Here is a 72,089-nt window from a genome sequence, read left to right as displayed (position 1 = left end):
ACCATTTTAAAGTGTCCCAATAAGCTGGTCACATGATACGGCAGCCATTTTGTATGCCCCCCCTTTTCTGGGCTTCATTTAAAACAGTCTTTAAAATCATGGCCTCTTCTGCCCATTGATCCTTATTAATATGAAATCCAATTTTGCGAATCCTACAGCGTCACGATCACTAACCTCAGCCGAGCGTAACTACACCCAGTTTGACAGGGAGGCCCTCAGCATAGTGTGGGGAGTGAAAAAGTTCAATCACTATCTGCACGGGCAGAAATTCACCTTGCTGACTGATCATCAGCCTCTTGTCTCCATTTTTAATCCAAAGAAGGGCGTTCCGGTGATGACTGCACAACGACTACAAAGATGGTCACTTTTTCTAGGGGCGCACCACTATGAGATTGAATATAAGGGCACGAAACAGCATGGAAATGCTGATGGGCTATCACGCCTGCCACTGCCTACTGCGGAGGAAGCACCAGCAGTGGATCCTGTCGAAATATTCCATTCGACTCTAGTTGAATACCTATCGGTAACTAACGCTTGTATTGAAAAGGAAACCCAAAATGACCCGACACTGTCTTGGGTATATGATTTGACGGTGAAGGGATGGCCAGCACATGGCGACTCACTGTTGCCAGCATTCTCGTCAAGGAGAGAACAGCTGTCAGTGTGCCGGGGGACCTTGATGTGTGGATCCCGAGTGGTAATTCCACCCAAGTTAAGGGATAGAGTGCTCAATGAGCTTCATGAGGGTCATCTGGGAGGGGAAAAATGAAAAGCCTAGCTACGGCATATGTATGGTGGCCGGGAATTGATAAACAAATCGAGGACCTGACCAAGAGCTGCTCAGGATGCCAGAAAGTCCAAAATGCACCACCACAGGCCCCTCTACACCCATGGGAGTGGCCCTCATCTCCATGGCAACGGGTGCATATTGATTTTGCTGGTCCATTCATGGACTCAATGTTTTTAATAGCCATGGATGCGCACTTGAAATGGCCTGAGGTCATCAAAATGTCCTCCACCACCACGGAGAAAACTATTGCAGTCCTACGGACCATTTTTGCCAGGAATGGCTTGCCAGAACAGATTTGCTCCGACAACGGACCACAGTTTGTGTCCGAAGAGTTCCGGAGGTTCTTGAAAAAGAATGGGGTAAGGCATTACACATCTGCCCCGTATCATCCAGCCACAAATGGATTGGCTGAGAGGTTCGTACAAACCTTTAAGAAGGCAATAAAGGCTATGTACAATGACAACATTCCGCTGCAGCACAAGGTGGACAATTTCCTGTTCGCCTACCGGAATGCGACACATGCAGTCACCAACCAGGCCCCAGCCATGATGTTCTTTAACCAAAGGTTAAGATCTCGCCTCGATTTGCTCAGACCAAACGTACGAAGAGATGTTGAGAGTAAGCAATTCCAGCACATCCATGAGAAGCCAACAAGGAGCTTCAATGTCGGGCAACCAGTCTTGGCCCGCGACTACCGAACAGAAAAATGGCCGCCAGGAATGATATGCACACGGCAGGGCCCACTAATGTACACAGTGGACGTTGGGGAGAACATCGTGAGACGCCATACTGACCAGATCCTAGAGTCACAGGAACAAGTCAACCCCATGCCTCGCCCATACGTACCTGGTGATGAACCCGATGTACAGGTAGCATCTACCCCAGAAACAGTAGCATCGGAAGCTGATGAACCAACCGACGACAGGGGGCCAGAATCACCTCCGCACCAAGAGCAAGACACTCGGGAAAGGCGCTATCCAGAAAGAATCAGGAAGCCTCCCCAAAGACTGAATTTATAAATAGACTATTTTCAGTTCATGTTGCATGTTGAAAGTGTTAATTGTAATTAGTTTGATATTTAATTGTTAAATGAGTGTTATGGTACTGTTAATCTAAAAGGGGAGGAATTGTAATGTATGTACCTTTAAGGGGGAGAACTACTTTTTACAGCTCATGTATACTGTAGTACCGGCATTGACCACACCTGTGTATACCGTTGAGTAGTAATCTGTACAGTTCAGTTGCAGTCTGAGCCACGTTGAGTAAACACCATTTGTACTGTTCTCCGCAGTCTGTGTCTGATTATACACGGACATAACACATACAGATTCCACATCATCAGAGCTAATATCCTTCCTTACAATTGTGTTAATCCCTTCTTTAACCAGCAATGCTACCCCACCTCCCTTTCCTTTTTGCCTATCTTTCCTGAATATTGAATGCCCCTGGATGTTGAGTTCCCAGCCTTGGCCACCCTGGAGCCATGTTTCCGTAATCCCAATCAAATCATATTCATTTACCTTTATTTGTGAAGCGAATTCATCCACCTTATTCCGAATGCTCCTTGCATTAAGACACAAAGTCTTCAGGCTTGTTTTTTTAACGCTCTTAGACCTATTATTTATTATTTACTGTGACCATGTTTGATTTAAACCATTGATTTCTCTGACTGTCACTTTTGTTTTTCTCCTTCCTATCTTTTGCTTTTATCCTTGTTTCCCTTTCCTCTGTCCCCCTGTTCAGGTTCCCAACCCCCTGCCATTTTAGTTTAAACCCTCCCCCAGAGCACTAGCAAACACTCCCCCTAGGACATCGGTCCCGGCCCTGCCCAGGTGCAAACCGTCCGGTTTGAACTGGTCCCACCTCCCCCAGAACCGGTTCCAATGTCCCAGGAATTTGTATCCCTCCCCCTTGCACCATTCCTCTAGCCACGTATTCATCTGAAATATCCTTCTATTTCTACTCTGACTAGCACGTGGCACTGGTAGCAATCCTGAGATTACTACCTTTGAGGTCCTATTTTTAAATTTACCTCCTAACTCCCTATATTCAGCTTTTAGGACCTCATCCCGCTTTTTACCTATATCGTTAGTGCCTATATGCACCACGACAACTGGCTGTTCACCCTCCCCTTCCAAAATGTTCTGCAGCTGCTCTGAGACATCCTTGACCCTTGCATCAGGGAGGCAACACACCATCCTGGAGTCTCGTTTGAGGCCGCAGAAACGCCTATCTATTCCCCTTACAATAGAATCCCCTATTACTATAGCTCTCCCGCTCTTTTTCCTCCCGTCCTGTGCAGCAGAGCCACCTCTGGTGCCAGGAAGTTGGCTGCTGCTGCCTTCCTCTGATAAGACATCCCCCCCCATCAGTATCCAAAGTGGTATATCTGTTTGAGAGGGGGATGTCCACAGGGGACCCCTGCACTACCTGCCTGCGCCTACTACTCTGTCTGTTGGTCACTCCTTCCCTTTCTGCCTGTCCAACCTTTGCCTGTGGTGTGACCAACTGCTCAAACATGTTATCCATGAATTCCTCAGCATCACGAATGGTCTAGCATGAATCCAATCGCAGCTCCAGTGCCGCAATGCGGTCTGCCAGTAACTGCAGCTGGATACACTTTCCGCACACATGGTTGTCAGGGACACAGGAAGTGTCCCTGAGTTCCCACATAGCGCAGGAGGAGCATGCCACGAGGCCGAACTCTCCTGCCATGACTTATCCTTTAATTCATTGAAATTAAATTAAATCAAATCAATCCCACCAATTACACTACAGTTAAATGATATACTTAAGGGGCCTGGTTTACCAACAGTCCCCGCTACACCACAGAGACCTTAAAAACTATAAACCACAGAGTTAAAGTTTAAAAAGAGAGAAATACTCACCAACCAATCACTAACCTGCTTCCTGGTGACGTCACACTTTGATTACTTTTTACTTCCCTCCCTCTGAGCTCGGAGACTGGTATGCCTCTCGAGCCTCGCTGCCGCTTTTATTTAACTCTGGTGCTGCCTCGCTCCAACCAGGTCTGCTATGGGGCCTCTCGAGCCTCGCTGCCGCTTTTATTTTCCTCCGGTGCTGCCTCGCTCCAATCAGGTCCGCTATGGGGCCTCTCGAGCCTCGCTGCCGCTTTTATTTACCTCCGGTGCTGCCTCGCTCCAATCAGGTCCGCTATGAGGCCTCTCGAGCCTCGCTGCCGCTTTTATTTACCTCTGGTGCCTCGCTCCAATCAGGTCCGCTACCTGAGAGCTGACGTGAATCTCTTTGAGGCCCAAGAAATAGCCTTAAGGCCATCACAACAAGAGGGAATTAAGCTATTTACCTTGGAAATAGTCCACTGGCACAAATCAGAGCTGAAGACGAACTTACTGCAAGTACTATTGAACTCTTCCTGGGCCTCCTTTTCTCTGTTGAAGCGGCACGACGTTACTCCACCATTCCAGCTGACACTTTAGGGTAGGCACTGTTGAAACACCCTTACTATGGTGATGCACTCACCTGAGTATGCAAATGACCCTATCCCTGTAATTAGGGATGAGATCGAGGCCTCCTCACTTGGGCCCATGTTTGGTCCTCTCTACTGCAATTCCACTGGCAGAATTGTAATTCTGGCTCTCTACTCTCTACATTCTGTCCTTCAGTCATCCACCTATTCATGCTGTCACTTCACCTTCAATACCATGGGCCTTGGGCTTTAATCTTCACGGCAGGCCTCTTATGTGGCACTTTGTTGAACACTTTTTGAAAGTCGCAATATAAGACATCCAGGGGGAAAAATTCAGTTGGTTTGCGCCTCCCGTTAGCGCATTAAGAGGGCGCTAATGGGGCACAAAGCAACTAGCGCCCGGGCGCGGTGATATCTGCACCACTCGCAAAATTGACCGGACATTTTGCGGCGGCGCTAAACAATACCGCCCGATCTCCTGCGCATGCAGATCTTGACGTCATTCGAGCATGCAACGCCCTTGGGGCGCCCCGGAACAGAAATTGAGTTGCGCCCACCTCCTTTCTGCTTGATGCAACAAATGACAGGTGGACTGGAACACTTCCCAGTCGCTGTGGGACTGGGGGGGCGGGGTGCGCAATTTAAAGGGGGCCTCTTCCTGACTTTTTCTGTGGTAGATATTTTTGCACCACTTGTTCTGAGAGAGAGAGACAGATTTTGAGAGAGACAAAGAGAGACTTCTGCACAGAGTCAACGCTGTGTGAAGTAGTTTTGGCTACTGAGCATAAATTTGCAGGTACTTTCGTTATTGACCTTCATTACTTTGATTCCCAAGAGACTTTGGGGGCTGCACTAATTGGGGGAGTTGTCCTGTGCCTGCAGAATCGGAGGCAACAGAGACGCAGAGAGAGAGTGGCAATCATGGCCTGACGGAGGAGAGCCAACAGGCCTCTGTACAGGAGACCTTACCCTCCCAGGGTATTTTGCCATCAATTCTCATGCATTAATATGTCTGAGGAGCAGTGTTTGCGAAGGCTGCGCTTCAGCAAGGAGGTGGTCACTGAGCTCTGCCACCTGCTGCAGCCAGATCTGCAGCCTCAACTGAGGAGCAGGACATCTCTGTCGGTGGCAGTGAAGATAACAGTGGCTCTCAACTTTTATGCCACTGGCTCATTTCAATCAGCTACTGGGGACATCGCTAATATCTCCCAGTTTGCGGTCCATTGCTGCATCCGTCAGGTCACAAATGCGCTCTATCAAAGGAGATGAGAGTACATCTCTTTCCCCATGACCCCGGCCAAGCAGCATGAAAATGCTATGGGCTTTGCGAGGATAACGGGCTTCCCCATGGTGCAGGGCACCATTGACTGCACGCATGTGGCTTTGCGTGCACCGCATGAGAATGCAGAGGATTTCCGCAACCGAAAGGGGTTCCATTCCTCAAACGTGCAGTTGGTCTGTGACCACAGATAGCTGATACTCGCTGTCAATGCCTGTTATCCTGGCAGCAGCCACGATGCATTCATCCTGCGCCAGACTACTGTGGCAGAACTTTTCCAGGCACCACATCACCCAGGTGGTTGGCTTCTCGGGGACAAGGGATATCCACCTGGCTGATGACACCGCTCCGTTCCCCCAACACTCCTGCTGAGCTGCGGTACAACGAGAGCCATCTAGCTACCAGGAACATCGTTCAGCACATAATCGGTGTGCTCAAGCAATGGGTCCGCTGTCTGGACCATTCTGGAGGAGACCTGCAGTTCTCGCCTTGTGGGTAGCCTAGTGCATCATGGGTAGCCCACTCTTATATACGTACAGCACCACCTAGTGTACCATTCCAGAATGACAGATTACTGTTCATTACATCCCCCTTTGAGGTTAAACAAAATCAGTATCAATCAATATCAATCAATAACAACATAAACATCTTCAACAGTCAATACATTTTCAATGTAGTTTTCTTTGCACTCAAAGATTAAGTCTATCAGGCTTTTTTACTTCACGTGTGGATCTTCTCAGCACAGGTAAGTCTGATGTGTTTTCCTGAGAGCCTGTATGTGTATTTGTGTTAGATTGTTCTGGTGGTGAGTGACAAGATTCAGTTGCGGCATTGTCATCGATTTGCTCTTTGATAGTCTCTTGTGTTTTTAGGAGGGAATGGCGGTTCCTCCTGAGAATCTGTCCTTCCTCAGTTCTAACAGTGTATGACCTTGGTCCTACTTCCTCAAGAACTGTAGCTTTCCTGTTCCATGCAGCTGGATCCTCAATCCGGACAACATCATCCCTTGTCAATGGTTTCAGAGTTTTGGATGACTTGTCATAGTATGATTTCTGTTTCAGCTTTAACAGTTGAAGTCTCTGTCTCAGTTCCTTATTCTGCTTTTCTTTTGCACAGCAGGGTAGCGTGGTACGCAACTTGCGACCCATTAGGAGTTCAGCAGGTGAAGAACCAAAGTCTAAAGGTGAGGCTCGGTAGCTCAGCAGGGCGAGATAAGAATCAGACTTGCTTTCTGTCGCTTTCTTCAGTAGCTGCTTGAGAACTTGAACACCTTTCTCTGCCTTACCATTCGACTGAGCATACAAAGGACTGGATGTGATGTGTTGAAAGTCATAATGTGCTGCAAACTGTTGCCACTCCTTACAGTTGAAGCACGGACCATTGTCGCTAATGGCAATCCTGGGAATTCCATGTCTGGTGAAGATGGATTTCACATGCATTATGACACTGCTTGCTGTGGTGCTTGAGAGCAGCGCCATCTCAGGATAGTTAGAATAGTAGTCAATCACTATTAGATAGTCTTTACCATTTAAATGAAAAAGGTCCATACCAACCTTTTGCCATGGTGCTGTTGGTATGTCAGCTACTATCATTGGTTCCTTTGCTTGTTTGTTTTGGTGTTTCTGACATGTCTCACATTTGCCTATCATGTTCTCAATGTCCTTATTTATGCCAGGCCAATAAACAGTGTCTCTTGCTCTCCTTTTGCATTTTTCAATTCCGAGGTGTCCCTCATGAATCCTTTTGAGCATGTCTTGACGTAGAGCCTGTGGAATGACTATTCTGTTCTGTTTTAGTAATAGTCCACTTGCGACACTCAATTCTGACCTTATGTGAAAATATTTTGGACAGGAATCTTTTGGCCAACCACGATGAATGTTCTCTATTACTGTTTGTAATACTGTATCTTTTACTGTTTCTTCTGCTATTTGCTTTGATTTTGTGTCTGACACGGGCAGCGCAGCAGTGACCATACTCACATGAACATCCACGTCTTCTTCAGTAGAGCTCACATGACTCATTGTGGGTGCTCGGGATAGTGCATCTGCTAACACTATGTATTTGCTTGGTGTGTAGATCAGTTCAAAGTCATATCTTTGCAGCTTCATCATGAGTCGTTGAATCCTTGGAGACATCTCATTCAGGTTCTTTTTTATGACAGCAACCAGTGGGCTGTGGTCTGTCTCAACTGTGAAGGTGGGAAGTCCATATATGTAGCCATGAAACTTTTCTAGTCCAACTACCAAGCCTAGACATTCCTTTTCATTCTGGGCGTATCGACACTCAGTATCAGTCATAGACCTGGAAGCATAGGCAACAGGCTTCCAATCTTCACACTCTGCTTGTAGCAAGACCGCGCCTAGGCCATCTTTTGATGCATCCATTAACACTTTGATTCTTTTTGTTGGGTCAAAGAAGGTGAGTACAGGTGCGGTTGTCAGCACTCTTTTGAGGTTTATCCACTCTTGTTCATGTCTTTCTGTCCATGCGAACTCATTTGTTTTACGTAGCAGGTCTCGCAGACAGGCTGTCTTGGCTGACAAGTTAGGAATGAACTTTCCAATGAAGTTTATCATCCCCATGATGCGTAGCACTCCTTTTTTGTCAGTGGGTCGGGGCATTTTGAGTATGGCGTTTACTTTTTCCATATCTGGCTCTATTCCTTTACCAGATAGATTATCTCCTAGGAAAGTGACTTCCTGGACGCCAAACTGACACTTGGCTTTGTTGAGCTTCAGTCCATTCTGGCGTATGCTCTGTAGCACTTTAGTCAGTCTCTCATTGTGTTCTTTCAGTGTGGAGCCCCAGATGATGATGTCTTCAACATAGACCCGAACTCCTCCCAAACCTTCAATTATGTGTTCCATCGCTCTATGAAAGATTTCAGATGCAGATATTATCCTGAAAGGCATTCTGAGGAAACAATACCTGCCAAATGGTGTGTTGAAGGTACAGTATTTGGTGCTCTCTTCATCCAGTTTTAGTTGTCAAAATCCTTGTGAGGCATCGAGCTTTGTAAAGTATCTGGCACCTAACATTTCACTGGTGATTTCTTCTCGCTTGGGAATCAGGTAGTGTTCACGTTGTATGTTTGCATTTAAGTCCTTTGGATCCATGCATATTCTTAGATCATTGTTCTTTTTCTTTACACATACCATGGAGTTAACCCAGTCTGTTGGCTCTTCGACTTTCCTGATGACTCCTAGTGTGGTCATTCTGTCCAGTTCATTCTTGAGCCGGTCACGCAGGGGTGCTGGAACTATTCGTGGAGCATGTACCACTGGCTGAGCATCCTCCTTTAGCTGGATCTTGTAAGTGAATGGTAGAACTCCAAATCCTTTGAACACATCCTGGAAATTATTCACTACAGAATCCACCGAGTCATCTGGTCTGCTTAATGCACAGTTTATACGGTAGACTCTCTTGACCAGTTCTAAGTCCTCACAAGCTTTGTCACCCAGTAGTGAATCAAGTCCTTCAGCCACAACAGAAAACATGAGATGATGCACTTTGTCTTTGACTGTCACTTTAAGTCTGCATACACCTAAGCTGTCTATTTTCTGTCCATTATAGTCCTTCAGTATCACTGACTTTTTCTGTATTTTGGGCTTTTCTTTCATATTGTTAATGTCACTCATACTGATTAAATTTGCTTTTGCCCCAGTGTCTAGTTTCAATGTAACTAATGTTCCATTTACCTGCAGTGGGTTCATCCATTTGTCCTCTTTTACTGCATTAACTTTATGTTCAGCATTGTTAATTCCTGAGGGCTGCACATTTTCTGTATCCTTTTTGATATTGTCACATGACACCATTCCTACAAAACATGTCTCACTTAAATCAGTGTCCTCAATTACATTAACTCGTTGCCCTTTCTTAGTTTTTACTTTTGAAAAGCATTGTTTGGCAAAGTGATTCTTTCCATGACATTTTGTGCACATTTTTCCAAACGCTGGACATTGTTTCAACTGGTGTTTGTAACCACAGCGTTTACAATTAAAATTTCCTTCCTCCGATTGCTTTTCATTTCTGTTCTGCCCATGTTTCTTCCCCTTATAGGACACAGCACCGACAGCAGCACTTACTACAATCGCATCATTATTGATTTCACTGAAAGTCGTCGCGTGCTGTCAAGCTAGCTCACTGGCTTGGCATATTTTCACAGCATTTTCCAATGTCAGTTCGGTTTCTCTCAACAGACGTTCCCTGACCTTTTTATCCTGAATACCAAACAATCTGGTCACGAATCATGGATGATTTCAGCTCAGAGAAATTACATGTCTGTACTTTCAGTTTCAGATCAGTCAAAAAGCTATCAAAAGCCTAATTTTGCTGCTGTGTCCGAGAACAGAAAACATACCTCTCATGGGCTTCGTCCGTTTTGGGAGAACAATGTGTATCAAATTTCTTTAGCACATCGTCTAATTTTTCTCTGTTTTCCTCTGGATTAAATACAAATGTATTAAATACCTCTATCGCCTGTGGGCCTGCAACCGTGAGCAGCAACGCTATTTTCCTTGCGTCCGGCTTCATACCGTACCCGATGGCAGCAATGTAGATTTTGAATTGTTGTTTAAAAGTCTGCCAATTGTAGTCGACATTTCCTGTATGTTTCAAATGTTCTGGTAGCTTCAAATTCTCCATGTCGCATTAGACAATTTTCAGCAGATCTTACCAAACCTGGTACCATGTTATGTTCATTAATAACTAGTCATTTTTATTAAGAACAGCTAGCTTTTGCTTGACACTTTATTGAGCACATGTGGACTAGGTACAGTATCTGTAGAGGCCTCCATCTTGACTGCTGCCTTGTGTGTATGCCTAGTGCATCGTGGGTAGCCCACTCTTATATACATACAGCACCACCTAGTGTACCATTCCAGAATGACAGGTTACTGTTCATTACAGTTGGCTTCTCGGGGACAAGGGATAGCCACCTGGCTGATGACACCGCTCCGTACGCCCAACACCCCTGCTGAGCTGCGGTACAATGAGAGCCATCTAGCTACCAGGAACATCGTTCAGCACATAATCGGTGTGCTCAAGCAATGGGTCCGCTGTCTGGACCATTCTGGAGGAGACCTGCGGTTCTCACCTGAGCGAGTCTCCCTCTTCGTTGTTGTGTGCTGCATGCTGCATAAACTGGCAATCCTCAGGACCCAAGCAATGCCACCAGGCCTTGGAGCACCACCAGAGGAGGAGGAGGAAGAGGAGGAGGATGATCATCAGCAGCACCAAGGTGGGAGGGAGGCCCACAATGTAGAAACTGGAAGGGCCGTCCATCAACGGCTGATAGCAAGCTGCTTCTAGGCCCCTGCTGAGGAAATGGCTTTTGCCATTGAGAACAACATAGAAACATAGAAACATAGAAGATAGGAGCAGGAGTAGGCCATTCGGCCCCTCGAGCCTGCTCCGCCATTCAATGAGATCATGGCTGATCGTCCAAATTCAGTACCCTGTTCCTGCCTTCTCTCCATATCCCTTGATCCCGTTAGCCTTAAGAAATATATCCAACTCCTTCTTGAATATATTTATTGAATTGGCCTCTACTGCCTTCTTTGGTAGAGAATTCCATAGGTTCACCACTCTCTGGGTGAAGAAATTCCTCCTCATCTCTGTCCTAAATGGCTTACCCTTATCCTTAGACTGTCACCCCTGGTTCTGGACTCCCCAACCACCGGGAACATCCTTCCAGCACCTAGTCTGTCTAGTCCTGCTAGAATTTTGTAAGTTTCGATGAGATCCCCTCTCATTCTTCTAAACTCCAGCAAGCCCAATCGACTCAATCTCTCCTCATACATCATTCCTGCCATCCTAGGTATCAGCCTGGTGAATCTTCGCTGCACTCCTTCCATGGCAAGAACATCTTTCCTCAGATAAGGCGACCAAAACTGCACACAATACTCCAGATGTGGTCTCACCAAGGCCCTGTACAACTGCAGCAAGCCATCCTTGTTCCTGTACTCAAACCCTCTTGCTACGAAGGCCAACATACCATTTGCCTTCTTAACCGCCTGCTGCACCTGCATGCTTACTTTCAGCGACTGGTGCACAAGGACGCCCAGGTCTCATTGCACTTCCCCTTCACCCAATCTATTGCCATTCAAATAATAATCTGCCTTCCTGTTTTTGACACCAAAGTGGATAACCTCGCATTTATCCACGTTATATTGCATCTGCCATGCTTCTGCCCAATCACCCAACCTGTCCAAATCATACTGGAGTTTCTCGGTATCCTCCTCACAGCACACACGCCCACCCAGCTTTGTGTCATCTGCAAACTTGGAGATATTACATCTAGTTCCCTCATCCAGATCATTAATATATATTGTGAATAGCTGGGGTCCAAGGACCGATCCCTGTGGTACCCCACTAGTCACTGCCTGCCACTCGGAAAAAGAGCCATTTATTCCAACTCTTTGCTTTCTGTCTGCCAACCAGTTCTCTATCCAAGTCAATACCTTGCCCCCAATCCCATGTGCCTTAATTTTACACGCTAATCTCTTATGCGGGACCTTATCGAAAGCCTTTTGAAAATCCAAATGTACCACATCCACTGTTTCTCCCTTATCTATTTTACCAGTTACATCCTCAAAAAATTCCGGTAGATTAGTCAAGCACGATTTACCTTTTGTAAATCCATGTTGACTTTGTCCGATCCGGTCACTTTGTTCCAAGTGCTCTGCTATTACATCCTTTATAATGGACTCTAGCATTTCCCCCACTACCGATGTCTGTAATTCCCTGTTTTCTCTCTACCACCCCTTTTGAACAGTGGGGTAACATTAGCTACCCACCAATCCATGGGTACTGTTCCAGAGTCTATAGAATTTTGGAAGATGACCAGCAATGCATCTACTATTTCTAGGGCCACTTCCTTAAGTACCCTAGGATTTAGATTATCAGGCCCTGGGGATTTATCGGCCCTCAATCCCATCAATTTCCCTAACACCATTTCCCTACAAATACTGATTTGTATCAGTTCCTCCCTGTCATTAGACCCTATGTTCCCTGACATCTTTGGGAGGTTATTTGTGTCCTCCTTTGTGAAGACAGAACCAAAGTATGTATTTAATTGGTCCGCCATTTCTTTGTTCCCCATTATAAATTCCCCTGATTCTGACTGCAAGGGACCTATGCTTGACTTCACCAATCTTTGTCTCTTCACATATGTATAAAAGCTTTTACAGTCAGTTTTTATGTTCCCTGCAAGCTTACTCTTACATGAATGAAACCAACCTGCAACCCCTAAGCCAACCAAGGCAGCAATGATTACAATGACCAAACATGTACATTTTGAATACAAAAATTTATTTATTTTACAAACTCTGTGTGTGTCATTTCCTCATGACAAACTAATAGAAAGAAACACAAAAAAACAGTCATTAACGTAACTGGTTCTCACAACCTGGAGATAATGTCCAAAACACTAAACAAAAGTTTGACCACGAACCTCGGCCTTTAATAAAAAAATGACCAACATTTTGTCACACCTCCTACTTTTTGTCCTTCAAGGGTGATCTCCTTCCCTTGCGTACTTCCCCCCTTCCCACCCTACTGCTCCTCCGTAATGGGACCCCAGTGGCTGCAGCAAGGTTTTAATCTGCATGTTATAAATATAATACCTGCAGAACACTTTGAAGATATAACTTCAATAGGGACACCAAGCAATTACATTGTTTTTGTATTGAACTTGGAACACCACGGAGTCTCAACGTCTGTGGTTATAACCAGTTAAGCCAATATTACGAATTGAATGGAAAATCTTCGATAAGAATGGCATCAAAGAGATAAATCTGTTGTAGCCATTTTATGATAACTATTGAACACCTAAAGGTAGAGACAGAATCTGAGACTGCAGATGCCCTTGAAGGACGGTCTCGACCAGTTCTGTGCCTGGAGGACCCGGCTGCAGACTGCACCAACTCTGCATGTGCAGCAGCAGTCTGTCCTACAGGCGATGGCAAGTGCAGTGGAGAAGTGACAGTGGTGGCAACAGGAATGCTGTCATCTTGAGAGAGGACAGCAACTCCCTGCTCAACCGACACACTGGCACTCCCATAGGGCATCACTTCAGCATCCGGAGCAATCTGCTGGAGCACAAATTGCTGGCCTGCTGCAGCGCGGTGAGAGCCCGGGAGAAATGTATCCGAACAAGCGAGGATGGCAGCAGTCAGTGCTCGCGTGGCCTCAATCTGAGTCTGCATGAGAGCAGTCAGAGATGGGGTCATGGCAGCCAGTGACTGAATTGCAGCACCAAACATTTGCGTGGCATCTGCCTGTGCTACAGCGAAGTGCTCCACACTCCTTACCAGTGATTCAATGCATTTGGGCACCGTTCCCACTGCACCCATGAGCTCAGTGTGCATGTCCACCGCCTGGGTGTTCATTTCAGGGATCAGCCGCTCCTCCTCTGCGTCCAGTGCAGTAGGACTCGCTGGCATACTCTCCCCCTGGGGAGAAGGCCCCCAAACTTCCCTACCCCCATCGTGTTGCTGCAGCCCACTGGGTCCTGGAGCATCACCCTCATCAGACCCTTCCCACCTGCTCCCCTCCAGGGAAGGCGTGTTCCCAGTGTGGGCTTGGGCTTCCTCAGGAGAGGGTGGCGCTGATGCTCCGGCTTCATCTGTGATGGAATTAGCCATATTTCAAGAGATACATCATAATATGAATAGATTTCTGACATTATTAATACATGATATACTGGGTTTAAAAATCTAAAACCTCAGAGACACAAGCTGTAAACAGAAAACAGGCTTCTGAGATAAAGATCAGTTGTTAACAAAGTTGTAAACACACCTAGCTCTGAAATGGGAATTGATTGTTAATGCTAATACAAAGGCCCTATTGAAATAACAGTTTGGCACTTCCAAAAGGCCTGGGCCTAGAAATTCAGTTGGTTGCGCCAGCAGTTAGTGCCTTAAGAGAAGTGAATTTCGGGCGCTATGCGTGTAGCGCCCGGGCGCAGCGCAGTTTGCGCCTCGCCCCAAATTAAGTTGACCCTTCGCGCCGGCGCAAAGTTTAGCGCCCGCCCGGCTGCGCGTGCAGAAAATGACATCACATCCTCGTGCAACGCCCTTTGCGCGCCCCGATTCCAAACTTCAGTCGGACCGCCCCATTGTGCGGCTGGCGTCCGGAGCGTTTGAAAAAAGGAACGCAACACAGCCAGCGCGGGCCCCGGGGGGCGCAAATTAAAGGGGACGTACCCTCCAGTATAAAGGCCAGCCATTTTGCAGCAAACACTCTTGTGCAACGCATTTCTGGACACACAACAAGGAGGATAGGTAACTGGTTTCAAGCAGCAACAGCTCAGGTGTTTTTGGACTCAGGCCAGAGCGCTGCAAGTGGCCTTTTGGAAATTTGACTGTTTGCCAGGATTTGATAGGGGTTGCATGGGGTGCCAACGCGGAGCTGCAGCGCCATGTCTGTAGGGCTCGCAAATGCATTGTGAGAGGGGCAGCCCTGGGTAGAGGCAGAGGGGGCTACAGGCGTCGGCCACGTAGGCCTTACCCAGTCAGGCTATACCGCCAGCAGCGCTCCTACCTCAACATGACTGACGCGCGATGTGTTAGAAGGCTCCGATTCCGAAAGGAGGTGGTTGCAGAGATCTGCCACCTGCTTCGCAGAGATCTGCGTCCAAAGCTCAGGTGCAGGACGTCTCTGTCGGTGGAAGTGAAGGTGACGGTGGCATTGAACTTCTATGCCACCGGCTCCTTCCAATCCGCTGCTGGGGACATAGCTAACATCTCCCAGTACGGCACACATCGCTGCATCCACCAGGTGACCGAAGCACTGTTCAGAAGGAGAAGCCAATTCATCTCCTTCCCCATGGCCCTGGAGAGCCAGCATCAGCGCGCCTTGGGATTTGCAAGACTCGGGGACTTCCCCTTGGTGCAGGGCGCCATTGACTGTACGCATGTGGCTTTGCGGGCCCCTCTGGAGCACGGCGAGCAGTTTCGCAACAGGAAGGGCTACCATTCTCTGAATGTGCAGCTGGTGTGTGACCACAAGCAGCGCATCATGGCTGTCAATGCCAGCTTTCCAGGCAGCAGCCACGATGCGTTTATCCTGCGGCAGAGTACTGTGCATGACATGTTCGAGGCACAGCCTCCCCCAAGAGGATGGCTACTCGGGGACAAAGGCTATCCTTTGTGTACCTGGCTCATGACCCCGCTCCGCGCGCCCAGGACCGCTGCTGAGGAGGCATACAACGAGAGCCATCAAACCACCCGCAACATCATCGAGCAAACTATTGGGGTCCTCAAGCAACGGTTCCACTGCCTTGATCGCTCCGGAGGAGCTCTGCAGTATTCGCCGGACCGGGTCTCCCAATTTGTGGTAGTTTGCTGCATGCTACACAACCTGGCTATCCGCAGGACTCAGGCACTGCCACCTGACGTTGGAGCAGCACCTCAGGAGGAGGAGCAGGAGGAGCATGAGGAGGAGGAGCAGGAGTACGTTCCCAGGAGGGAGCGACCAGGGCCAAGGGCCGCGCGACGCCACCTTATTACACGTTACTTCTAAGCCCCCTGTCAGGGAATGCCTTGTGGCCATGAGGGAAGATGAATGCAGCCGCTCCGCATGCCCTCAGCCGGCGAAGCCAACAAATACTAACAAGAACAACCATGGAGATTCTATGAATAAAGATAATTATTTATTACACAAAGATGAAAACCCCTTCCCACATGAATCCCCAAAAACAATCAACGGGCCTCACAAAAAGCCCAACAAATGACTCACTCCCACAAACTGGGCAGGAGTAACTCCACATTTGTACAAACCTGGCCTCAACCTCGGCCTTAACGCAAAAAATAAGCCCACGAACCAAACAACCATGGGCAAAAGAAAGATGGCCACCGCCATATAAAACGAAAGCTGGCCACACCCTCTACTGAGTGGCCCGTGAGGGCGAGACCTTGTCCAGCCTTTTGCCTCCCCTGCCCGGCCTGCTGCTCCTTCGCAAGCTCTGCCCAGTGGCTGCTGCGAGGCTGGGGGAAGGCGCCTGAGGCTCAGATGTCCTTCCGCCAGATGCCCTTGGGGGGCGGCCTACACGGCCTTTGGGCCTCGAGGGGCCAGCTGCTGAGTGGCGCACCTGAGCCTGGCCAACATCAGCTCCAGCCGCTTGCCCTTGACGCCCCAGTGGGGGAGTGGCGGCGACGGATGGCGCAATGTGGGCAAGCTGGCATCCGGGATGCGCTGGCTGGTGCTGTGGCGCGCTGGCACTCGGCCGGGCCCGCACTGCAGGGTCCGCAACAATCAGCCGAGGGGTGGCTCGCTGGGATGCTGCAGCGTGGCGGGTGCCCTGGCGATGCCTGCCTGAGACAGCGCGTGTGGCAGCAGTGAGTGCCCCTGTTGTCCTGGTGTGCGCCCGCATCACACCCGCCAGGGACTTGACGGCATCAGTGAGCATGCGGCCACTCGCGGCAGTTGATGCCCCGAACTCGCGCACACTGGTCGCCAGCGACTCGATGGCCTCAGGCATGCGGCCCACCACGCGCATGAGCTCCGTGTGGCGCCGGTCCGAATCCTCGGCCATCTTGTCCAGCTTCCGTGCCTCCTCCGAGGTGAAGGTGTCCGGGCTGGAATCGGGACTCTCCCGCTGGGGAGCAGGGGACCGAACTAGGGGAACCTTGCCACGTTGGTGGCGGCGAGTGTCCCGATCAACTGCACTCCCCTCTGATCCTTCCCCCCTTTGGGGGGAAGGCCGCGGCCCACGCGCAGGGCTCCTGGGTGGCTGGACGCCACTGGTCCCAGAAGCTGCAATCCCTTGCGACAGTTGGTCCAGGCACTCGTCCAGTGAGGACGTGTCAATCTTTTCGTCCTCTCCTTTGGGACCTGAGTGTTCCCCTGATGGTCCGGCTTGCTATTGCTCCTCCTCCTCCTCCTCCTCCTCCTCCTGCTCGGAGGGGCTGTCACTGGGAGCTTCACGGACCTGGTCGTCACCAGCTGAAAGCAGGAATGCACAAGAGTAGCTTCAGAGTGAGGAGACGGCGTCAGCGAGGGAGTCAGGACTGGTGGCATTCAGCGCATTGGTGGGACAGTGGCAAAGGAGGTAGCTCGGATGCGCAAGTGCGATGCGAGAGGGCCAAAAGGCGAGGTCCTTACCATTGCCGGGCAGTGGAGGGTCGGCTACTTCGCACGCTGTGGGCACGATCAGCCGGGCTCCCATGAGCCCACTCACGTGCTCCTCCAGGCGAGTGAGCTTCTGCAGCTTGGCGCAGCCTCCCCTGGTCCTGGCATGGGCCTGGCGATTATAGACAACTTTAGCCTGCAAGAGAAAGGACGGGCTGTAAGTACGGAGTGTAGCCCTGATGTAGTGTGCACTGCCTCCCATGGTGGAATAGCTTGCCCAGGGTGTAGCCCTGATGTACTGTGCACTGCCTCCCATGGTGGAATAGCTTGGCCAGAGTGTAGCCTTGATGTACTGTGCACTGCCTCCCATGGTGGAATAGCTTGGCCAGAGTGTAGAGTGCAGAATGGGCAATTGATGCTCATGACTGTCCCAAAGCTGCTGGCTGAGGGCTGGCCATTAGGACTTTCAGCTCCCTTTGCCCATCATGTCAGGTGTACATGCAAGAATGAGGAGGAGACTGGAAAGGGTACTCACCCTGACAATCCTGGTCAGGTCGTTGTATTTTTTACGACATTGTTTGTGGGTCCTGGGGGCATCGCCGGTGAACGTCACCCTGTTGGCGATCTGCTTCCAGGCTCTGGTGTATTCTTGGTGGTTCGGATTCCTCCCAGTCTCTGGGAACAAGATCCTGCACCTCTTCTCCAGAGCTGTCACCATTATTCCCAGATCACGCTCTGAGAAGCGCAGGGCATGCTCACGGGCCTTCTCTGGCGTTGCCATGACTCCCTGGGGCTGAGCAGCAGTGTTGAGGCCTATTTGCAAAGCTGCAGTGTGCAGGGCGTGGCAGCAGACCAATTCGTCCCTTCCCCCTTTAAGAGCTGGTCGGCGCCACGGGGTCTGCTGTCAATCAAAAAATGACCGCACCCGCGCTGCGCCCCGCCTCGGCGCTATCCCTCTGCACCGCCGGCTTAGCGCCTAAAGATAGTAGTGCAACGCCTCTTTTAGCGCTCCAGCAACCTCTTAGGGCGAAGCCACTGAATTTCCGGCAAGGGTGCGCAACTTTGGGGCGGGCGCTAACTTCGGGCGGGCGCTAACGTTAGCGCCCCAAAACTGGCTATACTGAAATTCTAGGCCCTGGAGTTTGGGAGAAACACAATGGAATGACCCAAGTAAAGTGTTAAAAACTAACACATTGAACAGAAACAGAATATTAAAAGAGGCATGTGCCCCTGAAAAGATGACATCAAGTAAAAGAAACACCTGCTGGTCAAATAGTTTTTATGTTAAACTTGGAAGACAGGAAACATAAGATTAAATATGCAACCAATTGAGATAGCTAGACATGCATGAAACACCCTGGTTAAAGTGGTTTTAATCTACATGTAATACATATGATACCTGCAGAACACTTTGAAGATATAACTTCAACAGATACACCAAGTAATTACATTGTTTTTGTATTGAACTTGGAACACCACGGAGTCTCAACGTCTGTGGTTATAACCAGTTAAGCCAATATTAAGAATTGAATGGAAAATCTTCGCTAAGAATGGCATCAAAGAGATAAATCTGTTGTAGCCATTTTATGATAACTATTGAACACCTAAAGGTAGAGACAGAAGTCTGAGTTGGCAGCTGAAATGGCAGTAAGAATAGAAAGAAGTCAACACAAAGGACGAATAAAGATAATTAGCTTACATCAGCAGAAAACTTCAAAGAATATACCATTCAAAAAAAGGTATAAAAATAAGAGCTTTTCAAACAGAAAGTCAGAAGTCGCTGGAAACGGGCAAAGCGATTCTCTCACTCTTCAGAAACATCACTAAGTTTTTAACTTTGAGTCTCGGGTAATCAAGGTATTTGATTTTGGTGGAATAATCTGGATTAAGAATAAGTAGAAGTGTGGAAATCTAACGAAGTTAAGATTTGAGAATAAGGATCTCTGATAAGAAATGTAAGCAATTTGTATCTTGAATTGTTAATGTTGCGACTGACTCAACAGCTGTTAACTGAATGTCATCTCTTAAATAAATCTATATATTTTTAGAATTGTCTCACAGAGTATTTCTGTATCAATCTCGCGAACCCAATTTCTCTACACTCTTTTGTAAGGAGTTGCTGAATTCTGGGGGGCATTCCGGACCCTCATAATATCCGGAAGGTTACAGTCTAGTTAAACTTATTCAAAGTGCTATCTGGAGGACAGCAACATCTTCACGGCATTCCTTTCCTTTAGGGAGAGATAGTCTGAACCTTTAGACCCATTTAAGCGTCTTATAGAAGTTGGCTATCTTTAACTTTAGTTGAAGGTGAATGTCTGGGTAATACGCCTGCCCTGGGGTAGCCCGAAAAGGGCTAGGACTTGTAATTATCCCTTCACATCTTCCTCCTCGCCTGCAGCTTCACTCCCACTGGCAGCTTGAGGGCCTGTCTCCTCAGCTGGTGAATCACCATCTGAAAGCAGGGAGGTACAAGAGTGGCTTTAGCGTGAGGACAGGGTGGCAGTAAGGGAGGAATGAGTGCAGCAATTTAGTAAGTTGGATTGAAAGTGTCAAAGGCTGGTGTTGTGAGGGACAAGTGGAAGGAGAGAGGACAAAAAGGTGATGACCTTACCATTGCTGTCCAGAATTGGGTCGGCCTCTCCAGTGGCAACAGGACCGATCACCCGGCTTGCCACAATCCTCTGGGCACGCTCCTCAAGATCGCTGAGGGGTTGCAGCTGAGGCCGCCCTCCACCCGTCCATTGCTGCTGTTATGAGATAGCTTGGCCTGCAAGAAAAAGGACGGCGTCTGAGTAAATATACAGCCATGGTCTTGCCTGATGTGCCTCCCATAGGTGAATAGCCCTTACTGTATACAGCCATGGTCTTGCCTGATGTGCCTCCCATAGGTGAATAGCCCTTACAGTATGCAAAGTGTGGAATGTGCATGTGTGTTTCATGAGAGGGCCACAGGTGTTGGATGAGTGTTGTGCATTGGGGTTTTAAGACCATCTGGCCATAGAGTGAGGTTGAGATGGAGGGATGGAGAGGTATTGAAAAAAAGCTACTCACCCTGACGACCCGAGTAAGGTCGTTGAACTTTTTTCTACATTGTATATGGGTCCTGGGCACCATGCTCCTGGAGGAGACGCTCTGTGCCCCCTCCCTCCACACTCTTCTGTAATCACGTGGCAAAGGCCTCCTGCCACTCTCTGGGTACAGTATTGATCTTCTGTGCTCCACCGTACCAACCAGAGCCTCCAAGGCCCGCTCGCTGAAGCGCTGTGCTCGCTCCCTGGTCCTCTCCATAGTCCTTGGCTGGAAGATTTAGGCACAGGTCTCTCCAGGCTGAGATTCAAGGCTCCAATGAGCAGGGTGTGGCTGCAGAGCAAGATCGACCCTCCCCTTTAAGAACTGTCTGGCCCCAGTGTGTCTGTTCCATCGCTAACTGACAGCACCTGCGCTGCGTTCGTGCTCTGAGTTAATGCCTCGCTCCTCGGCCTTTGCGCCTTAAGAGAAGTGTGTAGCGCCTGATTTAGCGCTCCAATCAACTCCAGGGGTGATAAAAGCCAAGTTTGCAGTCAGAGGTGATAATTAGCGCCAGGTGCTAAACTTTGCGCACGGCTGATAATCACGCCCCCATTCTATCCCATTTGCTATATTCAATAATTTCCTTCAAATTTTTGTAACCATGCATGTCCTTTCCTTTACAAATATATGTTGACAGTCCTTGATTGGCTCATACCTTTCTAAGTATCCTATAATGCTATATCTTAATATAGACCTAGAAATTGGAATTTTTAGCGCCGGCCATTAAGGCCAGTTTTAAAGTAAAAATGGTGGCCGCCTCGCTTCCACCCACTTCCAACGCCTCAAATATTTTAATGATCAGGAGCGTGACGTTAATTATGCAATGCCGAGCGATATAAGAAGATAAGAAATAGGAGCAGGAGCAGGCCATTCGGCCCCTCAAGCCTGCTCCTCCATTTAATGAGATCATGGCTGATCCGATTTTGGCCTCAACTCCACTTTCCTGCCCGCTCCCCATAACCCTTGTCTCCCCTGTTGCTCAAAAATCTATTTACCTCAGCCTTGAATATATTGAATGACTCAGCTTCCACAGCTCTCTGGGGTAAAGAATTCCAAAGGTTCTCGACCCCCTGAGAGAAGAAGTTTTTCCTCATCTCTGTCTTAAATGGGCGACCTCTTATTCTGAAACTATGTCCCCTCGGTCTAGATTCCCCCATGAGGGGAAACATCCTCTCAGCATCTACCCTGTCCAACCCCCTCAGAATCTTATATGTTTCAATAAGATCACCTCTCATTCTTCTAAACTCCAATGAGTATAAGCCCAACCTGCTCAACCTTTCCTCATAAGATAACCCTTCCATCCCAGGAATCAACCGAGAGTACCTTCTCTGAACTGCCTCCAATGCAAGTATATACCTCCTTAAATATGGTGACCAAAACTGTATGCAGCACTCTAGGTGTGGTCTCACCAGTGCCCTGTACAGTTGTAGTAAGACTTCCCTACTTTCATACTCTATCCCCCTTGAAATAAAGGCCAACATTCCATTTGCCTTCCTAATTACTTGCTGCACCTGCATGTTACCTTTTTGTGTTTTATGTACAAGGACACCCAAATCCCTCTGTACCACCGCATTCTGTAGTCTTTCTCCATTTAAATAATATTTTTCTTTTCTATTCTTCCTACCAAAGTGGATAACTTCACATTTTCCCACATTATACTCCATCTGGCAAATTCTTGCCCATTCACTTAAGCTATCTATATCCCTTTACAGACTCTTTGGGCTGGATTTTATCAATGGAGGCGAGTAGGAGGCGGGACTCCCACTTTTGGGGTTGTAGTCCCGCCTCCATCGACTTGTGGCCAACCCACGCGATTTTCCCTTGATTGACCTTGTTGAGCCCACCCAGTGGGCTCAGCAGGCCAATAAAGAGCCACCCGGCAAAAGGTTATGTCACAGATTGACATTTAATCTGTCAAGAGCTTTTGACAGATGAAATATCAGCGTTTGACAGCTCTTTGAAGCTGTCAAACATTGACAATCTGTACTCTAAGTTAATTCCTTCCTCTCAGGCTGATTTAGAGATCTCTCCAGAACAGAAAGCAGAATGCTGAAACCTTTGACAGCTCACGGCCATTCTGCTTTCTGTGCTGGTGAGATGAGGGACTCCCGAGACCTGAAGGAAGGAAGGCTGCATTAGTAAGTAAAGGTAAGTAAAACTTATTTAAACACTTTACACACACCAAACACAATTACCTCTGCATTCATGCACCCATCACTCACCTGAACACCGGACATCTCGAACCCTCCAAGTCCTTCAGCCCGACGGTCTGCCTCGCTAACTTGGCGTGGTTTGGAGCCGTCGGGCAGCCCACACTTCAGGGATAAAAATAGGGATTAGGCTAAAAACAGCCTGTTAACTACCTGTTAACAGGCAGTTAATTGGCACTAATCCCCTTCCCGCCTCGGGGAGGCAGCTCCCAGCACAGGTCAGGTATCCGCCTCCTGGGAAACGGGCATGGAGGCAGGTTGGGGGCGGTATGGGTTCGTGCCCCCCCAATTTCATGATTTTAACACCCCACATGCCTCCATTCCCGCCTTCACGGCCCTGGGAAATTCTAGCCCTTTATGCCCTCCTCACAACTTGCTTTCCCACCTATCTTTGTATCATCCGCAAATTTGGCTTCAATACACTCGCTTCCTTCATCCATGTCATTAATATAGATTGAAAATAGTTGAGGCCCCAGCACTGATCCCTGTGACACCCCGATAGTTACAGATTACCATCCTGAAAATGCTCCATTTATCCCGACTCTGTTTCCTGTTAGTTAGAAAATCCTCTACCCAATCTAATATATTACCCCCAACTCCATTAGCTCTTATCTTATGCAGTAACTTTTTATGTGGCACCTTTTCGAATGCCTTTTGGAAATGCAAATACACTACATCTACTTGTTCCCCTTTATCCACCCCGCTCGTTACATCCTCAAATAACTAATAGATTTATCAAACATGATGATTTCTCTTTCATAAAACCATGTTGACTCTGTTTGATTGTATTATGATTTTCTAAATGCCCTGATATTACTTCCTTAATAATGGATTTGAGCATTTAGCCAATGACAGATGTTCGGCTAACAGACCTATAGTTTCCTGCTTTCTGACTCCCTCCTTTTTTGAATAAGGGCGTTACATTTGCTGTTTTCCAATCGGCTGGGACTTTTCCACATTCAAGGGAATTTTGGAAGATTACAATCAATGTATCCACTATCTCTGTAGTCACTTCTTTTAAGACTCTAGGATGCAGGCCATCAGGTCCAGGGGACTTGTCAGCCTTTAGATCCATAAGTTTGCCTAGCACTTTTTCTCAACGTTTCCTGATGAAAGGTCATCGACCCGAAATGTTAACTCTGTTTCCCTCTCCACAGATGTTGCCTGACATTTCCAGCATTTTCTGGTTTTATTTCAGATTTCTAGCATCCGCAGTATTTTGCTTTTGTATCAGCAAATTGAATGCCTGTTCTATACACTTTAGATGCCAGCACTCAACTGGAGCAGGTCAGTGAGTTCTGCCATGTAATGTGTACAGAACAGCATATGGTTACAAATAGTCTGGGGGACTTATACTGCATCTAAAGGCCTGATCCATTACTGTCGGTCAGTTGTGTAACACAAGACGTACACTTGGACACCAGATTTGCAAATCTAACTTAAAAGCACTTGCAGTTTTGTCAGTAAACTGGAAATGAAATGATATTTGGGTGTTTAAATGTTTACTGTTGTTGTTACAAACTTCCATATTGAATATGCATCCTGTTCCTCTGAATTAACAGGTGTGCTGTAAGATTCTCAAAATTCACAGATCCCCCAAAACTCGGAGAAAACTCCTAAAGAAAAGGACTTTGGACTCTTTTCTAACCATTTTCAGGGTGATAAAATATTGGGCCTATCAGCGGGAGATTCAATGTCAAAAACCAAGATTTGACATTTTTAAAGGCATGCTTGGGCTTATAAGAAAGAAAAGGCTGTAACAGGAAATGGGATCAACCTCTGTAAAGACAGTTTGGATATTGGAGTTAATTCAGTTAATCAAGCTGTCTGGGGAACTGTCTAAACATCACTCAGCCCCTATCAGACAATTTTACATGCTAACAATAGACCCACGGAAGAACAGCCACAACCAAAATACAGGACCCTTCCAAAAACATGCATAAAACAAATCACTTTGCCAACTTACAAAGAACCTCATGCCCCACAGGAAACTCAAAGCCTGAGGACAATTCACCACAATCAAGTAATAGTTCAACAGCTCAGGAAACCATCCCGAAACCACTTCACATATTCTTAAAAACTTCAACAGCCCATGGAACCATCCCGAAACCACTTTAAACAACTTAATATTAACGAGCCCGCCAAAATCTAACAATAAACCTAGACTGATTTGGCACGCAGATTAGGAGGACACAATTAGTATAATTGAAGGCCTGTTTTCTCAAGAAGTCAGTAAGGTTCGGCAGTTCTGTTCAGCAGTGACACAGTACAACAAGTTCTCGGCAGTTCTCAGGAGTTCACAGTTCTGGAAGCAGGTCAACACACAAGAAGAAACCAGAGCAACAGTTTCAGTGACCATCAGACACCTCGCGGCAACAAGGGCTTTACGAAACAACCAACCGGGGTACAACAGGCACCAACCAACACATCCAGCGAACCCCAAAACCGCGAACCAGCTCAACTGTCAAGGATCTGTTTGGTGAGCATTATCCCATGTCCTCTAGAGCCCAACTTAAATAGTAAAGTGGGATTGGGAGGGGTGAGGTATTTTTCTACTGTAATTTCCCTTGTGTGTATCGAAGTGTTCCCCATTTTATTAGAGTGTTAAGATTATTGTGTTGTATTTTCTTTTCTCAAATAAAGATCAAAGTTTTCTTGCACCAAAACCAGTTGTCTGCTGCACTTTTGTCACAACCCCCAAATAAGTCCAAGGTCTAGAACCAAGGGAGTGGGAGCGATTCGAACCGCTCATGAGTCAGAGGTAAAGCTGACCCCAAACACCACCCCCTACATAATGGCGACCACGGCAGGACCTTGGCAAAAGTGCTGTGATACAGTGGACACTGTTTTTGAGGAGAGAACGACGATGGAAGAGAGGATTTCCTCTTATGTGTTCGAGAAAGTAAATATAACAAAGAAATGGGTGCTCAGTCTGTTGCGCGTTGAGCGTCCAATGGACGCTGCAGCCAAGTGGACTGAGAGCAAGGACCACAAGAAATCTGTGGAGAAAGCCATCTGGTATGCTCCCAGTGACAGATCCAGCTTTTAGACAAACGCGTTGAGGCACTGGAAGAAGAGCTGCGGGAATCAGCTCAACTGCCTCACGCAACGGCTCTATCAGTGGAAAAATTATAGCAGAACTAATCGCCCAAAATCAGGAAAAAATGCAGATAGTAGAGAAATATAGAAACAGACAGGAATACTTTCGCTGTCAGGTCACCAAAGCTAAAAACGGTGAACTGGTGTTACGAGAAGAGAACGCCCGCCTTGCCAAGCAAGTAAGAGAGCAGGAGGAGAGGGCGAGAGACGTCCAGGCAGCTTACAAGATAGCACGCACTAGGAGGTATTAAGAGGGAGATCACGGCCCCTGCCAGAAATAAATCAAGAGTTTGAACCTTGCTCTGTCCAGGGCCAAAGGCATGCTGTGCCTGATAAGCCCGCGTGTGGCCTGGGTGGACCTGGAAGTACAAGGGGAAACTGTTCAGGCGCCACCTGTGGCGCCGGGGAACAACCTGGTTTGGCAGCAGGAGGGACGGATGATTTGTGAGGCCGGCAGGGAGTGCACACCACCACCACCTGTGGTGCCGGGTTTTAACTCGGTTTGGCAGCAGAGAGGGGTGGGCGAACCAATGCAGGAAAGGTCAGAGCTGGGGCCGATGTGCTCGTTCCGGCAGCAAAAGTTCGGCCCGCCCGGCGGGGGTGGGGGTCAAGGACCCCTTGAAAGCCAATTTGTGGCTCCCCATGGCACCCAACAGCTTAGGGCTATGATAAGCCACCTGAGTAAGCTCACCCAAAAGGGGGACCCCTCGGTCCACTTCATGGAAGTGGAACAGGCAGCGGGCATCAATGAGTGCGATGACTCCGAGATGGCAAAAATGCTCCTTTTCTCCCTGGATGGCAACCTCTACCAGTCCCTCTCTGCGGAGAGTAAAAAAAGGGCAGGGCGGATACGCTGCTATCTGGGAGGAAGTTCTGGAGACCATGGGTATGAACGATGGTAGTCCCTTCTCTCGGGTGGAGAGGACAACACAGCTAGCAGGGGAGACCCCACAGGCTTTCGCAGACCGACTATGGCCTGTGTACAAGAGTGCCTGTAATGGGGTTCGCGACCGGGCTCACCTGAATCAGGATGAGCTGACCCACTGGCTCTGAAGCTTGGTGGCAAACAGCTTGCCACGGATCAGAGCCAAGGCTGAGCTGTGGTTTGACCCGAAAGACCGCCGGGTCACCGAGGAGACAGTGGTCAGACAACTGACCCTGGCTCACCGGAACGGTAGAGGGACAGAAGAGCACCCACCAAAAGGAAAAGTACATGAAATGAAACCTAGTAATAAGAAAGAGTGGCACCAGGAAGGGGGTACACCTTCCGACACGAAGCATAACTGCTTCGGGTGCGGGAAGAATGGGCACTGCAGAAGGGACTGTAGGAATCCGTGGAAGGATAACATAGGAAAGAACTCCCCAGCTCCTGCCCCAAGAACCGAAACACCGACCTCTCCCCCCACGTTAGACTCAGTCGTAGCTGCGATCCAAGCTTTATTAAATGGCCCAGGGAAGGTAGCCACCACCACTGGTGTTTTAACCCCATCTGCCCCATACAACCCAGACCTATGACTAGAACCAGCGCAGCCTGTCTACCTGTGTCCCCTTGAAAGACGTGCCCAGGAAGAGACCTCCCGTAATATGGGGGAATACCTGCGGTGCTAGGTTACAGAGGCCAGGTTAAATGAACAGGCCTTACGGAAGGAGAACGCAAGATTAACAACGAGAGCTGACGGTTTGGAGGGTCAGCTAAGGGACATTAAAATAGCTCATAAAGTAGCTAGAAGTAGGGGTTATGAAGACTGATCATGGTCCCTGCGAAGAAAGGATTAAAAAATTGACCCAAGCCTTGTCTGAGGCCAGAGGCATGGTCTGTTCAATGGCACCAGGGGAAACCCGGGTGGAGTGGGACGAGGAGGGTCAGGAAGCAAAGGACAAGGTTAAGGACAGAGATCCTCAGCCAGCAGCTGGGGCAGACTCACAGACCGCACCGGTGGGGGCAGTGGCTTGTGTCACTGGAGGGGCCATCCCACCAATTATTTGGGACTCGGGCACACCCCCGGTAGCCGGAGCCTTAAGAAGGTCTCCTCGCATGCCACAGCCTAAACAACCGTGGTCACCAGCGTATCAGTTTAAATGGTTCAGCCCCGGAGGAGCCGCAACCCGACAAGGAATGACCAAGGTCAGGGATCAGTCTAGAGATAGGGATCCCCAGCCTGCAGCCTCCAATGGTGAGGGACTCACAGGAGAGTTAGCGGTGGGCAAAGAGAATGAAAGGGGTCCCCAGCCTGCGGCCTCAGGCTGCGAGGAACCCACAGGACAGGACAGGGACTCAGCAGCCACACCGAAGGGGGTAGTGTGCTGTAGTACAAGAAGGGACACTTCCCCAATCATCTGGGATTCAGGGAAAGCCCCAGTTGTTTTAAGAAGGACTCTCCGGGTCCTACGGTACATGCCACCTTACGCCCAGGCGTACAAGCTGCCCAGAAGCCGCAGAAGACAGAGGCCGAACAGGAATTAGCCTGGCCGCTCGGAGACGGGCGGCAGATGTACATAGCTTTTCTGATGAATGTTAGTTTTATTTTTAACAGTTTTGGTAGTTTTAGATTTATTATTATTTAATTATTTTACAATAAGTAAATTTAAATTTTTGAGACTCGATCACTTGTCAAGCCGGTGAACCTTCTCGGGACATGGCTATCTGTTTTGTGTGTCCCTGCAGAGAGGAAATCGGCATGAGGAGGGTTCTGCTCCTGCTTGCCCTGTGGGGGTGAGCATCGGTGACCAAGGTGACGTGGAGGACTCCCACATTTATAGGTACTCGGGAGAGAGAGCGCCGATCGTTACCACTGGGGGTGGCAAACCTGGTGTGGAGGAGCTCACTATTTATTTCCATGAGGGAACGTGGCCAGGGTGGCTGGGGTCTAACTCTACACAATACTCCAGCCAGACTGGGTTCACCTATGGGGAAGCCTCCATCCCGTGCCCCCGGGTACAGGTCATTGCTGCAAGGGTCAGTGTCACTGAGGGGAAACGTGTGTGTCTTACATGCAAGGGACGGATTCCCCTGGATGGGTGGTGGTGGCTCAGGAAGCTGCGCAGGGACATAGGGGACCGTACAGCCGACTGGGAACGACTGGGGAACAACACCCACCGGACGATCACAGGGACCCAAGGGGGAGTCAGTGTGTGTTGGGATAAGTGGTGGGAGTCGGAACAGGGAATCTATATCTGCATGTGGGGATCAGAGAGAGCCTGCCCCACAGGCATATCCATCATATTCTCCAGACAATGGCAAGATGCCGGGAAGGGGATGGGGTGGGATTCTAGCCTGCATGCGTGCACGCTCCCACACTCCCCAATCCCAGTCAATGCCACCGAACTCGTAGCACGCACCCGAAAGCCCCTGCCCACGACCCTGACATCACGGGTAGTAATAGAGAGGTGTCCTACCACCACCAAGGGACCAGGGAATGGGTTAGTGCTAGTGCCAACCAAAAAGGTACTATACCAGGGGGTACACTATGCAGTAGCTTCAGTTATCCTAAACCTTACCGAAGTACACTTACCTGAATGGTGCTCTAAGGAGACAGAACAGCTATATCAGGCCCGACTAAAAGAAATGTTTAGGAAATTCTATGAATTTGACTTTGCCAACATAGACAAAGCAGAGCTGTACACATTACATGCTGAGCACACTATGGGCGCAGGGAGATAAAGAAGGGGAACCTGGAACGATATTTTCACAACCTACAATACAGGATCCTCGATAATAAATAGCCTGGACGATATAGAACTGCAAACACAGATAAATGGTCTAGAAACCCAACTACGAAAGATCCTAACGGAAGAAAACACAGTGGTAGGCTCAGAGCTACACGAAGACCAAGCTATGATGGTCCATTTAAAGGAGATCATTGCTGAGCTAGAAAGTCATGCAAAAACAGTAAATGCACTCATACGGGAGGATAGGAATGCTTCGGATCAGGCTGCACAGAATGAGGTGTGCGTGCTATACGGGGCATGGTTGCTAGGCGAGGGCTGCAGAAATCTGGAGGATTTAAAACAAGGTTTAGTCCCCTCCTGGATTAGCAACAAGCACCTCGCAGCCCACCACCCATTTAGCAATTCGCTGAGCCCGTGTCAGCTCCGTCCAGCCTCTGAGGCCTACCCTGTCCCAATGGATTGTGGACGTTCCAATCACACTATCATGGGGATAGTAGCGAGGATGCCGGTCATGGGTGGGACAGCGCGACCCGCACCGGTATACAGGGTGGAGAACATTGGGATCATTCAAGGGGGTGCACACGTCTGTTTCGCAGTGGTCCCACCTTATGTCATAAAGTAGGAGCACGCTATGACAGGTACAGACCTCTCCAGGTGCCGGAGCCGGGGAGCACACATAATACTGTGTCCCCAGCACTTGAACGCTAATTCTAGACCACAGTGTGGGTTTAAAGCTGCTGGCGCACAACATGTGAACTGTACCATGGAGGTAATGGCACAAGGCCATGTTCCCCCACAGGTAGCATTCATAGGGGGTGGGGCATATTGTGTCACCACAAGTGCGCCCCACTACCAGCATGGACAGCACATCTGGTATCCGGTGAGTGACAGCAGTTTCTGCTTTAAACCTGAGGCAGAAGTTCAAGTGGCCCAGGAACAGATTGTCCCCATTCCTGAACCCTCCACTGTTCACCTCACTGTCAGGGAAAATATAACCAACCTGCAAGACTATGTCACATTCTTCAGCTATAAAATACCCCCTCTACCCGAACATCTTACCGCCCTACTCAAGCCATAGAAGTATCACAAAAACATTTCTATACTCTAGAACAAAAGACAGTCGAGATAGCTAGGGCCAAGATTTCGGATATCATAGTTCCACCCTGGTGGGATATTTTCAAAAATATAGAGGTCCCTTCCTGGATCAGAATGGCTTCCCATATTTTAGTGGTCTGCCAGCTCAGTATAGTTTTCTACTTACTATGCACAAAGTGCAGGGGGAGGGGCAGAAAGCTCCGATCTGTAAGATTCGCAAAATTTCTGCATTTCCCCGAAGGCTGTTACTAATAAATGGGACCCTGCATGGACATTTTAAATTAAAAAGGGTACCCAAAATGGCGTCCGTGCCTCGTGGCAGAAAGCCTCTGGAATTTTTAAATGGATTCTCCAATGCAGACAGCTTGGGAGAAATCAAAACTAAGGCTGCAGGCTTTTCTGTGAAGAGAAGCATTTGTGTTTTGGAACCAGACAGGACTCTGAATTATGCATTAGACCGAATTGGAGACAAAATCTAAATTCAATTAGGCCTATAGTCAAGGCCATCAACAGTCTGCATATATTATCGGAAACAGATTAATACAGCCATCGAGGCTGGACAGGCCCATCAAGGAGCTTTCAGGACAATACAAGTCAATTATCGGGCCGGTAGATGTGATTACTGGCCATCTAAAAACCAGTTAGTATGAATTGCTACCATTATTTTAAACTAGCCCGCCAAAATTAAAACAAAGAACTAATCTGATTTGGCGTGCAGATAAGGGTTTTCGACGAAGGTATAATTGAAGGCCCCCGGGTAGCAATCTCTCTCTCTGTGTGTGCTGGTGCTCTTCTCCCTCTGCCCGCCCTCGTGGCTGCCTCTCTTTCCCCATCCCACGCTTAGCCCCTGGCCTTTGCCCGTGCCTGTTGCCATTCCATCGGGCCCGGCGTTACATCGAGTGGACACGGACAAATTCAGGCCAGGCGAGGCAGGACGCGACGAGGGGAGGAGGGAAGACCAACTGAGGAAGACCAACTGAGGGTAGGCTTCGAATCATCGGGCCTTCAGCCTCAGCCAACCTGCGACTATTTTCATGCAAACTCAAGCTGTCGGTTGTTGACGAAGGACCATCCCTGCAAGGCAAAGTACCCAAGCAGAGACTTTAACTTTGGGGCACTCGAACCCGGACAATGCCCTTGCAGCGCCCGGAGCCCACGTGATGACGGCAGGCTCCAGAGTGCACCAAGAGCGAACCCCGAACCCAACCGCTGTTTTGAGTCTAACAAACCCTTTTGATTGGTGAGCATGAATTCTGACCCCTCATAGCTTAACCTAGTTAGGTATAGGGGGTGGGATAAGGATAAGGGGATTATTAAGATAGTTGTTTTCCCTCGATGTGCCGTGTGTTCCCCATTCCCTGTATAAGAATATAAGTAGTATTATGATTCTTCTGTAATTTTTTTGCCTGTAGAAGTGTACACTAGTAATTTTTCCATAAGATTTTATCAAGTTTTCCTCTTCAATAAAATCTTGGTTTTGTTTGCATCCAACCACCTGTCTACCCAAGTCTTCTCTGTACCGCCGCCTTGTACCTAAGTCCGGAGTCTGGAACCCAGGGGCGTGGGAGCGATTCGAATCACTCACAAAACAGTCAGAGGCATAACTGGCTGGGTGCATGCACGCGCCAGGCGACACCGCCACCCCGCCACCCCCTACAGAAATGGCAACCGCGGCAGGACACCGGCAACAAGGTTGCGATACAGTAGACAGTGGTTCGGATGAGCGAACCATGATGGAGGAAAGGATTTCTGAGCAAGGTGAATATCACTAAGAAGTGGATCACCACTCTGTTAAGGGCTGGGCATCCGATAGATGCAGCAGCTAAGTGGACAGAGGGAAAGGAACAGAAGAAGTCCTTAGAGAAGGCAATTTGGTTGATGTGCTTTAAAAAGCAGGTCCAGCTCTTGGACGGGCTCATTGCAGCACAGGCAGTCGAGTTAAGGGAGTCAGCCCTGGAGATCCGGGATAAGGCTCTCGCAGGGGAAAATTTATTGGTAGCTTTGCAGGCTTTAAACGAAGAGAGAGTACATTTAGTAGGAGAACACAAGGCCCAGTTGGAATAACTACAGTGCCAAGTCACCGAGGCCAAGGGAAATGAGTTAAGGTTGCGGGAGAAAAATGCCCGCTTGGCAAGACAGATCAGGGAACAGGAAGAGAGAGTACAGGAGGTAAAAGCTGCTTATAAGCTAACTAATGAACAGGGGTTTGAGGAGGCAGACCACGGCCCCTGTAAAGAGAGGATAGAAAATCTGAGCCGGGCCCTCCGGAGGGCAAAATGCATGGTATGCCTCATAAGCCCAAAGGCAGGCCAGGCAGATTTTATGGGGAACGAGGGGAGAACAGTTCCAATGTCACCGGTGGTGCCTAGGGACGACCTGGTTGAGAGAGAGGAGACCTCACGGCCACCACCCATAGCACCAAGTTTCAGCGAGTTTTGACAGCAAGGGGGGGTGGAACCGGGGGTGGAACCCGAAGCGGAGCCAGAGGTGGAGGCGGAGGTAGAGCAACCCCCGCCCGAGAGGCCAGAGCCAGGACCGATGTGCCCAGCACGGCATCGGAGGTTCGGCCCACCCGCCGATGGCAACAATGAGGGACCCCTCCAAAACCAGTTCATGTCACCCTTCGACACCCACCAGCTCAGGGTTATGGTCAACCATATCCCGAAGCTTTCTGCCAAGGGAGACCCCTCGATCCACTTCAGGGAAATAGAGCAGAGATCCAGCGTCAACGACTGCGATGAAGCTGAGAAGGCCAAAATGCTGCTATTCTCCCTGGAGAGTAATCCCTTCCAATCCCTCTCTGACGAGTGTAAAAGGGGGCAGAGCGGGTATGAGGAGCTTAGAGATGCAGTTCTAGAGGCCATGGGGATGGATGAGGGAAGTCCCTTCTCCCACGTGGAGAAGACGATCCAGCTTTCTAGGGAAACCCCGCAGGCTTTTGCAGACCGGCTGTGGCCGGTGTACCGGAAGGCTTGCCCGGGGATGCCCGGCCGGATGTTCCTGAACGGGGACACCCTGACGCATTGGCTCCATTGCCTGGTGGCGAACAGCTTGCCACAGGTCCGGGCCAAGGCAGAAGCCTGGTTCGATCCCAAAGATCCCCAGACCACAGAGCTCATGGTAATCAGGCAGCTAACTCTAGCCTACAAAAACGGCAGGGTAACCGATGCACGCCCACCAAAAGGGAAGGTGCATGAGGTAAAACCAGGAGTGCAGAGTAGAAAAGGAATGGCACCAGGAAGGGAGTAACCCCCCCAACACAAAGACCAATTGTTACGGGTGTGGGACTGATGGTCACTGGCGGAAGGAGTGTAAGAACCCCTGGAAGGATAACAAGGGGAAGCATCCCACAGCCCCAGCCCAAAAGGCGGGGGTAGGGACCCCTTCCGCAGAGGTCGAGTCACTTTTGGACGCCATGAGGTCCTTACTGACTGGCCAGGGGAGAGTAGCAGCCGCCACTGGTGCTCTCACCCCGTCAGCCCCATCCAACCCACAACCGTGACTAGAGCCGGTGCAGCCTGTGTATCTGTATTCGTTCTGATATGATGAGTGGAGGAGACCCCTTTTGGAGATGGAAGTATAAAAGGTGGCAGGGACCTATCTGTTGGACACGGGGGCATCGCGCACCATGATCTACTCAGCTAACCCTATCACCTCACCTCTCTCCAGCGGGGTCCCATACAGTCTATCGGGGTTCACGGGTAGGGAACAGGCTGGCTCGGTTTCCATTCCGTTCGCCATTCGGATAGGACCGCTCCGCTCCAAGTGGACGTGTGTCCTGATGAAATGGGACATGGAGGATGGGAGAGGGGTCCTGGGGGCCGACTTTATTGTAGGTCACGGGATCCTGGTGGATTTGAGGAATCACTGCCTTTGGGGGGCAGGAAAGGTGAAGAATGGTGAGATTGTAGGAATGTCTAGTTCCTATCCAAAGACTGAGGTCCACTCAGGCGCTCAAACAAAATGAAGTTTAATGGAAACTAACAGGTTTAAACAAGTAACTGCAGGAGAACATCGAGTGTAGGTCTGTTCAGTTCGGAGACTCCACGAGGACTGCTGGCTGGTCCCGTGGTTGATGTCATAACATCATCACGTTCTTCCCGCCAGTGGGGGATTACGTGATGTACGGCGTGACATCATCGCGTTTACCCGCGCTGTTAAAGTAATCACGCTCTGTACAAGTAAACAGTATAAATAAAGATACAGGCTCAGGCTGTAGCTAACATGTTGTTAAAGGGAATTATATACAAACGATCTGAGTCCTTTAGTGGCTCCGCCACATGCGCCCCCACAGAATTGTCTTTAACAGCAAAAGTGAGATGGCGAGGAGGCCTGACAAGCCTGTCCAAGCGAGTTCTGTAACCCTGAAGTGGAAGCTGATGGATGGTGGTCGAGCTGGCGGGCGGTTGTGGTGGATCTGGCACGGCGACTGTGGGCGGTCGGCCCTGTTTTGGCGGTTGAGCGATTTCGACTGGGCGGTCCAGGTCTAAGTGTGCCAGCTTCAGCCGGTCAACTGAAATGAGGTCCAGTTTACCTCCGATATCGGCCAAAAAGGTTTTGTCTCCCGGCTCTATGACGCGGAAGGGACCAGTGTAAGGAGGCTTGAGCGGATCCCGGTGAGCGTCGTGGCGGATAATCACGCACTCGGCGCTTTTCAGCTCAGTTGGGACGTGGGAGCTCTGTAAGCCGTGATGCGACATAGGCACTGGAGCAAAACATCTGGCCACTTCCTGGTGGCTGACATGTTGCTGGGATGCGGACCATGGCTCTGTTGGAGACGGGAGGAAATCCCCTGGTACCCGTAGTGGCTGGCCATATACGAGTTCTGCCGAGGACGATTGCAAATCTTCTCTGGGCGCCATACAAAGACCCAAGAGGAACCAGGGAAGTCTGTCCACCCATCCCGCGCCTTGAAGACTGGCCCGCAGAGCGGCTTTGAACGACCTGTGGAATCGCTCGCACAGGCCGTTCGCCTGTGGATGATAGGCGGTGGTGCGATATAGTTTGGTGCCGAGTCCCTGAGCCACAGCGTTCCAGAGCTCAGAGGAAAACTGCGGTCCACGATCAGAAGAGATGTCTGCCGGTACCCCGAAACGAGCAACCCACGAGGAGATGAAAGCTCTGGCCACATCTGCCGAAGTGGTGGAAACCAAAGGAACTGCCTCTGGCCATCTAGTGGTGCGGTCTACCATTGTGAGGGTGTGTGTAAAACCTTGAGAAGGTGGAAGCAGCCCCACGAGGTCCACATTCACGTGGACGAATCGACGCTCCGGAACAGCGAAAGTGGCCAATGGAGCTTTTACATGACGCTGTACCTTGGCCTTTTGGCAGACCACGCAGGTGTTGGCCCAGTCGCAGACATCCATGTGCATACCCCTCCAGATGAATTTTGACGACATCAGCCTTTGCGAGGCCTTCATGCCAGGGTGTGACAACCCGTGTATGGCGTCGAACACTTTTCGGCGCCAGGCGACTGGTACGATAGGGCGGGGAGCTCCCATGGAGACGTCGCAAAGTAGCGTGGTGCCTGCGGCATGGAATTTGACGTTAGCCGCTTGGAAGCTAGAGGGGCTGGTCCAGTATGCTTGGACCTCTGGGTCCGAGGCTTGATCCGCAGCCATGAGGGCATAGTCGATTCCGAGTTGGACTGCGTGCACAGTCGCGCGGGAGAGGCAATCCGCCACCAGGTTGTCTTTGCCGGACAAATGCTGAATGTCCGTGGTGAATTCTGAAATGAACGTCAGCTGATGTTGTTGCTGAGCTGACCACGATTCAGCGGTCTTGGCCATAGCGTACATTAGTGGCTTGTGGTCCACATAAGCCTTGAACGGACATCCCTCTAGTAAGAACCGGAAATGGCGGATGGCTAGAAAAAGGGCCAGCAACTCCCGGTCGAAAGTGCTGTACTTTCTTTCGTTTCGCCATAGTTGACGGCTGAAAAACGCCAGTGGTTGCCACGTCCCATTCACCCACTGTTCCTGCACTGCGCCAATTGCGTAGTCCGATGCGTTGGTGGTAAGGGCAATGGTGGCACCTGGAAGCGGGTGCGCCAGCATGGTTGCGTTGGCCAAGGTGCCTTTGGTGTCGACGAATGCCCGGTCCATCTCGGCCATCCAGCTGATTGGATCCTTACCGGACTTGGTCTTGAGGGCCTCGTACAAGGGCTGCATAAGCAGAGCCGCCTTAGGGATGAACCGGTGATAAAAATTGACCATCCCGAGGAACTCTTGTAGGGCCTTGACGGTCTGCGGGCGCGGGAAAGATGTAACCGCCTCAACCTTCGTCTGTAAGGGAATTGCGCCGTCTGATGTGATGCGGTGGCCCAAGAAATCAATCCGCTGCAGGCCGAACTGGCACTTGGCTGGGTTGATAATCAAACCGTGTTGACTGAGGCATGTGAAGAGGGTGCGCAAATGGCAGAAGTGCTCCTCTTTGCTAGGTCTGGCGATGAGGATGTCGTCGAGGTAGACGAAGAGGAATTTTAGGTCCCAAAGCATGGAGTCCATCAAGCGCTGGAAAGCCTGTGCAGCGTTCTTCAAGCCAAACAGCATCTGCAGAAATTCAAACAGGCCGAATGGGGTGATGACTGCGGTTTTCGGGACGTCTTGCGGGTGCACGGGGACCTGGTGGTAACCACGGACGACGTCGACTTTAGGAAAAAAGGTATTTCCCACCAAATGGGCCGAGAAATCTTGAATATGCGGGATCGGGTACCGATCAGGAGTAGTGGTGTCATTCAGGCGTCGGTAGTCGCCGCATGGCCGCCATCCGCCGCCGGGTTTCGGAACAATGTGGAGAGACGAAGACCAGGGACTATTCGACCGGCGAATAATCCCCAGCTGCTCCATCGCGTCAAACTCCGCTTTCGCAGCCGCGAGCTTGCCGGGTTCGAGTCGTCGGGCCCGTGCGTAAACCGGGGGGCCGGTGGTGGTGATGTGATGTTCTACACCATGTTTAGTGGCCGAGGAGGAGAAAGTGGGCCTGGTCAGATCTGGGAACTCTCCGAGGAGGCGAGTGAAGTCGTCTGGAGGTGGGAACGCACAGAAGATAGTGCGCGGCACGGCGTTACCGCGGTGGCATGGGATGGAGTGGAACGTGGCCGCATTGATCAATCGGCGGTGCCTGACATCGACCAGGAGGTCGTTGGCGCACAAAAAATCCGCCCTAAGGATGGCCTGAGTGACTTTGGCTGTGATGAATTCCCAGTGGAAGCGTTGGCCGCCGAAACACACCTGGAGCTGCCGCCTTCCGATGGTCCGAACGGCCGCGCCATTAACCGCCGCGAGGGCGGGGCCGTGGCCCCCAGCTAGTATATCGAGATTTGACGCAGGTAGGATGTTACACTGCGCCCCGGTGTCGCAAAGGAAACGTCGACCAGATAGGGAGTCGGTGATGAAGAGAAGCTTCCCTGAATCTCCGATGGCCATCACAGCCGCGGGGAGCTTGTTAGTCCCGGTCCTCTTTCGCCAGGGTAGCTGTAGATGGTTTTTTTTGAGCGAAAAACTGCAGGGAGGGCGGCAGCATCTTGCTTTCACGCCAAAACGGGCGTGGTAGAAGCACAACCCCGCTGATTGAGGAGCTGGAGCAGTGTCTGTGGGGGATGGGCACCTCGTGGCTGCGCAGTGCTGCTGTGTCACCGCGAAAATCTTGTCCGCTTCGGCAGCAAGCTCCACGCAGTCTGTGACTTCGGACCTGGCTAGGGCAGCCTGAACTTGCTCCGGGAGTGGGCTGAGGAATAGCTCCCTGAAGAAGAAGCATTCCGGCTCGGAACCGAGGAGCGTGAGCATCTGGCTCATGAGCTCGGATGGCTTGGAGTCCCCGAGGCCGGGCATAGCGAGCAGCCAGCGGGCGCACTCCGACGTCGTGAGCCCGAAGACCTGCAGCAACCGCGCCTTTAACGTGTCATACTTGCGATCAGTAGGCGGACTGCCGAGTAGGCTGACGATCTGCGAGGCTGTGGCACTGTCGAGGGCGGAGACCACGTAATAATAACGTGTCTGATCCGCAACGATGTCCCTGATGGCGACCTGTGCTTCAGCCTGGATGAACCACGTGGCTGGTTGTTGCTCCCAGAACTGCGGTAGCTTCAAGGTAATGGCGTTCGTTTCCATGTTGATTATCTTCTGTGAAAACCATTCGCAAAAGTCGGGGTCACTAATGTAGGAATGTTTAGTTCCTATCCAAAGACTGAGGTCCACTCAGGCGCTCAAACAAAATGAAGTTTAATGGAAACTAATAGGTTTAAACAAGTAACTGCAGGAGAACATCGAGTGTAGGTCTGTTCAGTTTGGAGGCTCCACGAGGACTGCTGGCTGGTCTCGTGGTTGACGTCATTACGTCATCACGTTCTTCCTGCCAGTGGGGGATCACGTGATGTACGGCGTGACGTCATTGCGTTTACCCGCGCTGTTAAAGTAATCACGCTCTGTACAAGTAAACAGTATAAATAAAGATACAGACTCAGGCTGTAGCTAACATGTTGTTAAAGGGAATTATATACAAACGATCTGAGTCCTTTAGTGGCTCTGCCACAAGATCGTAGTTATCCCAGGAAAGGAAAGGAGGGGGACCCTCTGCACCATGAAGCCCAAAGAGGATTATAACCTCGGGCTCATGGTCAGCAACACCCCACCAGATTTCCAGGCATTTGTGCAGGCCCACCTGGCCACATTTGCCACTCACAATCACGACTGTGGGAGGGTCACAGGGTTTGAGGTCAGCGTAGACGGGGACCACATGGCCCGACCACAGAAACAGTATAACTTCCCCAGGGAAGCAGAGCCGGACATAAAAGCAGCCATGTCCTCGTTAGTGCAGCAGGGAGTTCTAAGACCGATAGCGACCCACGTGAATTCTCCGTTATGGCCGGTCAGAAAGCCGGACAATTCCTGGAGGGCCACGGTGGACTATCAGGTGCTCAATAGCAACATCCCAGCCTGCGCACCCACAGTAGCAGCAGTTGCCGACCTCATCAGGAGTATTCCAGCATCCGCGACCACTTTCACGGTGCTGGATATTTCACATGGGTTTTGGTCCATCCCGGTAAGGAAGGAGGATCAGTACAAGTTTGCCTTTACATTTAAAGGGCAACAGTACACGTGGAACTGTTTGCCACAGGGCTTCCACAACAGTGCATGGCCGACAGTTTGAAGGAATTTAGCCAGCCCAGACAGTTAGTTCAATATGTGGATGACCTGCTCCGGTTCACTGATTCGAAAGAGGAGCATGGCCCAGTATTGGCCGAACTGTTGGAGCTGTTAGGACAGAAGGGTATCAAGGTAAATCCCAAGAAGGCGCAGATCGGCCAGGAGGAGGTGAAATTCCTCGGTCTGACCGCCCACGCTGGAGAGAGGGCCTTGGATAAGGCTTGGGAAGGAGAGTCCCGTGACCCCTATCGGGCAGGTCCGGAAGCCGCAGTCTTGGACAAAGGAGGCACACGGGGGGTAGATTTGGCCCCAGACCCAAAGCGGGCCCAGACCCAAGATCCCGTCTGTAAGACCGTCCCGGTGAGGAAAGAGAAAGGGGAGCCCCTTGAAGGTCCTCTTGGGGCAGCGGGCGAGCCTTCAGCACAGGTTTTAAAGCAAGCCGCTGGTTACATCAACCAGTGTAAGCTGTTTTAACCTGAAAGGGGAAAGCAGCCAGGTAGGAAAAGGTCTGAGGATAAAGATCCTCAGCCCCCAGCAGAAGCGAGTTCACAGACTGCACAGGCAGGCGCTGTGGCTTGCCTGAAGGGAGGGACCATCCCGCCCATCGGTTGGGACACTCCCCCACTCTTCTGGGATCCAGACGAGGGGGAGGGACCTGAGGGCAAAAACCCCGCCCCTAACCCAGGTGTAGAGAGGGAGTGACCTGAGGTCGAAAACCCCGCCCCGGACCCAGCCATGGGACCTGGGGGCGGAGACTCTCAGCTCGCAGTCAAGGATGGTGCGGTTACGCTGGGGGTAGCGGCGAGCCGCAGTCCGACCAGAGATTAGCCTGGCCGCCCGGAGACGGGCGGTGGATGTACATAGTTTTGGTTGAAGTTTTAAGTAAGGTGTAATTATTTAGCTTAAGTTTATGTGTTTATTGTGGTGTCCGTGTATAATAAGACACAGACTGCAGGAGAACGGTATAACAGGTGTTCACTCAACGTGGCTCACAGTGGAACTGATCTGTACAGATTACTACTGAGTGCTATATACAGGTGTGGTCACTGCCGGTACTGCAGTATACATGAGCTGTAAAAGATAGTTCCCCTCTTGAAGGTACAGGCAGACTATCCTTTATCCGAAAACCTCGGGACCAGCCGAGTTTCGGTTTTCGGAGAATTTCGGATTTCGGAAGGTGGGTCGGCGGGGGTCCGCGGGGGGGTCGGCGGGGGTCGGGGCCGGTGGGGGTCCGCGGGGGGGTCGGCGGTTGTCGGGGCCGGCGGGGTCCGCGGGGGAGTCGGCGGGGGGGGGTCGGTGGTTGTCGGGGCCGGCGGGATCCGCGGGGGGTCGGCGGGGGGGTCGGCGGTTGTCGGGGCCGGCGGGGTCCGCGGGGGGGTCGGCGGGGGGTTGTGCGCACGACTTACGCTGACGCTCAGCGTAAGTCGGTCGGGGTCGGCGGGGGTCGGGGCCGGCGGGGGGGGTCGGCGGGGGTCCGCGGGGGGTCCGCGGGTGGTCATGCGCATGACTTACCCTTTATCCGAACTTCCGAAACCGGAACCCTCTAAAAACCGAAGGTTTTTTCGTTCAGCGTAAGTCGTAAGCACGACTTACGCTGAACGAAAAAACCTTCGGTTTTTAGAGGGTTTCGGTTTTCGGAAGTCCGGATAAAGGGTAGTCTACCTGTATATACATTACATTTATAATTTAAGTTAAATAAGGTGATGGGTAGTCTTACGTAAGTAGTCTGTTTAGAGTATGTTTTTGGGTCGAGGTCTCGGGACCCGGCCATGCTTCACCAAGCCAGAGAATCTCTTGGGGACCTGGCTACATGTCTTTACATCTTTTTGCAGAAAGATTTTCGGGATGGAATGGATTGTGATCCTATTCGCCCTGATTGGGATGAGTAAGGAGAGGAGGGGCGACGTCCAGGACTCCCACATCTACGGGTGTTCGGGAGACACGGCGCCCCTGGAGATCAACGGGAACGGTGAATAGGATGCGGAGAAGACCGCCATCTACTTCCACGAGGGAAGGTGGCCAGAATGGTTGGGGTCCAATTGGTCTCAGTACTCCAGACAAACCGGATTCACATACTGGGAAGCCTCCCTCCTGTGCCCCCGGGTGTGAGTCGTTACCACGAGGGTCAGCGTCACCATTGGAAAGCGAATATGTTTGACGTGTAATGAACACATTCCACTGGATAGATGGTGGTGGCTCAGCAAGTTGAGCAAGGATATGAGGAACCCTGAAGTCGAATGGGAGCGATTGGGTAACAACACCCATCGGACAATTACTGGGACTCATGGGGGACTAAGCGTGTGTTGGGACAAATGGTGGGAGCTGGATCAAGGGATTTACATCTGTATATGGGGGTCAGAGAAGGTCTGCCGCGCAGGCATAACCATTATGTTCCACCGGCAGTGGCATGACACCGGGAAGGGGAAAAGGTGGGATGCCAGCCGGAAGGTGTGTGCGGTCCCGTATTCCCAGATCCCAGTCAACGCCACTGAGCTGGTAACCCGCCCCCGTAAGCCCCTGCCCACGGCGCAGGCGGCGAGGTCATCCAGGGAAGATTGCCCCACCGCCACCAAGGGTCCAGGGAATGGGTTGGTACTAGTCCCCACCGATCAGATGCTGTACCAGGGGGTACACTACGCGGTGGCCGCCGTGATTTTAAACCTCACGGAGGTACATTTCCCGGAGTGGTGCCCCAAAGAAACAAAGCAGCTATACCAGGCCCTATTCAATTTAAATAAAGCAAACTATGATGGTCTGAGGAGCAAGTTGGGTCGGATTGATTGGGGAATGGCACTCAAAGGGTTGACAGTGGATAGGCAATGGCAAACATTCAAAGACCAAATGGATGAGCTACAGAATTTGTTCATCCCAGTTTGGCATAAAAATGAAACAAAAAAGGTGACTCAACCGTGGTTAACAAGGGAAATTAGGGATAGCATAAGATCCAAGGAGTGGAAATATAAATTGGCCAGAAAAAGCAATAATCCTGAGGATTGGGAGCAGTTTAGGATTCAACAAAGGAGGACAAAGGGATTAATTAAGAAAGGGAAAATAGAATATGAGAGTAAGCTTGCAGGGAACATAAAAACTGACTGTAAAAGCTTTTATAGACATGTGAAGAGAAAAAGATTGGTGAAGTCAAGCGTAGGTCCCTTGCAGTCAGAATGAGGGGAATTTATAATGGGGAACAAAGAAATGGCAGACCAACTAAATACATATTTTGGTTCTGTCTTCAAAAAGGAGGACACAAATAACCTCCCAGAGATGTTGGGGAACATAGGGTCTGATGAAAGGGTGGAACTGAAAGAAATCAGTATTTGTAGGGAAATGGTGTTAGGAAAATTGATGGGGCTGAAGGCCGATAAATCCCCAGGGCCTGATAATCTACATCCCAGGGTACTTAAGGAAGTGGCCCTAGAAATAGTAGATGCATTGTTGGTCATCTTCCAGAACTCGATAGACTCTGGAACAGTACCCATGGATTGGAGGGTAGCTAATGTTACCCCACTATTCAAAAAAGGCGGCAGAGAAAAAGCGGGGAATTATAGACCGGTAAGCCTGACATCGGTAGTGGGGAAAATGCTGGAGTCCATTATAAAAGATGTAATAGCAGAGCACTTGGAAAGCAGTGACAGGATCGGACAAAGTCAACATGGATTTACAAAAGGTAAATCATGCTTGACTAATCTACTGGAATTTTTTGAGGATGTACCTGGTAAAATAGATAAGGGAGAACCAGTGGATGTGGTATATTTGGACTTTCAGAAGGCTTTTGATAAGATCCCACATAAGAGATTAGCGTGCAAAATTAAGGCACATGGGATTGGGGACAAGGTATTGACTTGGATAGAGAACTGGTTGGCGGACAGAAAGCAAAGAGTTGGAATAAACGGGTCGTTTTCCGAGTGGCAGGCAGTGACCAGTGGGGTACCGCAAGGATCGGTCCTAGGACCCCAGCTGTTCACAATATATATTAATGATCTGGATGAGGGAATTGGATGTAATATCTCCAAATTTGCAGACGACACAAAGCTGGGTGGGAGGGTATGCCGTGAGGAGGATGTCGTGAAACTCCAGTACGATTTGGACAGGTTGGGTGATTGGGCAGAAACATGGCAAATGCACTATAATGTGGATAAATGTGAGGTTATCCACTTTGGTGGCAAAAACAGGAAGGCAGATTATTATTTGAATGGCAATAGATTGGGAGAAGGGGAAGTGCAAAGAGACCTGGGTGTTCTTGTGCACCAGTTGCTGAAGGTAAGCATGCAGGTGCAGCAGGCGGTTAAGAAGGCAAATGGTATGTTGGCCTTCGTAGCAAGAGGGTTCGAGTACAGGAACAAGGATGTCTTGCTACAGTTGTACAGGGCCTTGGTGAGTCCGCACCTGGAGTATTGTGTGCAGTTTTGGTCGCCTAACCTGAGGAAGGACGTTCTTGCCATGGAAGGAGTGCAGCGAAGATTCACCAGGCTGATACCTGGGATGGCAGGAATGACGTATGAGGAGAGATTGTGTCGATTGGGCTTATACTCACTGGAGTTTAGAAGATTGAGAGGGGATCTCATCGAAACCTATAAAATTCTGTCAGGCCTGGACAGACTAGATGCAGGAAGGATGTTTCTGATGGCCGGGGAGTCCAGAACCAGGGGTCATAGTTTAAGGATAAGGGGTAAGCCATTTAGGACTGAAATGAGGAGGAATTTCTTCACCCAGAGAGTGGTGAACCTATGGAATTCTCTGCCATAGAGGGCGTTGGAGGCCAGTTCATTAAATATAAGGGATCAAGGGATATGGGGAGAAGGCAGGGACAGGGTACTGAATTTGGATGTTCAGCCATGATCTCATTGAATGGCGGAGCAGGCTTAAAGGGCCGAATGGCCTACTCCTGCGCCTATCCTCTATGCTTCTATGCTTCTATGACATGTTCAAGAAATTTTATGAGTTTGATTTTGCCCACGTGGACAAGACTGAACTCTACACCACACATCAAGAATGTTTGGGTAACCCAGGGAGACAAAGAAGTGGAGTATGGAATGATGTTTTTACTGCATTTAATACTGGGCCCTCTGTCATCAACAGCTTGCATGACATAGAGCTGCAGACCCAGATAAACGGTTTAAAAACATAGTTATAAAGGATATTACTGGATGAGATCAAGGTAGTGGGCTCGGAGTTGCATGAGGACCAGGCCATGACGGTCCATTTAAAGGAGATCATAGCCGAGTCGGAAAAGCACGCAAAGACGGTAAATGCTCTCATAAAGGAGGACAGAAATGCTTCTGACCAGGCTGCGCAGAATGAGGTGCGCGTGTTATACGGGGTGTGGTTACTGGGCGAGGGCCGCAGTAATCTGAAGGATTTAAAACAGTGTTTGGTCCCCTCCTGGATTAGCAACAAGCACCTCGCAGCCCTCCACCCTTTTGAGAATGCATTGAGCCTGTGCCAACTCCGGCTAGCCTCCGAAGCCTATCCAGTCCCCATGGATTGTGGGCGGTCCAACCACACAATCATGGGAGTAGTCGTTAGGATGCCGGTCAGGGGTAGGACAGGGTTGAGAACATTGGTGTCATTCAGGGGGGTGCACACATTCGTTTCACAGCGGTCCCGCCTTACGTCATTAAGTGGGAGCACGCTATGACAGGTACTGACCTCTCAGGGTGCCGGAGCCGGGGAGCACACATAATCCTGTGTCCCCAGCACTTGAATGCCTATTCAAAACCGCAGTGTGGGTTCAGAGCTGCTGGCATGAAGCCTATAAATTGTACCATGGAGGCAATGGCACAAGGCCATGTTCCCCCGCAGGTAGCATATATAGGGGGTGGGACATATTGTGTCACCACCGGCGCATCCCACTACTAGCATGGACAGCATAGCCAGTGTCCAGTTAGTGACAGCAGTTTCTGTTTTAAACCCAAGGCAGAAGCTCAAGTGGCCCAGGAGTGAATTGTCCCCATTCCTGAACCCTCCACTGTTCACCTCACTGTGAAGGAGAATTTTATGAACTTGCAGAATTACGTAGTGCACTTTGGCTACGAAATTCCCCCTCTCCCTGAACACCTGACCAAAATACTCAAAGCCGTTATAGTTTCGCAGAAACATTTTTATACACTTGAACAGAAAACAGTAGAGATAGGTACGAAGATATTGGATATTGTGACTCTTCCCTGGTGGAACCTTTTCAGTAATATAGAGGTTCCTTCGTGGATCAGACTGGCTTCCCACATTCTCCTGGTGTGCCAGTTAGGGATAGTGTTGTATTTAGTTTGCGTTCAGTGTAAGGGAAAAGGTCGATGGCCAGAATTCCAAAACCAGAGGTTTTGGAAAGAACATTATGTAAAGGTGGAGGAAGATACGCCGGTTTAAGTCTTTTCCCTGTATTTTGATTAAAGAATTGTTGTTTCTTTGTGTTGGTTATTTTTAATTAAAGGTTTCTCTTTTGTTGTTTCTTTTGTGACGCGGTTTAATAAAGATATGTGTACCAAGTGGTGCAGGGGTGTTAGACCCCTCCATGCTTGGATGTGTGTGTAAAGTCTGTAGTTTTACTCTCTGTATGCTGATGTACACTACATTTTCGCGGAATGGGAAGTGCATGTGTCGTGGGTGTATTAGATAGATAATTACAGGGGAATGTTGACTATGGAGGGCCAGAAAAATTTTGCTCGCTTTGAATGTATGATACTTCAAGCAAGTTTTAGTATCACAGGGAGGAGTGTAAGATTCACAAAATTTCTGCATTTCCCCGAAGGCTGTTATTAATAAACGGGACCCTGCATGGACATTTTAAATTAAAAAGGGTACCCAAAATGGCGTCCGTGCCTCATGGCAGAATGCCTGTGGAATTTTAAAATGGATACTGCAATGCAAACAGCTTGGGAGAAATCAAAACTAAGGCTGCAGGCTTCTCTGTGAAGAGAAGCATTTGTTTTTTGGAACCAGACAGGGCTCTGAATTATGCATTAGACCGAATTGGAGACAAAATCTAAATTCAGCTAGGCCTATAGTCAAGGCCATCAACATTCTGCATATATTATCGGAAACAGATTAACACAGCCATCGAGGCTGGACAGGCCCATCAAGGAACTTTCAGGACAATACAAGTCAATTATCGGGCCGGTAGATGTGATTACCGGCCATCTAAAAACCAGTTAGTATGAATTGCTACGATTATTTTAAACTAGCCCGCCAAAATTAAAACAAAGAACTAACCTGATTTGGCGCGCAGTTAAGGGTTTTCGACGAAGGTACAATTGAAGGCCCCCGGGTAGCAATCTCTGTGTGTGTGTGTGCTGGTGCTCTTCTCCCTCTGCCCGCCCTCATGGCTGCCGCTCTTTCCCCGTCCCGCGCTTACCCCCTGGCCTTTGCCTGTGCCTGTTGCCATTCCATCGGGCCCGGCGTTACATCAAGTGGACACGGACAAATTCAGGCCAGGCGAGGCGGGACGCGACGAGGGGAGGAGGGAAAATCAACTGAGGAAGACCAACTGAGGGTAGGCTTCGAATCATCGGGCCTTCAGCCTCAGCCAACCTGCGACTATCTTTATGCAAACTCAAGCTGTCGGCTGTCGACGAAGGACCATCCCTGCAAGGCAAAGTACCCAAGCAGAGACTTTAACTTTGGGGTACTCGAACCTGGACAACGCCCTTGCAGCGCCCGGAGCCCACGTGATGACGGCAGGCTCCAGGGTGCACCAAGAGCGAACCCCGAACCCAACCGCTGTTTTGAGTCTAACAAACCCTTTTCATTGGTGAGCATGAAGTTCTGACCCCTCATAGCTTAACCTAGCTAGGTATAGGGGGTGGGATAAGGGGATTGTTAAGATAGTTGTTTCCCCTCGATGTGCCATGTGTTCCCCATTCCCTGTATAAGTATGATTCTCTTGTAATTTTTTTGCCAGTAGAAGTGTACACTAGTAATTTTTCCATAAGATTGTATCAAGTTTTCCTCTTGAATAAAATCTTGGTTTTGTTTTCATCCAACCACCTGTCTACCCGAGTCTTCTCTGTACCATCGCCTTGTACCTAAGTCCCGAGTCTAGAACCCAGGGGTGTGGGAGCGATTCGAATTGCTCACAAAACAGTCAGAGGCATAACTGGCTGGGCGCACGCATGCACCAGGCGACACCGCCACCCCGCCACCCCCTATAATCCTGACATGAGAGAGCATGGGAGGAGCATTACATTAAAGTCTATGACCAAGTATGGGACGAGCTTTAATCATTATTAAAAATAAAGTTTTGTGACCGTGTATTATTTTTCTATGTATGTACCATATTTTCCAATTGGTGCAGGGGTGTTGGACCCCCTCCGTGCTTGGATGTGAATGTAACTGAATTCTTACCTGTGTATGCATCTGAACACTACATCTACATGGGAATGTATGTTTTGGGTCTTAGATAGGTAAACTACAGGGGAAGGTTGGCTCTCGAGGATCAAGAAATTTTGCTCACCCAGTATGATACTCTAGCGAGTAAAGTATCACAGTGGGGACTGTAAGATTCTCAAAATTCACAGATCCCCCAAAACTCAGAGAAAACTCCTAAAGTAAAGGACTTTGGGCTCTTTTCTAACCATTTTCAGGGTGATAAAATATTGGGCCTATCAGAGGGAGATTCAAGGTCAAAAACCAAGATTTGACATTTTTAAAGGCATATTTGGGCTTGCAAGAAAGAAAAGGCTGTAACAGGAAATGGGATCAACCTTTGTAAAGACAGTTTGGATATTGCAGTTAATTCAGTTAATCAAGCTGTCTGGGGAACTGTCTAAACATCACTCAGCCCCTATCAAACAATTTTACAAGCTAACAATAGACCCACGGAAGAACAGCCACACCCAAAATACAGGACCCATCCAAAAACATGCATAAAACAAATCACTTCGCCAACCTACAAAGAATCTCATGCCCCACAGGAAACTCAAAGCCTGAGGACAATTCACTACAATCAAGTAATAGTTCAACAGCTCAGGAAACCATCCCGAAACCACTTCACACATTCTTAAAAACTTCAACAGCCCATGGAACCATCCCAAAACTACTTTAAACAACTTAATATTAATGAGCCTGCCAAAATCTAACAATAAACCTAGACTGATTTGGCGTGCAGATTAGGAGGCCCCAATTAGTATAATTGAAGACCTGTTTTCTCAAGAAGTCAGTAAGGTTCGGCAGTTCTGTTCAGCAGTGACACAGTACAACAAGTTCTCAGCAGTTCTCAGGAGTTCACAGTTCTGGAAGAAGGTCAACACACAAGAAGAAACCAGAGCAACAGTTTCAGTGACCATCAGACACCTCGCAGCAACAAGGGCCTTACGAAACAACCAACCGGGGTACGACAGGCACCAACCAACACATCCAGCGAACCCCAAAACCGCGAACCAGCTCAACTGTCAAGGATCCGTTTGGTGAGCATTGTCCCATGTCCTTTAAAGCCCAACATAGCTAGTAAAGTGGGATTGGGAGGGGTGAGGTATTTTTCTACTGTAATTTCCCTCATGTGTATCGAAGTGTTCCCCATTTTATTAGAGTGTTAAGATTTTTGTGTTGTATTTTTTTTTCTCAAATAAAGATCAAAGTTTTCTTGCACCAAAACCTGCACTTTTGTCACAACCCCCAAATAAGTCCAAGGTCTAGAACCAAGGGAGTGGGAGCGATTCGAACCGCTAATAAGCCAGAGGTGAAGCTGACCCCAAACACCACCCCCTGCAGTGTGCTTATCACATTTTCAATTAAAGGAGCCCTAAGGACATTTTCCTGTTTCTTGAGCGAATTTGTACATCTGCATTTACTCATACCGATATTCAGGTGTTCAGGGTATCCAGTAAACTTTTCACATCTCCTGGTCTACTCAGGGAGGAATCATTGATGACCTATGCTGGCTCTGACACCCAGTATTGCAAACAAATCTCCCAATTCCAGTACACCATTGCCCTTTCAAGATGCTTATCCGGGTACTTTCTAGAGAGATATACTCCTAAAGACTTAGAGTGAAAAGCCTGTGTAATAACAAAGCTTATTCACTATGTATGTGTAGTAAAAGAATAGGTTGTTTTTATTAGTACTCTATGTTGTGTATGTAATATGTGTGCTACTTTGAACCTATGGACAGGACTGCACTACTTGTTGGGCGTAGTGATACGCAGTACCACTCCTGGCCATAGGGGTATAAATAGTACTGTGGGTACTGATCCCCCTCAGTTCCCGCCTGTGGGCATGAAGTAAAGACCTATGTATAGTCCCTACCTCCAACCAGTAAAGACCTGTTTGAGTTATACGTTTAAGTCTTTGTGTTAATTGTTCAATACAATACACATACTTAACACTGGCGACGAGTCGGTTCGAACCCTGCGGCAGTTATTCCACAGCGGCTTCGTCCAAAGACAGGACGTTGAAGAGAGGTTCCAATCCTCAACACCCCACTGAAAACTGAAGGGCAGCAGAAATCCTGACAGCTTCCAGCGACTGGAAGCGACAGGCATTAGGACCCTGAAGCCTCCATCAACGACTGAAAACGGGAGGACAGAAGACATCCTGCAGCTTTTTCAACCTCGGTGGTGGGTAAGCCAAGCAGCGTGGCTGCAAAGACAGGGCTGGGGGAAGTCGGAGGTAGAAGGGCAATCGATCGAAATCCCTGATAAGGGCCGCACTCGGGCTGGAAGGCGCAGCGTCGGCAGACACTGAGGGCGCGAGCGGGTAAGCCAGAGCCCGGGAGGGAGCGAGCAAGAGCCGCCGAGCGGGTGAGCCAGAGGCCGGGAGCCGCTTCAAGCGGGAGGCGCTTAGCGGGCCAGCGATCGCACCGGTGATAAGGGCTGAGAACCGTTTCGGGCGGGCGGCGCACCAGCGATCGCACAGGAGATAAGAGCCGCAGTCGGGCTGAAAGTCAGCGACGAGAAGCGCGGGAAAACCGCCATTGAAGTGGGCGGGGAGAGCGAGAAGCGCGGGAAAGCCGCCATTTTTCGCGGGAAAACCGCTGGGGAAAAAGGCAGAAGCGGGAAAACCGCCATTTTGTGGGCGGAGGACGACGGCAAGAGCGGGAAGCCGCCATCTTGGATAACAGTAAAAAAAAAAATCTGAGAAATTGCAAATCTGATAAAGTACTACAATGCCTAAACACGGGAATATTAGCAACTTTGATAGTGACATCGAAGATTGGGCCATATATGTTGAACGAGTTAAAAATTATTGTAAGGCCAATAAAATTCGTGAGGCTGATAAAGCACTAACATTATTAAATTTAATGGGTGCGAAGACATACGGGCAATTGAAACACCTGTTATCACCAGATGAACCGGCGGATAAGACGTTCGATGAGATTATTACTGTCCTGAAAGATCATCTAAACCCCACGCCGCTGATGCTAGCGGAACGATTTAAATTTTACGACAGAAGGCAGCTACAGCATGAAAGCAATGCTGAATATTTGCTGGAATTGCGTAAATTAGCGAAATATTGTCAGTTTGGAACGGGACTGACAGAGGCACTTCGAGACAAATTTGTGTGTGGTTTATTTAAACAGGATACACAAAAGCGACTGCTCGAGGAGAATGAGCTGACGCTTGAGAAGGCGGTCACTATGGCAGCAGCACACAAAGCCGCAGCGAGAGGCACGGCAGTAATGCAGCTACGGTCACCGGAGCTCAGTGCACACAAATTGGGTGTGAGTTCTGGCAAATGTTATCGTTGTGGAAAGACAACGCATGATCAGAACCAGTGTTGGTTTAAAAACCAAGAATGTAGAACTTGTGGTAGGCTTGGACATATAGCTAGAGTATGCAGGTCAGCGAAGAAGACCAGCAACAAGAAGTCACCGCAAGGAAAATACGCAAAGGTACACAAGGTGGCCGAACAGGAGTCCAATTCAGACGCTAGCAGTAATGAACTGGCTAGCTTAAGCTGTAATGAACTGGCTAGCTTAAGAGTACTCAACGCTGGTAAGGGTGCAGACCTCCAGACAATTTGGGTCACTCTTCAGATAGAAGGAGTCCAAGTAAAACTGGAATTGGACACTGGATCGGCATTGACGGTCATAAATAAGAAAGATTACGGAAAGTTATTCCAACATATTCCCCTACAGGATACGGGGATTAGATTGAAAACATACACGGGGCAAAGAGTGTACCCCATCGGGAAAATAGAGGTTGCAGTGGTCCACAAGGGCGAAGACAGTCAAATAATGGACTTATATGTGATATCTGAAGGAGGTCCTCCACTACTAGGACGGGAGTGGATTAGGAAAATGAATATGGACTGGCATTTCCTACAAACAATAACGAGTGAGAACTCGGTGAAGATAGTCGGCCCAGACTCTGGAACGGATGATGGTAAGCCCAACTCAGGTGCAAAAGACAAAGTTTCAGCACAGAATTCCACTGAGCAACAACAACATAGTTTAACTGTGGATTCTGAGTCGGGCAAGTCTACTGATGTGCCCATTTCTGAGGGACACCGGGCTCGAACTCAACTCCATTTCAAACTACAACAGCAATTAGAACAAATGCTTCGCCGTTTTGAGCAAGAGTTGAATGCAACGAAAGAGTTCTTTGATATAGAGTTGGAGAATCTGGAAAGACAACAGAAGCAGCTGATGGAGAAAATGGAGCAGGAGCACACAAAACGTCTGATGTCAGAGGAGTTAACGGTCAGCCAACTCCTGCATATGCTGAAGGACAGGACTCTGAAATGGGAAAAACTTGAACATGAACTTCAATATTCAAACGAAAGGGGTTCGGAGCTCTCAAAGGTTATTGGAAGAGCTGAGGTGGCAACACAGACTGAGATGACTGCAACAGAGCAGCCCTTGGATGCCAAAAGTACGCTGACTCACGTCAACGTAGAACAACAGACCGCTGAAACAGCTGCTCCGGTAGAGGGATTGCATAGTCCGATCAATCAATCTCCAAAGGAAGTTGAAGTATTAAAATCACAAATGAGGTCACTAGTAAACGACTTGCTGAAAGCCCAGAAAAAGCTGGATGCAGAGGTACACATGAAGAAGTCTCTTCAGGAAAGATGTCTGGATTTGGAACAAGAGCTGGCTAATGTCCAGCTGGGTATGGAGGAAATAGACGACCCTCTCACTGGTCTAGCTCAGGACGACACCGAATATTACGATGTCCTGTCCTGCCCAGCTTGTAACTTCGACTCCCAAAGTGCAGAAATCATGGAGGAGCACCAAAAGTCTACGGAACATCGGGAGAAGCTGGCTCTACGACGGAAACAGGAGGAAGAGAAGGAGGAACTGCGCATGCAGCTGGCAGCTGTGGCAGCTGACAATGGAGCCCAGAGAGTCTCCAAGAAGCAGAAAAGGAAAAGTAAAAACAGAAGATGACCCATCTGAACCATTATCACCTCTACCAGATCACACACGTGGTCCCTCCGAACGGAGCCAATTCAGTTCGGAAGTTCAAACTGTTAAATCCATGGAAGGACTATTGAATGAGTCACTCCAGCAACGTGAACCGACTACACCACAGAGATTGAATCTGTGAACTGTTTTCCGCAGAGACTGAATCTGTGATCTGTTTTGACATGAAGTTATCTATGTATCTATGTTATTCTGTTATGTAAACCTGAAGTTATATATGTATATATGTTATTACGTTATGTTAAATGGGGAGATGACTGTAAAGCTAGGAAGGGAGGAATGTTGTGTATGTAATATGTGTGCTACTTTGAACCTATGGACAGGACTGCACTACTTGTTGGGCGTAGTGATACGCAGTACCACTCCTGGCCATAGGGGTATAAATAGTACTGTGGGTACTGATCCCCCTCAGTTCCCGCCTGTGGGCATGAAGTAAAGACCTATGTATAGTCCCTACCTCCAACCAGTAAAGACCTGTTTGAGTTATACGTTTAAGTCTTTGTGTTAATTGTTCAATACAATACACATACTTAACACTCTAGGGAGTAGAATCAGAAATATTCATTGCATTCTTTAAAAATGACAGATTAGTGTATTTTTATGCTTTGATTTATCTTGTTTACCCTCTCTGTCAACCGAGAAACATAACCGGAAACATTGCACTTCAGTTTCATCAATCGCGATTTCCTGATAAGGTCGCACAGATATTTCCTTCAGCCTCCTGCTGATCTTACTGTCTGAAAGAGTGCATTGCACAGGAGGTTATGCGCTTCACTCATTAAATCAGCAAGCAGCACCAAAATAATGGTGCTGCCTGCGTTCATTTTATGGGCGGCCGTTAACTTTGGCCCTCTAGCAGTTTAACTATTATTGATGTATTGATCTACAGCTACCTGGCTTATCCCTTTACCTTTTTGAACAAGGGTGTAGCATTTTCCGTCTTCCAGCCCTGTTTCCAATAAACTTTGGAAAATGATGGTTGGTATCTCTGTAATGTCATCACGAACATCCTTTAGTATGCTGCAATGTAGACCATCTCGCTCTGGCACCATATCAACTTTAATTTTCATTAACCCTTTTAATACCATTATCTTCTTAATATAGTTATCTATTAATTGTCTGGAGGTGGGAAAATATGAAGACTTTGAGTCACTGCGAGGAGATTACTCTTGATATAGTGGGCTGATATTCTATGATTCCGACTGGAGAGGGAATACAGGTGGAAAAGCTGAATCTGAAGCTGAGTACCCATTCTTCCCTCTATCTCTTCCTTCAAAGAATGTTTCTTTCACTTACGCATCCTGCCAGTAGTAAAGTTACCAGGCACCACTGCATCATATTGATGCCAATTGAAAATGTGTTCCAAGAAGTGCCTTGGAGATTCCAATGTATGTTTCGCTCTATTATGTTTCCATAGAGGAGTCTGAGGAGTAGAGGCTCGCAGTGCCAGAGTGTGAAGGTCCATCCACTTCTCACCACACTGCATCACTCAGCCCACCTGCTGCAAACATCTGTAACTAGTGGGGTGCCACAGGGATCAGTGCTGGGGCCTCAACTATTTACATGGCTCCTTTAAATACCACAGCTGAAAGCGCGTCATTGATGACATCATCAGACCCGCACCATTTAATAGGGTCGGGTAACGCGCAGGGCAGGCTTAATAGGCCCCATTAGCGCAAAGTCAATTTCTGCAGCGGGATGGAAGCAAGAATGGGGTTGCGACCTGCCATGCCGACTGTCTGCACCCGATCCGCCCTGGTAAAGATCATTCCGGCCAATGTTTCAGGTCGATGACCTTTTGTCAGAACTCGGTAAAGGTCATCGAACTAAAAGGTTAATTCTGTTTTCTGTTTTTATTTATGTGTTCAAGTCTTGCACTGAGGCTTGAACTCAATACCTTCTGACTTAGCGGTAACGGTGCTACCATTGAGCCAACTGGCACTGTTGCGTCAGATGCTAACTCAGTAAAGTTCTCTTCCCAGACCCCAAGAATTGGACTAGCGAAATCAGCCATTTGATAGGAATTATTATGCTTCCACGATGGAGTAATCATTGAGGCAGTTTGAAGGCATTGGCTGATGTAACGCCAGATGAATGCACATACCACTTAGGCCTTTGACTTATGGCTTTAATTGCATTGAGCACCTGAGTTTTCGTTATCTGAAGTGCAGATCTGAACATTCCAAAGTCCCAAAGTTAGAGAACAGCAGTAACTGGTGAAGTATTTTTTTATGAGGGTGCCTCTCTTAAAGACTTTCAGAATCAGTTTGCTCACTTTTGACCCAGCTGCAGTCATGTGACTGCTCAAGCAGATTCTCCCAGATTCTCCAGCCTAGCATTCCACTCCACCTGGAAGAAGTTTTGAAGTTTTCCTTTACAGTGCCGTGTTATATTCCAGTGGGAGGTCATAGGTGGATCCATTATCCCCACGTCAAGGATCTCTATCTGTGGTATTCCTGAGCTACCCAAATGGGGCTAGAAATTCGATATTGTCCCGGTTGGGGTGCTAAATTTGAAAAAGTTGTAGAATTAGCGCCAGGCACTAATCCTTCTGACCTACCGCTAAATTGATTGTTAGTGCTCCAAGAAAGAACTGGAACACTAAGTCAAGTGCTAATCACCTAACTTAGGACACTACACACAGAGAACAGGGCACTACCCGCAGAGCGATAACCAGTTTCAGGTGTAATCCAATTGGGACTCATCATTCACACTGGCTCCTTCCAGTTCTTAAAGGGGAGGTTCAATCATTCTGCACAACCTCATTCTCAACATTGCTGGCTCTGAAGGCGACTTCCAAGCAACTCAACAGCTGCACCTCTTATCCTCATGGCTGATCCCAGTCCCAGGGAGAGAGCTCTCCATTTCAGTGACCAGGAGGCATTGGTCGCGGCAGTCGAAAGAAGGAGGGCAGTGCTGTTCTCGGCCACTGGCAGGAGGCCATTGTAGTGTCCGTGTGTAGATAAAGACACTGAAGACAGGAGTTGGTTCATAGGTATTTACTAAGCAAGTCTGGGGGGGGGTTTCTAAAGGATATACACAATACACAGGCTTATATAGCCCAAGTGGCAATTACCGGCATTACGCACACCTGGGGCTCTTAAAGGCACATATACCATAATTGCTCTTAAAGGCACATACACCACAATTCCTCCCCTTCTAGCTAACTAGTACATCATATTTTAAGTAATTATTAATTACATGTTATATGCAAAATAATATACATTGCTGTATTAATTAATTATAAGTTAGTCTCTCAGGAGGCTTCCTGACTCGGTCCGGATAACGCCTCGGGGGTGTAGTAGTTTCTGGTGGTGTAGTAGGTTCTTCTGGCAAGGCTGATTCGGCTTGAAGGCCAGTGTCGGGTTCATCGGGCTCCAGTATCACCGGATCGGAGGTAGATATGGGTATCTCTACTTCATCGTTAGATGTATAGAGTGGTGGTGTAGGTTGTCCCTTTTCGGATGACTTGATGATTTGGTCAGCATGGTGCCTTATTATGCTGTCTCCGATGTCCACGGTATACATCAGTGGTCCTAATCGTGTGCAGATAGTTCCAGGCTGCCATTTCTCGGTACGGTAGTCCCGGGCCAAAACCGGTTGGCCTATCTGGAAGGCCCTAGTTGGCCTTTCATTCATGCCCTGAAACTGCCGGTTCTCCACGTCCCTTTGGATGTTGGGCTTGACCAAATCCAGCCGGCATCTTAGGTTTCTATTGTAGAACATCATGGCGGGAGTTTGGTTAGTAACCATATGCGTTGCATTCCTATATGCAAATAAGAAGTTATCCACCTTGTGCTGAAGTTTTATGTCTTCATTACCCATGGCCTTGATGGCCTTCTTGAAGGTCTGGACAAACCTTTCAGCCAATCCATTGGTGGCGGGATGGTATGGGGCGGACGTGTAGTGCTTTACCCCATTGTTCTTTAAGAACTTTCTGAATTCTTCGGACACAAATTGCGGTCCATTATCAGAACATATCTGCTCCAGCAGCCCATTCCTGGCAAATATGGTCCTTAATACTGTGATGGTTTTTTCCGTGGTGGTGGAGGACATCTTTATTACCTCCGGCCACTTGGAGTGTGCATCAGCTGCGATTAAGAACATTGGGCTAGATTTTCAGCATAGGCAGTTTTGGGGCGCTAACCTTAGCGCCCGCCCGAAGTTAGCGCCCGCCCCAAAGTAGCGCCCCGTTGCCGGGAATTCAGTGGCTTCGCCCTAACAGGTTGGTGGAGCGCTAAAAGAGGCGTTCCACTACTATCTTTAGGCGCTAAGCCGGCGGTCCAGAGGGATAGCGCCCAGGCGGGGCGCAGCGCGGGTGCGGTCATTTTTGGACTGACAGCAGACCCCGTGGCGCCGACCAGCTCTTAAAGGGGGAAGGGACGAATTGGTCTGCTGCCACGCCCTGCACACTGCAGCCTTGCAAAGAGGCCTCAACACTGCTGCTCAGCCCCAGGGAGTCATGGCAACGCCAGAGAAGGCCCGTCAGCGTGCCCTGCGCTTCTCAGAGGGTGATCTGGACATAATGGTCACAGCTCTGGAGGTGAGGCGCAAGATCTTGTTCCCAGAAAGTGGGAGGAATCCAACCCACCACGACTACACCAAAGCCTGGAAGCAGATCGCCCAGAGGGTGACGTTCACCGGCGATGCCCCCAGGACCCACAAACAATGTCGTAAAAAATGCAACGACCTGACCAGGATTGTCAGGGTGAGTACACTTTCCAGTCTCCTCCTCATTCTTGCATGTGCACCTGACATGATGGGCAAAGGGAGCTGAAAGTCCTATTGGCCAGCCCTCAGCCAACAGCATTGGGACAGTCATGAGCATCAATTGGCCATTCGGCACTCTACACTCTGGCCAAGCTATTCCACCATGGGAGGCAGTGCACACTAGATCAGGGCTTCACTCTGTCCAAGCTATTCCACCATGGGAGGCAGTGCACACTACATCAGGGCTTCACTCTGGCCAAGCTATTCCACCATGGGAGGCAGAGCACACTACATCAGGGCTTCACTCTGTCCAAGCTATTCCACCATGGGAGGCAGTGCACACTACATCAGGGCTTCACTCTGTCCAAGCTATTCCACCATGGGAGGCAGTGCACACTACATCAGGGCTTCACTCTGGCCAAGCTATTCCACCATGGGAGGCAGTGCACACTACATCAGGGCTTCACTCTGTCCAAGCTATTCCACCATGGGAGGCAGTGCACACTACATCAGGGCTTCACTTTGACCAAGCTATTCCACCATGGGAGGCAGTGCACACTACATCAGGGCTACACTGCGCACTTACAGCCCGTCCTTTCTCTTGCAGGCTAAAGTAGCCTTTAATCGCCAGGCCCGTGCCAGGGGTGGCCGCGCCAAGCTGCAGAAGCTCACTCGGCTGGAGGACCGCGTGTGTGTGCTCATGGGAGCCCGTGTGATCGTCCCCAGAGCGTGCGGAGTATCCGACCCTCCACTGCCCGGCAATGGTAAGGACCTCGCCTTTTGGCCCTCTCGCGTCGCACTGGCCCATCCGAGCTACCTCCTTTGCCACTGTCCCACCAATGCGCTGAATGCCACCAGTCCTAACTCCCTCGCTGACGCCGTCTCCTCACTCTGAAGCTACTCTTGTGCATTCCTGCTTTCAGCTGGTGACGACCAGGACCCTGAAGCTGCCAGTGACAGCACCTCCGAGCAGGAGGAGGAGGAGGAGCAAGCCGGACCATCGGGGGGACAGTCACGTCCCGCAGGAGAGGAGGAAATGCTTGACACCTCCTCACTGGACGAGTGCCTGGAGGAACTGTCGCAGGGCAATGCAGCTTCTGGGACCAGTGGCGTCCAGCCACCCAGGAGCCGTGCGCGTGGCCCGCAGCCTTCCCCCCAAATGGGGGAAGGATCAGAGGGGAGTGCTGCTGATCGGCACACTCGCCGCCACCAACGTGGCAAGGGTGCCCTAGTTCGGCCCCCTCCTCCCCAGCGGGAGAGTCGCGACTCCAGTCCGGACACCTTCACCTCGGAGGAGGTGCGGAAGCTGGATAAGATGGCCGAGGATTCGGACCGGCGCCACACGGAGCTCATGAGCGTGGTGGGGCGCATGCCTGAGGCCATCGAGTCACTGGTGACCAGCGTGCGTGAGTTCGGGGCAGCAACTGCCGCGAGTGGCCGCATGCTGACTGATGCCGTCAAGACCCTGGCGGATGTGATGCGCGCGCACACCAGGACAACAGGGGCGCTCACTGCTGCCACACACGCTGTCTCAGGAAGGCATCGCCAGGGCAGCCGCCGCGCTGGACCATCCCAGCAAGCCGCCCCTCGGCTGATTGTTGCGGATCCTGCAGTGCGGGCCCGGCCGAGTGCCACCGCGCCACAGCACCAGCCAGCGCATCCCAGACGCCAGCTGGCCCACATTGCGCCATCCGTCGCCGCCATTCCCCCACTGGGGCGTCAAGGGCAAGCGGCTGCAGCTGATGGTGGCCAGGCTCAGGTGCGCCACTCAGCAGACGGCCCCTCGAGGCCCAAACGCCATGTAGGCCGCCCCCCAGCGGCATCTGGCGGAAGGGCATCTGAGCCTCAGGTGCCTTCCCCCAGCCTCGCAGCAGCCACTGGGCAGAGCTTGCGAAGGAGCAGCAGGCCGGGCAGGGGAGGCAAAAGGCTGGGCAAGGTCTCGCCCTCGCGGGCCACTCAGTAGAGGGTGTGGCCAGCTTTCCTTTTATATGGCGGTGGCCATCTTTATTTTGCCCATGGTTGTGTTGTTGGAAGGCTTATTTTTTGCGTTAGGCCGACGTTGAGGCCCGGTTTGAAGAAAGGTGGAGTGACTCCTCCCCAGTTTGTGGGAGTGAGTCGTTTGTTGGGCTTTTTGTGGGGCCCGTTTATTGTTTTTGGGGATTCATGTGGGAAGGGCTTTTCATTTTTGTGTAATAAAAAATTATCTTTATTCATGCAGTCTCCATGGTTGTTCTTCTTAGTGTTTGTTGGCTTCGCCGGCTGAGGGCTTGCGGAGCGGCTGCATTCATCTTCCCTCATGGCCCCTGGCCATTCCCTGACAGGGGGCTTAGAAGTACCGTGTAATAAGGTGGCGTCGTGCGGCCCTTGGCCCTGGTCGCTCCCTCCTGGGAACGTACTCCTGCTCCTCCTCCTCCTCCTCCTCATGCTCCTCCTGCTCCTCCTCCTGAGGTGCTGGTCCAATGTCAGGTGGCAGTGCCTGAGTCCTGTGGATAGCCAGGTTGTGTAGCATGCAGCAAACCACCACAAATTGGGAGACCCGGTCCGGCGAATACTGGAGAGCTCCTCCGGAGCGATCAAGGCAGCGGAACCACTGCTTGAGGACCCCAATAGTTAGCTCGATGATGTTGCGGGTGGTTTGATGGCTCTCGTTGTAGGCCTCTTCAGCAGCGGTCCTCGGCGCGCGGAGCGGGGTCATGAGCCAGGTACACAAAGGATAGCCTTTGTCCCCGAGTAGCCATCCTCTTGGGGGAGGCTGTGCCTGGAACATGTCATGCACAGTACTCTGCCGCAGGATAAAGGCATCGTGGCTGCTGCCTGGGAAGCTGGCATTGACAGCCATGATGCGCTGCTTGTGGTCACACACCAGCTGCACATTCAGAGAATGGTAGCCCTTCCTGTTGCGATACTGCTCGCCATGCTCCAGAGGGGCCCGCAAAGCCACATGCGTACAGTCAATGGCGCCCTGCACCAAGGGGAATTCCCCGAGTCTGGAAAATCCCAATGCGCGCTGATGCTGGCTCTCCAGGGCCATGGGGAAGGAGATGAATTGGCTTCTCCTTCTGAACAGTGCTTCGGTCACCTGGCGGATGCAGCGATGCGCGCCGTACTGGGAGATGTTTGCTATGTCCCCAGCAGCATATTGGAAGGAGCCGGTGGCATAGAAGTTCAATGCCACCGTCACCTTCACTTCCACCGACAGAGACGTCCTGCACCTGAGCTTTGGCCGCAGATCTCGGCGAAGCAGGTGGCAGATCTCTGCAATCAACTCCTTTCGGAATCGGAGCCTTTTAACACATCGCGCGGCACTCATGTTTAGGTAGGAGCGCTGCTGGCGGTATAGCCTGACTGGGTAAGGCCTACGTGGCCGACGCCTGTAGCCCCCTCTGCCTCTAGCCAGGGCTGCCCCTCTCACAATGCGTCTGCGAGCCCTACGGACATGGAGCTGCAGCTCCGCGTTGGCACACCATGCAACCCCCATCAAATCCTGGCAAACACTCAAATTTCCAAAAGGCCACTTGCAGCGCTCTGGCCTGAGTCCAAAAATACCTGAGCTCTTGCTGCTTGAAACCAGTTAGCTATCCTCCTTGTTGTGTCTCCAGAAATGCTTTGCACAAGAGTGTTTTCGGAAAAAAGGCTGGCCTTTATACTGGAGAGCACGTCCCCTTTAATTTGCGCCCCCCGGGGCCCGCGCTGGTTGTGTTGCGTTCCTTTTTCCAAACGCTCCGGCCGCCAGCCGCACAATGGGGCGGTCCGGCTGAAGTTTGGAATCGGGGCGCACAAAGGGCGTTGCACGAGGATGTGACGTCATTTTCTGCGCGCGCATCCGGGCGGGCGCTAAACTTTGCGCCGGCGCTAACAGGCAACTTAATTTGGGGCGGGGCGCAAACTGCGCTGCGCACGGGTGCTACACGCATAGCGCCCGAAAATCACTTCTCTTAAGGCGCTAACTGCTGGCGCTAGCAACTGAAAATCTAGCCCTACGAGTCCACAAATGGACCAGCAAAGTCGATGTGCACCCTTTGCCAGGGAGATGAGGGCCACTCCCATGGATGTAGAGGGGCCTGTGGCGGAGCATTTTGGACCTTCTGGCATCCTAGGCAGCTCTTGGTCATGTCTTCGATGTCTCCATCGATACCTGGCCACCATACAAACGCCCTAGCTAGGTTCTTCATTTTCACTCCACCCAGATGCCCCTCGTGAAGCTCCTTTAGTACTTTATCCTGGAGTTTGGGTGGAATCACCACTCTGGATCCACACATCAAGGTTCCTCGGCACACTGACAGCTGTTCTCTTCTTTGCGAGAATGCTGGCAACAGTGGTTCGCCATGTGCTGGCCATCCCTTCACTGTTAAATCGTAGACCCGTGAGAGAGTAGGGTCATTTCTTGTCTCCCTTTCAATGGCAGAATTTGTCACCGGTAGACATTCCACTATGGTAGAGTGGAATATCTCTACTGGGTCTACTGTAGGTGCCTCTTCTATCGTTGGCAACGGTAGGCGTGATAAACCGTCAGCATTCCCATGCTGTTTTGACCCTTTGTATTCAATGTTGTATTGGTGTGCCCCTAGAAAAAGGGACCACCTCTGTAGTCTTTGTGGCGTCATAATGGGGACACCTTTTTTAGGGTTGAATATGGAGATGAGGGGTTGATGGTCAGTCAGCAAGGTAAATTTTTGTCCGTGTAGGTAATGGTTGAATTTCTTCACTCCCCATACCAGGCTGAGTGCTTCCCTGTCTATCTGGGCATAGTTACGCTCAGCTGAGTTCAATGAGCGTGACGCAAAAGCTATCGGCCGTTCCGAGCCATCAGGGAATCTATGGGACAATACCGCTCCTATGCCGTAAGGGGATGCATCGCACGCCAGTCTGATTGGTAGTGATGGGTTGTAATGAGCCAAAATTTTCTCGGATGTGATTAAGTCTTTACATTTATGGAAGGCACGTTTACAGTCTTCGTTCCATTTCCAAATCACTCCTGTCTGTAGAAGATCATTAAGAGGGTGTAGAATAGTTGATAAGTTCGGTAAAAATTTATGATAGTAATTTATTAATCCCAGGAATGACCTTAATTGTGAAACATTTTCAGGTGCTGGGGCTTTTATAACTGCTTCAATTTTTTCAGGTGACTTATGCAACCCTTCCTTATTAATTATGTGGCCACAATATGATATCTGATTTTGGAAAAATTCGCACTTGGGGCGATTTGCTCGTAGGCCCTGTTCTTTCAGCCTAGTGAGCACCTGCTCCAAATTGGCAAGGTGCTCGTTGTCGTTTTCTCCTGTTATAAGGATGTCGTCTAGGTAGCATTGAGTCCCCGGAATCCCTTGCAGGACTTGCTCCATAGCTCTTTGCCAGATAGCTGGAGCTGATGCTATTCCAAAAACCAGTCGATTGTACTGGTACAGGCCTTTGTGTGTGCTTATTGTCAGATACTTTTTAGAGGTCTCCTCAACCTCCATCTGTAGATATGCCTGTGCCAAGTCAATTTTTGTGAAACGTTTCCCTCCGGATAGTGAGGCGAAAATATCTTCTATCCTCGGAAGAGGATACTGTACCGTATGAAGGACCGGGTTTACAGTCACCTTAAAGTGCCCACAAATGCGAATTTTTTTCTGTTCCTCAGAGTTATTTTTCAATGTTTTTTTCATGACTGGAACGATGGGTGTTGCCCATTCGCTCCAATCTATTTTGGATAATACGCCTGCCTTTTCCAAATTCTTCAGCTCTGCCTCGACTGCCGGACGTATTGCGTATGGCACCGGTCTTGCCTTAAAAATTTTTGGAATTGCTGTATCTTCCACTTTTATTGAGGCGGTGATGCCTTTCAAGGTTCCTAGTTTCTCTTGAAACACTTCTTTGGCGTTGGCCAAGATGTCTTTTAATCGTTCAGGTATGATGTCATCATTGTTTTTTTCCTTACTGGTCACCGTCAGTGCCTGAATGGAGTGCCAGTCTAAACGTATCTTCCTTATCCATTCACGTCCCAACAACGGTGGACCACCATCTTGTAGAATGTATAAATACAACTTTTGTATTTCTTTGCCATTGTATACCACAGGCACCCTTATTTTTCCTTTGGGGTAGACTTTCTGCCCCGTATATGTTTTTAAGATAATGGATGTGTCTTTTAGAGGTATATGCGAAAATAGCCTCTCGTAATCTCGTCGATTTATTACGGTTAGAGCTGATCCTGTATCTAGCTCCATTTTAACTGGGGACCCTGCTATTGTGAGGATAACCCAAATGGTTTGGTAATCCTCTTTGGCAAGTACATTATGTAATTTGAGACAGCTTAGTCTCTTGTTTCCGGAGTCGCTATCGCTATTCTGGTCTTCGGAGCTATTGTCCGTCATCATTTGTACCTTCCTGTACTTTTCTTTATTGATTTTTTGTTTTCTTTCAGTGGATTTATTTTGTCCAGATTGGCATACCCGTGCAATGTGTCCAATCTTACCACATTGCCTGCATGCTTTGCCCTTGAACCAGCAGTCCCTCTGGTTATGGGTGGATCTGCCGCAGCGAACATCTTCCGAACTCCTGTGTCATTTTATGGGTGCCGAAGTCCTGTGTCTCTTGTTGTATCTCTGCAGCTCCTTTTGCTGCTGCTTCGTATGATACAGCCATACTGAAAGCTTTGTCCAATGTTAAATCTTTTTCAGAAAGCAGTCTTTTTTGTGTTCCTTCACTTAAGAGACCGCAAACAAATTTGTCTCGAAGATAATCCGATAGTCCTGCTCCGAATTGGCAGTACTTTGATAGCTTTCTTAATTCGGTTAGGTAATCAGCGTTACTTTCATTCTTGTGTTGATTCCTCTTGAAGAACTTGAATCGTTCCGCTATCAGCAGCGGTGTTGGGTTTAAATGCTCCTGCAGGGTATCAACAATTTCTTTAAAAGTCTTGTCCTTTGGTTTGGCTGGAGTGATTAAATTTCGTAACAGCCCGTATGTCTTCGCGCCCATTAAGTTCAGAAGTACTGAAGCTTTTTTTTCAACTGTTATTCCATTTGCAGTGCAATAAGCCTCTACTCTTTCCACGTATGTGGTCCAATCTTCTATTTCGCCATCAAAAGCCTCAATATTACCAGATTTAGGCATTTCAGAAAAGATATGGCGCTTCCCGCGCTTTTTTTTTTTCTCTCTGTAGCAACGATATGGCGCTTCCCGCGCTTTCCCGCCGCTGCTACCGATAACAACGCTGTTTTACTGTGGTTTCCGTTTATTCACTGTTGGAGACTCGTTCCCGACGGAGGTCTAAACGCTGACCTGCTTGCCGCGCCGGCCGTCTCTCGAGTGCACCCTCCCAGTCCATTATTGCTTGCCTCCGATTTCGCCGCCTGTCTCAGCTGTAGAGCCCGCCGCTGTAGCTCCAGCCTGACGCCCAGGAAGGATTAGCGCAGTACCTGTCACCAGCTTGGCCAGCTGGTGAAACCACAGTTTCTCTTACTTCCTTGAGTCTTCTGGACGCTGGAGGAATCGATGTCCTTGAGGTGCTGCCGAATTGCAGGTAAGTCCGCTTCCACTTCGTCGCCACTGCAGTGTCCGTGTGTAGATAAAGACACTGAAGACAGGAGTTGGTTCATAGGTATTTACTAAGCAAGTCTGGGGGGGGGGTTTCTAAAGGATATACACAATACACAGGCTTATATAGCCCAAGTGGCAATTACCGGCATTACGCACACCTGGGGCTCTTAAAGGCACATACACCACAATTGCTCTTAAAGGCACATACACCACATCCATCACATTTCGTTTATTCAGACCTTGATCTAAAACACTACATTCCTGCTGCCATGGTTCTGCCGCGGTCGCCATCTCTGTAGGGGGTTTCTCTTGCTTGCTCTGATCTCCTGCCAGGCTTCTTGCAATAATTACCCGTGAGTGGTTCGACCCACTTGCCCCTACGGTTCTAGACCTTGGACTTAGGTGCAGGGAGCTGTAGTGCAGAGAAAAACTCAATAGACCAGGTCGAATAGCACGAAATGGATGCCTTTATTGAACAGTTTGCAGCATTATAAAATACATGTCATATGCACAGATTAAAGCAACTACAAGCATGCACACATCTATAAACTTAACTCTATAGAAATGGGGAACACACGGCACATCGTGAAAGGGGTAACACATTACAATTACCCTTAACCCCCTCCCCTAAACCTAACTAAGTTTCGATTTGAGGGACTCGGGATTATGCTCACCACTTTAAGAATTGCGAAAAAGGCTTTGCAGCCTTTCGACACAGCTTTCCGTCGTCACGTGGGTTTGGAAGCTTCTGGCGCAGCTTGTTTTCCTCTTGGTTCTCCTGCGATGGAGGCAGCCGATACAACCTTGGTGAGCGCTCGCCACGGATGGATCCGTTACCGATGTGATGTTGAAGAACTGGAGTACTCGGGCCCTGAGTGTCTTCTTCTCCGGCCTGGGTCGTCGATGATCTCCCGACAAAAGTACCCGGGCCTCCCTCGTCGTCTTCCCGTCTTGGCCGGGCCTTGCCTGGCCGAGCTGGCTTCCAAGCCGAATTCTTCTCGTCGTCTTCTCGTCATGGCCGGGCCTTGTCGGGCCGAGCCTCCAAAAGTCACGGAACACGGCTGAACGCCCCGCTGGACACCGTTTACCGGACCACGAACCGAACACGTTCCGAACTGAAGTCCCGAACCGAAGTACCGATGGACTTTACTCAATCCACAGTTATACTTTTTGGAACATTCTTATCTCCCGCCAAATCATAGTCCTGTCTTTGTAATAATTTTGGCGGGCAGAACTCTCTGCAGGGGTGTTTTGTCTTCATAACGGGAGTCGGTGATAGCTTAACTGGCCTTCCTGGGCCGATAATGCCTTTGCTTTGTTACCGTAACTTGGTTTGTATATTGATCGGTCTGGAGATTGCCCTGGATGGCTGTTAAACGGCTTCTCTTTGTACAGTGTAATGGGTTAAAGCGTTCGTTCAATTGCCCGCCCATTTCTTGATGGGTCTCATCCTGCCACCCAAATCTGTCCTGTACTTATAATCTAATCAATATGTATGCTCAGTTCCATGAGTTTCGGCTTCCTGAAACTGGTTTTCGCGGGCTTTTAATGCCCTCAATCCACAAGCCTGTCTGGCTTGCAGTAACAGAAATTCAAATGGTCCCAGAAGCTGGTCACGAGGTCTGGTGGCCATTTTGTGTGCCCTTTTATCAAAGGTTTCTCTGTATAAGCTTCTTTTGGTCAATAAAGCTGTTTTATTAACCCTATTTTCCTACATGATTATTTAATGAAAATTTTGCAAATCTTACACCAGAGAGAAGAAAACAGCCCCGATTGCTACTAAGGGCCTACAGTTATACTCTTTCCGATGGCCCATTATCTGTGTGCCAAATCAGGTTAGTTCATTGTTTCAATTTTGGCGGGCTGTTTTAAATGATTATAGCAATCTAAAATAATTGTTTTTAGATGTCCGTTTATCGCACCTAATGGCCTGATGTCCGGGCTGTATTGTCATTAATACATTTTAATCGGCCTGTCCAGCCTTGATGGCTCCCATAAGCTGTTTCCGATTATTTATGCAGAAAACCTAATGGCCTCAAGTATAGGCCTAACTGGTTTTGATCTGTCTATGACCTGACGTAATGCATATTCCATGTATGCTGTCTGGCTTCCAAAACACAACGTCCTTTTCACAAAAACTGCATTTTAAGTTTCGATTTCCCAATGCTGCTTGTTCTGAGCTGCAGAGTCCAAGCTTTTAAAATCATGCAGGCTTTTGGTCATGAGGTGCGGACGCCATCTTTTGGGTACCGTTTTTAAAATGTCCATGCAGGGTCCCTTTTATTAATAACCTTGGGGGAAAGTGGGAATTTTGCAAATCTTACACTCCCCACTGTGATACTAAAACTTGCTTGAAGTATCATTCTTACAAGGTGAGCAAAATTATCTGACCCTCCATAGTCAACCTTCCCCTGTAATTACCTATCTAACATACCCACGACACATGCACTTCCCTTTCCGTGAAAATGTAGTGTACATCAGGATACATAGAATAATTACAGTCTTTTACACACATCCAAGCATGGAGGGTGTCCAACATCCCTGCACCACTTGGTACACATACATCTTTATTAACAACTCATCGCAAGAATCATTATTAAAAACAACAAACAAAAAAAGAACAATCTTTAATTGAAAATACAAGGAAAAAAAAATTTCAAACAGGCGTATCTTCCTCCACCTTCATATAATGTTCCTTCCAGAACTTCTGGTTTCGGAACTCTAACAGCTGTAGGGGGTGGCATGTGGTGGTGTTTGGCAAGTAAGCCCAGTCAGTTATGCCTCTGACTGTTTTGTGAGCGGTTTGAATCGCTCCCACGACCCTGGGTTCTAGACACCAGACTTAGGTACAAGGCGGCTGTACAGAGAAGACTCGAGTAGACAGGTGGTTGGATGTAAACAAAAACCAAGATTTTATTGAAGAGAAAAACTTGATACAATTTTATGGAAAAATTACTAGTGTACACTTCTACAGGCAAAAATACAAAAGAAGAATAACTATGCTTATACAGGGAATAGGGAACACATGGCACATCGAGGGAAAACAACTGTCTTAACAATCCCCTTACCCTTATCCCACACCTTATACCTAACTAGATTAAGCTATGAGGGGTCAGAACTTCATGCTCACCAATCAAAGTTTGTTAGACTCAAAACAGCGATTGGGTTCAGGGTTCGCTCTTGGTGCTCTCTGGAGCCTGCCGTCGTCACGTGGTCTCCGGGCGCTGCAAGGGCATTGTCCAGGTTCGAGTACCCCAAAGTTAAAGTCTCTGTTTGGGTACTTTACCTTGCAGGGATGATTCTTCATCACCAGCTGCCAGTTTGAGTTGGTGTACAGATATTTGAAGGTCGGCCGAGGCTGGAGGCCTGCTAATTTGAAGCCTCCCCTCAGTTTGTCTCCTCAGTTGGTCTTCTTCAGCCGGTCTCCCTCAGGTGGCCTTCCCTCTGGTGGTCTTCCCTCCTCCCCTCGTCACGTCCCGCCTCGCCTGGCCTGCATTGTCCATGTCCGCCTGACCCGGTGCCGGGGCGAATCCAGATGGAGTGGGAAAAAGGCACGGGCAAAGGCCAGAGGGTAAGCGCGGGACGGGGAAAGAGTGGCAGCCACGAGGGTGAGGGGCCGAAGCGCGGAGAGAGAAGAGAAGAGCGATTGCTACCCGGGGGCCTTCAATTATATCTTTTCAAAAACCCTTATCTGTGCGCCAAATCAGGTTAGTTCTTTGTCTTAATTTTGGCGGGCTAGTTTAAATAATGGTAGCAATCCATGCTAACTGTTTTTAGATGGCCGGTAATTGCATCTACCGGCCCGATAATTGACTTGTATTGTCATGAAAAGTTCCTTGATGGGCCTGTCCAGCCTCGATGGCTGTTAATCTGTTTCCAATCATATATGTAGACTGCTTGATGGCCTTAACTATAGGCCTAAACTGAATTTAGATTTGTCTCCAATTCGGTCTAATGCATAATTCAGAGTCCAGTCTGGTTTCAAAATACAAAGTCTCTCTTCACAGACACTGCAGCTTTGGTTTCGATCCACAAGCTGTCTGCTTTGCAGCGTCCATTTTAAAATCCCACAGGCTTTCTGCCACGAGGCACGGACGCCATCTTGGGTACCCTTTTTGATTTAAAATGTCCACGCAGGGTCCCGTTTATTAATAACAGCCTTTGGGGAAATGCAGAAATTTTGCAAATCTTACATTCCTCCTTGTGATACTAAAACTTGCTTGAAGTATCATACTTTTAAGGTGAGCAAAATTTCTCTGACCTTCCATAGTCAACCTTCCCCTGTAATTATCTATCTAATATACCCACGACTCATGCACTTCCCATTCCGCCAAAATGTAGTATACATCAGCATACCAAGTAAAATTACAGACTTTACACACACATCCAAGCATGAAGGGGGCCCGACACCCCTGCACCACTTGGTACACTTATTTTTATTAAACCGCATCGCAAAAAAAAACAACAGAAGAAAACCTTTATTAAAAATAACAAACACAAAAGAAATGACAATGGCCCAGAACTTGGTGTCGGGGGCTTGCCGCGCGTGCAAGCCCCCGATGTGCACTTACCCGGCGCGCCGACATCTGAAACCTGGCCCGCAGTGGATTTCCTGTAAGTGGCCCGGTCTGTGCTAACCTGACCCAGCAGCGTAGTTAGTGCGATGTGCCGGCTGGGATCAGGTGAGCACTGTTCAGCCAATCAGGGGAGGGGAAACTTCATTCATAAGTTTGATAGTAAAGACTGTCAAACTCATGAAAAGTACAGCACCCCAAAACACTACTTAAACTTTAAATAAAATTTTAAAAAGCATCCCAATAATTAAATTAACTATGAATAACTTTTAAAAACTATTTTAAACAATTAATCAAATTTTTGAAAAAAATAAATTTTTAAAAAATAGGGTCTAAAACTAAACTTACCTTACTGTAGATTCTTTAAAAATAATAAACCTGTGGAAAAAAAAATTCTAAATTGTACTAAAAGACCACTTACCTGTAAAACTAAGTACTTACGTGTGGTTTTTCAATGCGTAAAAACCGGAGCCCTTTACACATGCGCAAATCTGTAAAAATACAGGAAATCCAAGTCGCACGCGCTGCCCAATACCGCGCATGCGTTCAGCCTCTTAACCCCTTGGGTCAGAGGACAGGAAATGCCGGTTTTCAGCGCATGCGCTGTGCATGCTGAAAACCGGCAATTTCTCCTGGCACACGCGTGAGTACCCTGTCCGTACACACGCGTTGTGACAGGAATTACTGGGCCAATCCTTTAATCAAAATACAGGGAAAAAGACTTAAACCGGCGTACCTCCCTCCACCTTTACATAATGTTCCTTCCAAATCCTCTGGTTTCAGAATTCTGACCACCGACCTTTTCCCTTACACTGGATACAAACTAAATACAACACTATCCCTAACTGGCAAACCACGAGAATGTGGGAAGCCAGTCTGATCCACGAAGGGACCTCTATATTACTGAAAATGTTCCACTAGAGTGGAGTCACAATATCCAATATCTTAGTCCCTATCTCTACTGTTTTCTGTTCGAGAGTGTAAAAATGTTTCTGCGAAACTATAATGGCTTTGAGTATTTTGGTCAGGTGCTCAGGGAGAGGGGGAATTTCATAGCCAAAGTGCACTACATACTTTTGCAAATTCGTAAAATTCTCCTTCACAGTGAGGTGAACAGTGGAGTGTTCAGGAATGGGGAGAATTCGCTCCTGGGCCACTTGAACTTCTTCCTCTTGTTTAAAACAGAAACTGCTGTCACTTACCAGAGACCAGCTACGCTGTCCATGCTGGTAGTGGGACGCGCCGGTGGTGACACAATATGTCCCACCTCCTATATATGCTACCTGCGGGGGAACATGGCCTTGTGCCATTGCCTGCATGGTACAATTTATAGGCTTCGCGCCAGCAGCTCTGAACCCACACTGCGGTTTTGAATAGGCATTCAAGTGCTGGGGACACAGGATTATGTGTGCTCCCCGGCTCCGGCACCCTGAGATGTCAGTACCTGTCATAGCGTGCTCCCACTTAATGACGTAAGGCGGGACCGCTGTGAAACGAATGTGTGCACCCCCTTGAATGACTCCAATGTTCTCAACCCTGCATACCGGCGTGGGTCGGGCCGTCCTACCCATGACCGGCATCCTAACTACTACTCCCATGATTGTGTGGTTGGACCGCCCACAATCCACAGGGATTAGATAGGCTTCGGAGGCTAGCCGGAGTTGGCACGGGCTCAATGCATTCTCAAAAGGGCGGAGGGCTGCGAGGTGCTTGTTGCTAATCCAGGAGGGGACCAAACCCTGCTTTAAATCTTCCAGATTACTACGGCCCTCGCCCAGTAACCACACCCCGTATAACACCCACACCTCATTCTGCGCAGCCTGGTCAGAAGCATTTCTGTCCTCCCTTATGAGAGCATTTACCGTCTTTGTGTGCTTTTCCAACTCGGCTATGATCTTCTTTAAATGGGCCGTCATGGCATGGTCCTCATGCAACTCCAACCCCACTACCTTGATCTCATCCAGCAATATTCTCTCTAACTGTGTTTTAAACCGTTTATATGGGTCTGCAACTCTATGTCATCTAAACTGTTGATGACAGTGGACCC

The 72,089-nt window shown here is 49.2% G+C and overlaps 1 pseudogene; it reads left to right on the top strand.

Annotated features, from left to right (window-relative positions):
- The first annotated feature begins 29,535 nt into the window (after positions 1 to 29,535).
- LOC147114775 (uncharacterized) lies at positions 29,536 to 55,125 on the top strand (annotated as a pseudogene).
- Positions 55,126 to 72,089: the final 16,964 nt, after the last annotated feature.

The sequence above is a fragment of the Somniosus microcephalus genome, chromosome 7 (assembly GCF_052327205.1).
Source record: "Somniosus microcephalus isolate GS21.2 chromosome 7, FLI_Smic_1.0, whole genome shotgun sequence".
Classification (NCBI taxonomy): Eukaryota; Metazoa; Chordata; class Chondrichthyes; order Squaliformes; family Somniosidae; genus Somniosus; species Somniosus microcephalus.
Note: the sequence above shows the minus strand (reverse complement) of the source record. Positions and strands in the feature narration are given on the sequence as shown.